At 37.1% G+C, this 72,089-nt stretch overlaps 3 protein-coding genes and 1 long non-coding RNA gene across 4 annotated transcripts; 1 reads left to right on the forward strand and 3 right to left on the reverse strand.

The window, feature by feature from the left end:
* Positions 1–2,712: 2,712 nt before the first annotated feature.
* Positions 2,713–4,115, reverse strand: LOC141632115 (uncharacterized). The gene is made up of 3 exons (XR_012537757.1): positions 3,691–4,115; positions 3,397–3,609; positions 2,713–3,160 (listed from the first exon to the last, which is right to left on the reverse strand). It is a non-coding gene; the product is annotated as an uncharacterized LOC141632115 (long non-coding RNA).
* A 27,766-nt stretch (positions 4,116–31,881) lies between these two features.
* Positions 31,882–33,477, forward strand: LOC141631098 (uncharacterized). Its single transcript, XM_074443816.1, has 3 exons — positions 31,882–32,537; positions 32,722–33,229; positions 33,322–33,477. Exons 1-3 carry the CDS (start codon positions 31,882–31,884, stop codon positions 33,475–33,477), a joined length of 1,320 nt encoding a protein of 439 aa, XP_074299917.1.
* A 7,868-nt stretch (positions 33,478–41,345) lies between these two features.
* LOC141631099 (uncharacterized) lies at positions 41,346–41,762 on the reverse strand. The gene has a single exon (XM_074443817.1). The coding sequence runs from the start codon at positions 41,760–41,762 to the stop codon at positions 41,346–41,348; it is 417 nt and encodes a 138-aa protein (XP_074299918.1).
* A 19-nt stretch (positions 41,763–41,781) lies between these two features.
* On the reverse strand, positions 41,782–42,423 carry LOC141631100 (uncharacterized). Its single transcript, XM_074443818.1, has one exon. The coding sequence runs from the start codon at positions 42,421–42,423 to the stop codon at positions 41,782–41,784; it is 642 nt and encodes a 213-aa protein (XP_074299919.1).
* Between the last annotated feature and the right edge of the window lie 29,666 nt (positions 42,424–72,089).

Below are 72,089 nucleotides of genomic sequence, written 5' to 3' on the forward strand. Positions count from 1 at the left end.
CAAAAAATGTGATGCCCCCCTTTCCACCTGTCCTCTGGGAACCAAAATAAATGCATATATTTCCAAATTGTGGAGCTGCCTATTCCTTGTTCTCTTTTCGAAATCGGACTAGTGGACTAGGACTCTAGGAGCATTACAATGCATGGGCCCATATACATTTTGTAAGAAGAAAGTAACAGCCCAACAAGAGAAATAAGGTGCCTTTGAAATTGTCGAGTCAAGTCTTTAACTTGTTCATTTCGGCTTCGTCTTTCTTTAATCCGTTTTGAAACGTTTTTCATACTCGAACTTGGTACCTATAAGATAAAAAGACGAAAGGAGTGCCAACAGCCAAAAATAGTACTATAATTTCATTATTTAAAACTAGTCGGCTAATATGCTATATAAGACTAAAATGAGTGAATAAACTCAACTCGGGTTATTAATTCTATGAAAGTTATTTGGCTTCAGTCTAGGATTTGGAGACAGTCGGCTGCTTTTTGGAGAGCCAGGAAATGAGATTGTCCCAAAAAAATACAGTGTAACCTGTGGTCGAACGGGAGCTGTCAGGACAGCCTGCCCAATCTGCATCAGAGTAAGCAACAATATAAAATCGTCGGGAGGGTCGAAGTTGTAACCCATGGGTGCACGTTCCCTGCAAGTACCTGTAGATACGCTTGACAACCAACAAGTGAGATGTTAGAGGAGCATGCATAAACTGAGACACCAAATGCACAACAAATGTAATTTCAGGACGTGTCATAGTCAAGTATTAAAGAGCACCAACCATACTGCGGTACTCAGAGGGATCTGCCAACAAGTCACCATCAGTGTGAGAGAGGGTAGTCCGAGAAGGAAGAGGAGTGCGTACGGGTTTAGAGGTATGAAGATGAAATTTGAGAAGGAGGTCAGACACATATTTTTGTTGTGAGAGAAATAGACTGTGAGAAGTACGCACTGCTTGTATGCCAAGAAAATAATGTAAGTCACCTAAGTCTTTCATGGCAAATTGAGACCCTAATTTCGAGATGAATGTGGTGATTAGAGAAGGAGTATTACCGGTGATAATAATGTCGTCAACATATAGAAGAAGGTAAATAGTATATGTGGATCGACGAAAAATAAACATAGAATTATCAGACTGACTACAGAAGAAACCTTGTTGGAGAAGGAAGCTGCTGAAACGATGAAACCAAGCTCGGGGAGCTTGTTTCAAGCCATAGATAGCTTTGCGAAGTCGACAAACATGAGATGGGAAGTCGGGATGAACAAAACCTGCAGGTTGTTTCATATAAACTTCCTTTGTGAGAAGACCATGGAGAAAAGCATTTTTGACATCTAATTGACGAATATCCCAGCCAAAAGAAATAGCAAGGGAGAGAATTAAGCGAACCGTGGACGGTTTGACAACGGGGCTAAAAGTTTCGGTATAGTCCACACCAGCCTGTTGATTAAACCCTTGGGCTACCAAACGGGCTTTACACCTCTCAACTTACCCGTCAGAATGATATTTTATCTTATAAATCCACTTACACCCGACCAAGTTTTTGGAAGAGTCAAATGGTACTAAGTCCCATGTGTTGTTGGCAATTAACGAATTAAATTCTTCAGCCATGGCATGGCGCCATTTAGCAATTTTAGAAGCCTGAGAAAAACAAGTGGGATCAGACTCGGTGAGGGTGGTATTTAAGTTCATTTTGAAGAGAGGCTTAAAAATCCCATCTTTAGCCCGAGTCTGCATCGCGTGAGTTTGGGTAGTGATAGGAGCTCGAGACTTGCGAGCCACCGGAGGCACAATAGGGGATGGGGATGAAGACACAGGAGACATGACGCCATTTGAGGAAGAGGGAGAGGTCACGACCTGAGATGGAGGACTACCTTGTGCAATACTACAGGGAGATGGGGAGGTGGGAAGACTAGCCTGGACAGAGGCAATAGGGAACTGACCTGGGCTCACCTCGACAAGAGAAGGAGATTCCTGACTTGGGGAGGCGTGCACAGGGGACTGAAGACCCGAAGAGGTAGTGATAGATTGAGGCTGGACACTGTGGTCCGGCGAGTTTAAGACAACTTCAGTGGGGGCAATAAGGTGTGCGGAAGGAGACGTGTCCGAGCTGACATTGGTGGGTGACCAAGATCCTCCCAAAATATTTGGGTCATCAGAGCTCGACTTCAAAGGACGAGTAGACACTAGAGTGGAATATGGGAAATCAGACTCATGAAAAATAACATTACGACTAACGTAAACCCGTCCTGTCATAGGGTCAAGGCATCGATATCCTTTATAAGTAGCTGCATACCCCAAGAAGATACAATGTATTGAGCGTGGGGCAAGTTTGTTTGATGGTTTAGCAACAAAATTTGGAAAGCAACTACATCCAAATACCCGAAGAAATGAGTAGTCAGGATGTTTTTGAAACAACATTTCATAAGGAGTGGCACCTTTCAAAACAGGAGTAGGCAATCGATTATGAATATAGGTAGCTGTATAAACATCGTCCACCCAAAATTGAGCTGGGAGCCTAGCATCAATGAGCATAGTACGGGCAAGCTTAATTAAGTGACGATGTTTACGTTCAGCAACCCCATTTTGTTGTTGTGTGTCGGGGCACAATTTTCGAAAAGAAATATCACAAGAGGAAAAATGATCAAGTAAAGACTTGTTGTCAAATTCTCGTCCCCCGTTACTTTGAAAATATTTAATCTTGGTATCAAATAAATTTTCAACCAGCCTTTGAAACAAAATGAATTGGCTGAACATGTCGGATTTTTTCTTAAGAGGATAAATCCAAGTGTAACGAGAAAAATCATCAACAAAGCAAACATAATATTTAAAACCAAGATTAGACATAACCGAAGATTGCCATAAATCAGAATGAACCAGTTGTAAAGGTTTATCAAAAGAGTGAATTACATCCTTGAAAGGTAATCGATGCGACTTGCCCAAACGACATGAAACACAATTATGAGAAAAACTAGTGGCACTAGTAATGGCCTTATTCTTTTGTAAGACACCTAAGACTCGATCACCACAATGGCCAAGACAACGATGCCACACAGGACCAGGAGCAGGCACGGAGACCAAGGCAACGTGAGACGGCGCGATGGACTTGGAAAAGGTGAGAGGATAGACACTACCACGACTAGAGGCTTAAAGAAGGTCAGCTCCCGTAGTTCGATCCTTAACACAAACACGAGACTTGTCAAAATTGACTATACAATCATTATCTTGACACAACTTTTGAACTGACAACAAGTTAAACTTAATGTTAGGGACATGAAGAACCGATTTTAGATGAAGAGATTTGGCCTTAGAATTGAGTGTGATATTGCCAACATGACGAATGGGAATTTCAGTACCATTAGCTACTTTAACACGAACTTGACCAGTGTAAGGAGCTTTATTTAATAAAATACCTTCGTTATTTGTCATGTGAGAAGCAGCCCCGGAGTCTGGATACCAGACGGCATCATTATTTTCACCCGAGGGTAAAACCATAGCTGGAGCAGACATTTGAGTACAGCGAGAGGGACATGAAGCACCGGTATGACCTGTGTGATTACAAATTTGACAAACGACAGGAGGAGGGGCCGAACCTAACACTCCCTCAACTGATGAATTTGAATTTCCTGTAGGCATACCATTAGTACCACAAGATGATAAAGCCACAACACTATTCGATGACACAGCTAAATTACATAAAACTGTACCTGAGGCGTTGTTTTGAGCCGGAAGAGCCGAAGTATTTTGTTTGGTTCCACCTTGCTGCCCAGACTGTCCACGACCACGATTATTGTTGTTATTCCAACGTCCCTTGTTCCAACGCCCTCCCCCTCTATTATTGTTGTTATTTCGCCAGCCACTATTATTGTTGTTGTTAGTTTTATTGGAAGTGTTTGGAGCAGCCTGCTTTTGAGATGGAGTAGAGGAGGACCCGTTGTTGGTAGTGGCAGTGGCAAAGGCCTGATGGCTAGTAACACGGTTGTCCTGATTTTTCAGAAATTTGACCCGTTATTCTTGGACTAGTAATCTAGCACACAGGTCATCAAAAGTAATAGAACCCGGAAATTGAGTAATGACAGTAACTAACGTCTCATAATCGGATCCTAGACCTTGCACTACATACTGTAGTAAATCTTGGTTCGAGACGGGTGAATTAATGGCATCAAGTGAATCAACAAATAATTTAATTTCACGAAGATAGTGTTCCATAGATTGATTTTCATCTTTAGACATGTTAGATAACAGTCGTTTTAACTCCATTGAGCGAGCCATACTAGCAGACATAAAACGTACTTGCAAGCGTTCCCAAATACTAGCAGAGAAGCGAACATCATGTACGTCAACAAGAGTATCACGAGATAAAGTAGCAAAAATCCATGATCTGACAGTTTGATCAAGTTTAAGCCAATAGGAATATTCAGGATTAATGACCTGATTGTGATTAACATCAAACGTATAAGTAGACGGGATGGGAATAGACCCATCAATCATCCAAAGCAAGCAATGAGACACCAGAAACGATTCAAATTGCGTCCGCCAAGGCAAATAATCTTCAACCACAGACAACTCAGTAGTGACTATATTTTTAACATTAGGAGTAGAGTATACCAGAGTATTGGTAATGGTTGAGAGAGAGGGACGGAGAGGATTGAATCCTGGCAGGGTGGCAGTGCGCGAACTACCAATTGACCCAGAAATCGGCGGCAGGACGAGACCGATGGACCCGGCTAGAGTCGGACCACCAAAACGGGTGGAGGAGGACGGAGCTGACGGGTCTTGAATTCCTACCGGAGCCGTGAAAAGTTACCGCGTCACCGGCGATGTGGGTGTCCACGAAAAAGGAGGAGGCATCATCACAGTCGTGGACGGGAGAGAGGCCGTGGAGAAGACGGATGACTGAGTCACATATCTTGGGGTCTGATTAAGTGAGGTGGGGTTTGATTGGATAATAGAAGAAGAGATCATGGAAGTTGATGAGTTTGAAGAACTCATGGCAGCGGAAATAAGGTTACCAGGATTAGATTTAGTATCAGATTTTCCTTTTTTTTTTTGTTTAAAAGAGAAGGTCGTATTAGCCTGATACCATATGAAAGTTATTTGGCTTGATCCTCCATAACATAGGAGGTAAACTATATATATGAGAAAATATATGAGTTACAAGACTCTTGAGTATCCTTGGGTTACATTATTACAAGACCCTTGGGATCCATTACATTATTAAATTCGACTAAATAAGAGAGAAAACGTAGGTTAAAAAGAGGTAAAATAAAGCGTTATCAAATCTCCCCACACTTATCTCTTACTCGTCCTCGAGTAAGTAAAATCATGATTATTGCAAGGCAAAAGATAGACCCTTTATTTAGAAGTGTATGCACAATATAAGCATCACTTGGTTTTTCTATTAATAATATCCGAATGAGTATTAGCGCACTCAACGCCCCTTCAACTCACGTAGTTGTGCTTATGAGGTAAAGCACGACTCGTAAGGCAAGTTGGGTCTTGCACAAAATTTAGACACATCCAATAATTAGGCACAAAGAGACAAATAAGGATGCATCAACAAAATGAATAGCCACTTTCCTCATCTAAGTGGCGGAGTCAACTAAGAGGGAACAAATATAAGGGCATATACTCCGTCACAAATATTAGTTCAACAAACCACTAAGTCTAAGAGAATGGAACCAAATCACCTCCAAATGGTGTTAAACTAGACTAATTTCGTCCTCAATTTCCAAATGCTTTTGTCAAGAGCGATCGGATGGCGCGGAATGATGATCCCATGAAACTAGTGGCATATGACATAACAGCCTCGAATTCTCTACAAAAGTAAAGGTCATGGATCCTACCAAGCTCGACAAGGTGGCATAACAAAAAGGTTTTTGGGAATGAAGTGCTCAAGTCATTGTATAAAAAGGTGGATCTGACTATCATTCAAAATTTGACCTCATTTCAACTCCGCATTTCACATTTCAAAACTTTAAGATGGGGTTTGTCCCTTCCTTGCTAATGTCCTTTGCTTTCGTCAATCGCTTATTAGGCAACCGGTTAACCTCTAGACAATAGCTTTTCGGAGTGATAGTCACTCTGTCTTTGGGCGGTTGAATTCACAACCGTGTGGGGGCCCAATTCAACGGATCCCTCTCCAAAGCACATCGAAGTGGTAAGCCTCCATCAAAACAACTAACTTCGCAAAATTTCAACATTTCAAAACACTTTGAGGTTTCATTGGCATTTAAAAAGTTTCCACATCACAAAATCTTTGAAATGAGCACTTTAAACTTATTCATGAAAGATATTTCTTTGGTTGTCATACCGCCAAGTCAATCAAGGTCACCAAGACAAGTTAACCAAGTCCATATCGCATCACGGGGTTGGATAGGTGACTTGCATGCAAACCCTTGACTAGGCTTTGAGTCATGGGTCGAAAGATACTAGGATGACACAACCTAGGGTATTTCAATTCCATTCTAGTAGGCAAAGTCTTAAGTTGAAAAAGTATTTGTAATGGCCTAATTTCTCTTGTCAAAGTTCCCAATTAGGTACTTTTCAAAACATTTTACCTAAATGCAACTATATGCAATGATGCAACTAGTATATACATGTTATAATGCAAGTGCAACTATCAAACTATATGCCAAAAAGACTAATGCAACTAATCCTAACAACACATAGGCGCACATCACCAAGTTCCAAAATTGGAACATCCTCCTCAACATACAAAGCCCAACCTCCTCAATTATAGAAAAGAAAGGGAGAAAGGAGAAGAGATAAGAACGATTATACTAAGCGTCTTCTAACTCCTTAGCATATGCCTCCGATGTTCCAAATGTACCTATATATTTTATTTCACAAACAACAATATATACAAGACATGTATGGAAAGTTTCCTCCCCACACTTATTTATTTACATATGGGAGGAAAATAAAGACAAACAAAAAACATGTTTTTTGAAAAAAATTCAAATTTTTGAAATTTTTTGGATTTTTTTTTTTTTTTTTGTGAAAGTTTTATGGAATTTATATTCAAATATATACAAGGTGGATATTTTCCTCCCCACACTTAAAATGTACATTGTCCTCAATGGACCAAGTGTAGGAAGAGAATAAGAAAATAAATACATGCTTTTGGGTTTTTAAATTTTTTTTGTTTTTCAAAGAAAAGAACATATTTTTGATTTTTGAAAAGATATTTCAAAAAAAAAGAAAAAGATGCATACAAAGCTTGGGTTGCCTCCCAAGGAGCGCGGTTTTAAGGATACCGCCAAACCTAAGCTTGGTCCCAAAACTAACCGGGATACCACATACTATGGGTAAGGCCACCCATATCCTTCTCATTATCGACCAAGCTCACATCTTTGAGCTTCCTCACATTATCGAGGAATTGATCATTCTCCACCTCACTCTCAAATTCAATAGTGTAAAATATGTCCTCTCTTGTGGGAGGAGGATGATCAAACCGTATAACACTTGGACGATCAACAACATTGGAGACTTCACTAGTTTCCTTGCCCTTCACTTCTTCACTCTTATCCTCAAAATTCTCACTCAAATAATCATTAAAAGTCAAACAAGGAGCCAAAACAACATCTTTGGTAGGATTCTCACAATCATCATCAATAAGCAGGGGCTCAAGTAAATAGGTACGAAAGTCAAGTGGATGCAAAATAATGGGAATAAAAGAGTCATCCTTAAGTATAGGGGTAGTCACGGTTGCTTCCTCAAGGAAACTCTCAAAAATGGATTCTCCTAAAAAGTCAACATCAACAACATCATCATCCCACTTTACCCCAAGGCTATCATCAAGAGTGACAACGATCTCTTTATCCCAAGAATCATTAAAGACATCATCCTCCTCAAAACAATCTTCTCTTGATTCTTTTTCACCCAAAGCATATTCTTTTTCACCACTAACTTCACCTCTAAAAGGCTCAAAACCCTCTTCAAAATCCTCAAAGTTCTCACTAAGAAGATTACTTGTCTCACCCAAGCACATATCATCATCATCATCATCCATCTTCTCAAAGGGTATGGATGTATAAGAAGAACACATATCAAGATCATGTTTTACATCACCATAAGATTCATAAGAAGATGAAAACTCATGCATATCATTCACAATGTCATGGGAAAGGGAAACATGAAGCTTAAGAACATGAGATTGAACAAAAGGCACATCCACATACGAAGAGAAGTCCACATTTCCACTTATTGCATCAAACATAGAATAATCATTACGTTTAAGTCTACTTTGTGGTCCTCTCTTAAATGTATCCCAAATTGAATTTCGATCCTCATCGACACGAGCCATGTTCTCAATTAAATCTTTAGCCTTATCAATGCTCAACTTTTCAAATGCCCCTACTCCGGATGATATAGTCACAAAGTTTTGAAGAGAAGGAAGCAAATTATCAAAGAAAATAAGCATAATTCCGCAAGGTGAAATACCATGGTGGGGACAAGCTCTCAACAAACACTTAAACCTATCCCAAGTCTCACTCAAAGTCTCAAACTCGCCTTGTTGGAAATTATAAATTTCACGTTTCCTAAAGGCGGTTTTAGAGGGAGGGTAAAACTTGTTTAAAAAGGCTTGAGCTAAGTCATCCCAAGTGCAAAAGGTGCTAGAAGGGTGAGAACGTAACCAGCTCTTAGCTTCACCCTTAAGACTAAAGGGAAAAAGTAAGAGTTTAATGGTTTGGTCCGATAATCCCTCCTTCTTAACAAGGTCACAATTTGCCTCAAAAGTCTCTAAATGGTCAATTGCTTCATCACTATCTAAACCACAAAAGACATCTTGCCGAATCAACTCAATAAGACCTATATCAAACTCATAATCAACTTTCATTACCCCAATATTAATAGGCCGGTTAATATGAGTAAGGTTTGGTCTACATTGATCGCGTATGCAAGACATTGTCATGTGTGCTCAAAGAAGTGACAAATAAAAGACAAGTAACAAAAAAACAAGTAATGCAACACTTAAGTAACATGCAACAAGTTTCATGTAACAAGTAACAAGTAACAAATACGTAGTCTAACAAACGTAAAACTAAACTAATATCAACCTATTGACCTCCCCGGCAACGGCGCCATTTTGATAGTGGGTTTGTCGCACTCCCCAAATCAAACAAATAACTCAACTAATGTAGTAGGGTAGTCGAGGTCGAACCACAAGGAGATCAAGTTTGAGTATTAGTTTATCTCAAATTATAAGTTAGCTACGTGAATCATGAGTAAGATTGATAATAAGCTAAATGACTAAACTAAATTAACTAACTAAGACTACTAAACTAAGTAAACAAGTAATGAAAAGTGATTTAAACAATAAAGGAAAGCCTAGGGTTCGATCTCACCTCCGACATGTTCATTTACTATCATAATCCCGTTAATTGGTCATTAAGGTGATGTGCAAAGTGGAAAACGCCTCTAATTCGCCTACTAACTCCCTCTCGGGCTCATAATAGGACACTAGCTATCCCAACTAACCCCCCCACCTCTCGGGTTTGAAAGTCGGTATCCCAAGTATAATACCCAACTACCCAAAAACACATGTAATTCTCAAGGTAGCCTAGTATTGACTACGGTCATTAAGCCCACGTCGGTTTCCGGGTCATCCCTCCCCTTCCCTCGAAGGTTGATTTCAAACACAAGATTAAGGGTGCCCTCCCTTGGTGTTCCCTCTCGGTCTCAACCTAGGTCGGCTATTAAACTTAAATATGGTAACCCGATTCCCAACCTAATCGGCTCCCGCCAATGGACAAGGGTCAAGAGTTAATACTTACCACAAATAAGCCCATAAGACAAATTAAGTCCCCTAATCAACCTTCACTACACCCCAACAATTAATTAAAATGGAATTAATCAAGTAACTTACACATGTCGGGGTTAAATCGAATCCTAGTGAAAAAACTACTCACTAAACATACTTAAACTAACACAAGACACATTTATAACTACTTTAAACATGGTATTAAACAAAATAAAGTGATAAAGATTGAAATTTTAATATAATTTAATGACTAATAAACATGAATAAGCTACACTAAACATGGTAAAGACTAAAAGTTTAACTAATCTAAGAATTAAACATAAATAAATTAATACTAAACATACCAAGAGTAATAAAAACTAAAACTTTAACTAATTAAAGTAATTACACTAACTAAAAACATGACAATAATTAAATAACAATAAGAAAAGGAAGGAGAGAAAATAATACCAACTTGGATTAAAAAGGAATTGAAAAGATAGATTTTCATACCATATTGTGAATTAAGATGATAATCTAAACCTACACTAAGGAACAATCAAGAAAATGTGAATGTTTGATATTGGAAGAACAAAATCGTAACAGTCCTAAACTATTCTACTTCTCCTATTTTCCTCCTTTCTGCTCAGCTGCTTGTCCGAAAAACAGACCCCAAAAATCAAGCTGTTCTCCTCTCCAAAAAATGTGATGCCCCCCTTTCCACCTGTCCCCTGGGAACCAAAATAAATGCATATATTTCCAAATTGTGGAGCTGCCTATTCCTTGTTCTCTTTTCGAAATCGGACTAGTGGACTAGGAGCATTATAATGCATGGGCCCATATACATTTTGCAAGACGAAAGTAACAACCCAACAAGAGAAATAAGGTGCCTTTGAAATTGTCGAGTCAAGTCTTTACCTTGTTCATTTCGGCTTCGTCTTTCTTTAATCCATTTTGACCGTTTTTTATACTCGAACTTGGTACCTATAAGATAAAAAGACGAAAGGAGTGCCAACAGCCAAAAATAGTACTATAATTTCATTATTTTAAACTAGTCGGCTAATGTGCTATATAAGACTAAAATGAGTGAATAAACTCAACTCGGGTTATTAATTCGACTAAATAAGAGAGAAAACGTGGGTTAAAAAGAGGTAAAATAAAGCGTTATCAGGAGGTTGTAGAGGGCTTCATTAGGAGACTCTGGGATAAGCATGACGTTGATAATGTTCCTTTCCTACCTAATGAGGGTTTCCTGGTAAGGTTCAAAACTGCTAAACAGAGGGAAGTTGTCCTGAAGCAGGGCCACTTTCTCTTTGACAATAAACCGCTCATTGTGAGACCATGGACTAAGGAAGTGTAATTGATTACGGAAGAGGTTAAGGATGTCCCTGTCTGGATAAGGTTAATGGCCTTACCTCTTAGATTTTGGGGTAAGGGGTTACCTATGTTGGCAGGTCTTGTTGGAAAATTCATTTAATGTGACACTACAACTGAACAGAGGACTAGGCTTGGATATGCTAGACTCCTGGTAGAAGTCCCGTTTGGCAAACCTATCCCTGGTCTAGTTTAATTTTTAGATGAAGAAGGTAATGTGATTAAAATCAAGGTGGAAAGTGAATAGAAGCCAATCCTCTGCCAGATGTGTGGAGGGGTTGGACATGAAGCAAAAGGTTGTAAGAAGGGTAAACCTAAACCTAAAGTAACTGTGACTAACCAACAATGGAAACCAAAGGTAGCTCAGGGTCCTCAACAAGCTCCTAAGAAAGCAGCTCAGGTTCCCTTGCCTGCTCAACAGAGGGCACAGAAGGTTGAGGCCCCTATCATTACTCCTATTACTACTCCTAGTGCTCCACCTGTGGTAGTTAGTACTCCAGTTGTAAAACCTAATCAGTTTCAGGTCTCTTGGTCAAGGACTGGTGCGTATAGGGTTAATACCCCAGTTAGACCAGTGATTAAACTGAGTAGACATGAACTCTTAGATGCTGGTAAAAATAGTTCTAAATTTACCCAATATACTTTCCTTGATGCATTAAACAATTCTACCCCTAAGGTTAGTATTGGGACTAAAGGTAGTGCATTTCACCCAGGGGGTAATGTATAAGCTTATTTTCGAATATTAGGGGGCTAAATAGTATATCTAAGCAGAAACATGTTAAATGGTTCCTTCATTATCATCAAATAGGGCTGTTTGGTCTCCTTGAGACGAAGGTTAAACCTTCATGTCTAAATAGTGTCAGAATGAATATGTGTAATGGATGGTGTGTCTCTACCAACAATCAGTATCATAAGAGGGGAGGGTCTGGGTTCTATGGAATCCAGCTATTTTATCCATTCAATTTTTAGAATATGCTACTTAATACATACATATTAAAATGTTGGAAATTAGTTCAGGATCCTCATTTTTATGTAGTATGGTCTATGCTCATAATTATTTAAATGAGAGGAAACCTATGTGGAATAGACTCAATGAATTTGCTAAAAATATTCATGACCCATGGATTATATGTGGTGATTTTTACTGTGTGCTATCACCATCTGAAAGACTGGGTGGGAAAACTAGTGAGGAGGAGATAGATGATATCCAAGCCTGTGTTGATGTTTGTGGTGTTATGGACTATCCAGCTAGTGGCTCCATTTTTACATGGAACAATAAATAAGAGGCCTCCACTAGAGTTTATACTAGACTGGATAGATTTCTTGTCAACCAGGAGTGGATTAATGCAAACAAGGATGCCTATGCCCATTTCCAAAATGAAGGTAACTTTGATCATACCCCCCCGCACTATTCAAGATTCAAATGGGCAAACTAATGGCAACACGAGCTTCAAATACTATAACATGTGGAGTGATGCTGAGGAATTTTTACCTTGTGTGAAAGCAGTCTGGGACTCCCCTGTGGCTGGCACTAAAATGTATTGTTTAGTAAGAAAACTTAAGCTCCTAAAGCAACCGCTGAAGAGCCTGAATAGAGCTCTTTTTGATGATGCTGAAAATAACTCAGTGCGAGTTGGTTTGTATTTGGATTACATTCAAAGTCAGGTAAAGAGTGACCCTCTTAATCCTGAATTGATTCATAAGGAGTTAGAAGCTGCTAAGACATACAGAGAGCTTAAGAAAGCTGGTGACAATTTTTTACTGCACAAATCAAAAGTTGTGTGGATGAAGGATAATGACACTAACACAGGATACTTTCATAGTGTCATAAGCGAAAGGCAAGCAAGAAACAGGGTGCTTCATATTAAGAATCAAAGGGGTGAGGATTGCACTGAGAGCTCCCAAATCCAGGAAGCTTTTCTTGAATTTTATTCTGAATTATTGGGCACTTCTGAACACACTGCTCCTGTTCATATTACTACTGTCCAAAGAGGTGATCTTTGTACTATGGAACACTGGGAAATTCTGCTAGCCCCTATTACAAATGAAGAAATCAAGAAGGCACTCTTTTCAATTCCTGACCATAAAGCTCCTGGCCCAGATGGTTACTCTAGTGCTTCTGAAAGATTCATAAACCTCTTATTAGACATTTCTAATAACTAAATAAATTTAGTTTAGACGTAAACTAACTAGATCTTATGCATGCATAACAAAATATAACAAAGTAAGAAGAAATCGATCCACTTACAATGCAATGCCGTACGGTTATACTAATTAGTCTCCTACCAAATTAGTCTTCGTAAAATATTCCAAGTGCACCAAGGATGAACTTATATCCAATGGTAGAATCTACTCCTCAAGGATTTGTACCAAGATGACCCTCAACAAATACTAATTTGGATACTAAAAATTAGTATATGTCCCTTTAAAATGACTAATATAAGTATATTACTACCACTAGTAATGGGATGTAAATATTTGTATTTCAAGGATGTTTTCATGTAGTATCTCAAAACAATTTTGGAGTATATTGTTAAGAGATTAATTAGAAACATAAGAATCAATAATCTATTGTAAATAAGAAAGACAATTCTTATTTAAGAAAGGGGATAGGGGCCGGGTGCCTTGGGGTAGTAAGGCCAATGCATGCTCATGTTTTCTATCAATTGTTCATCACAAGAAAGGCTAGATGAGCATGCCTAACCCTAGCATAATTGAGTTGTCTTAAGCATTTAAGTTAAGAGCACCCAAAATCCCCACCCTTGCAACATTTCGGTCCCTTATGTAAAATGGGATTCCATTTTAAGGTTGTATTTTGTCAATTGTATTATGTGATATATGTGACATGTTACTAGACATGTGACTATGTAATGCATTTTTAACTTATTAAAAAAATCATTACATATAAAATAAATCACATACAATAACACAACTATCAATCTAAGATTACATACACTTAAAACGGGTCATTAAATTGTAATTCACAACACCTTGTAATTATAAAAATTATTCATTCTAATTATAATTATTTCATAAATAATAATAAAGTTTCAATAATAAAACACATTATCAATTTTAAAAGACTAATTAACTTGTATCAATATACAATTAATTAATTGATCAATTAAGAGTGTCACCCTAGAGGTATGGATCAACTAATCACCACCGTCATACGACAGTAATGTAAAACTCTAGTCAGCCAATTGTTACCGATTAATGTGGATCAGTTGACAATAAAATATTACTTTCCCTCATATATTCTTATTATGAGATTTAAACACGTGATCGCATTATTGTCGAGGACACATACTCCAACAATCTCCCACTTGTCCGAGACAAGTGTACGTCACCAATTCTCTTGTCCTATTACTATCTCCCACTCAATGCAAGGTGTCTTGCAGGTCGTACTTGCACTTGATCATATCATGAGTGGTTTCCTCAATCTGGAGAATAACTGTTTGACTGGAATTATCTACCATAGATACCTTCCGAGCGTGGCCATGCATTTCCAGTTTATTACTCCTCGAGTGGCCTTGAGATATAAGAAGACCCTGACAAAGGATGGACAATTCCTATTGCACTCTTCCCTTCGAATAGCCACATCTCATCATAACCCAAAATGTGCCCATTTGGCCCCAATTACGAAGGTCGTAGAACATAAATCAAAGTCACTCTGAAACTATGCCATCTTAAGCGAACAGTCTTTAGTCAAAGAATCGACTCATAAGAATACTATAGCAGCTCTTGCCACGACCAGGCTATAAAAATTTCCAGAACTCTATAAGCGGTCATAAGGCCAACAGAGTGTCCCATACAGTCTGAACCCAACTCACGTACCACTTGAATCGGCGAACAACCGAACCCTCGGGACCTTCTTCAACCCCAAGATGTGATAAGTCGACATCGAGGTGAAAGTAGCTCGTTCAATGGAAAAGAAAGGACAAAGATGTCCATTGCGGCGAAATCTTCTTCAAAGGATCTGGAAGGTGCGCTTGTCTATGTGATTGACTAGTCATCTCTTATGACTTAATGGCACTTGAACTTGCCATCAATCGCATCACACTCCAGTCACTTTGAGATGTCACCTCATATAAGTAACTAGGGGCGATTACTATGTCAATCTAGTTCACTTTAATGGGGTTCAATATTGTCTCAACAACCCATTTGGATATGACAAAGTAATAATAGAGTTTAATATAAAATTCAAACGATGAATGTATTATCAAATATGTAAAATTGATACAATATCAATTACTACATAATCTATCATCCATATTCCATTTTATATATGTTGCACATTTCAAATCAATTGAAATGACATGACTTATCATGTTAAACTTATGAAAAGGCTTTTGGTTAGTAAGTCTCAACAACACATTGCACTTTCTCTAACTTTGCTATATGCTTTTTCCTTTTGTTATGTATAATCTTTATTATAAAACTTTTGAGTACGTGTTTAAATCCAATGTAGACATAGGCTCTCTTGCCTTAGGATAGCTATCACTGTCCTCGCAGTGTATGGGATAGGACCTTTGGTTACTGGAACGAACTACCATAGTTCCTCCAATTCATAAAGCCGAATCCTAATATCATCCCTTCCTGCTTGCATATCTCATTATTGCAAGTGTACTCAATTTTCGTTGTTAATTCCTCATTGTTCTGCTGCCTAGAACGTTTCTAGCAGATCTGCTCCTTAAATAATATAGCCAAGATGGTTCTCTAACCATCCTTATGAGTTTAGAACATGCTTTTTGTATAACTCCTTGCACATAAATCCATCTCAATTCTAAATGCTTAGCTTCATATCTTTAGTGCTCCAAGAGTAATAACCAATGAACTATATGGCTATACAGAGACTTCTTCTCAAAAAATTTGATTTGTAACTTTTCGTCATACTCCAAGTATACGAAATTTAAGAATGGTAATACATGTTAGCGTAATGAATTAATCCCGCAGCGGAAGCAAGTGGATTCAATTTCTACATGTTCAGTACCTTTGAACTTGACTAGATTCTTATCAATATAAGAATATTCTGTAACACCCCGTAAATTTGAAGACCTTTATTATATTTTAAAAGTAATATTTTATCCTATTTTAATTTAATATTAATTTATTTGAAATAAAATTTATTTGATAAAATATAATCTTATTTTATTTTGAAGAAATGTAATTATTTTTGATAGTTTAGAAATGTTTAAAAGTGATTTAAACTATATTTAAATCTTTTCCTTTGATAAAATAGATTTCGGATAAAAGTCGTAAAATTGGGATTTTCCCATTTCTTACGGTCGTTGGGTAAACGAGTTTGGATATTGGGCATATGAGTACTTAATCTTTTAGTAAAATCGTGTTTAAGAACTTTAATATTCTCGGAAATCGCGTTCGACGAATATTTCTAATTACCGTCGAAGCAAACCCCAAAACGTAAACAAATGACCCATCTCCCCATGCCTTTTGGCTGGCCACCTACCCTCCATTGTCCCCTCTTTCAATTCTCATTTCCTCCATAATTCACTCTCTCTCTTCTTTTCATCAAACACCAAATTCATCTCAAAAATCCTCCTTACAATCCCTAAATCCACCATAAATCCTTCATTTCTCCACCAAATCTCATAAAAATTATATATTTGGAATCCTCTCTTCAATCCTCATCTACTAGTAAGTTTTATTTTCATTTCCTCCAATTTTTGTTTAAGACTCATCTTTTTAGGGTTTCAAATTTAAGCTTAATAATGTGTTTTTGTTGTTCTTATAGGTGAAGAATTTGAAGATAAGTTAGGTGACTCATATATTGTACAAGATGATGAGTATTTCGGTTTCTAGGGCTCTTTCTCAAGTGTTATTGTTCTCTTTTTCTAGCTTAAGGTAACTAATCCGAGTCACTCGACGAATTAATGTCACATTAGTAGTTGTATTTGTTGTTTGTTGTTGTTTGTTGTTGTTTGAGACGATCTTGTTGATAAATGAATGAATGGAGTAAGATGACTATGCTTATGTTTAATTTATGTTACCCATTTGTATATTATTGTTTGGAACAAATTTGGATGAGGAATTATGTGTTGTGACAAGTCCGTGTTTTGGCTGGAACGTCGATCAAGACGGACCGAGACGGTTTCCAATGTTTCCAAAAATATGACAGATTGAACGGCATCGAAAAATTAGGTGGTGTAGCCACTTGAATCACTCAATTCTGAGCCCGTATGAGTAAATGGCGTCGTTTTATCGATTAAAAATTTATAGAAAAGTTTACCCTTGTGTGAGACGGTTATTTATGCTATTTTATTATGCGAGAATTTTGTGGAATTAGTTATTTTGTAAGTTGGAATGTTTTCTTTATGTTGATAGTGTTCACATGATAGAAATTGGAATATTGCTTGCATGAGAATGATATTGTAATGAATGTTGTGATTTGGGCCAAAATGGGCCAAGGCTCTGAGCTAGGCTAGTTTGACCGAATGAGTTTGGTCAAACTAGGTTTAAACCGGTCAGCCTCGATTTGACCAATGACCCGTCGCGGGACTCGGGTCGAGGGTTTGTCTTTGAGGTGAGATTGGTTGTTATTGGATGTTTTATATTATGCCTTGATATTTGTAATTATCATTTCACATGTTGGTTGTTGGATGCTTTGGATGCCTTATGCTTGAGTCTTGTTGCCTCTTTGCCATTTTAGGTTGTTCTCATGGATTATGGTACTGTTGGTTAGCTGGAATTTGGATTATTATTGATATTGGAGATATTGTTGGATTGTCAGCTGAATATGCTCTTACGTAGCCTTTTATATGCTAGGGTGTGTATGATCATTTGTGTGTTCAAGTTTGGACTCTTTGCCCCTCTTATGGTTAAGTGGGTGTCCTACTTGTCTTGTGTGGTGTGGGCTAAAGTATTCAAGCTGGGACTAGGTCCTAGGTGAGTATTTCGGCCTTCGTCATAGATAGGCCATTATAGTTTTTGACGAGTATATGTTCATCGCTTAATAGCCTTTGTGTCTTAGCTTGGTGGGTTTATATCCAAGTTAGGGCATGACCTCCTGATGTACTCTTAGAAGTATGTGGTCAGCTTAAGTACTAGCCAACCCTTTGGTGGACTCCTTAGGGGTACTCATGTGGTGTTATCATGGGTCTTGGATGCGGTAGTTTTCCGCATGTCGCTAGGTCTGCGCAGGTTTAGGACTAGGGTGTTTACCTTGCCTCGTGGTATAGACTCGAGTTACAAAGTGACTATTGACGGTACTAGGAACTTATGCCTGTCTCTAGATATATTGTCCTTTCTTGTTTGATGATTCTATGAATCATAGAAGGTGAGATGCAAGCCGGCTATGGTTGATAGAGTTTGGATTCCTGGATGTTATGTGATTCACATGATAGTGTAGTATGAGTCGGTCTATTATTCACATGCTAGGACTATGTGTTGTTATATTGTTGTTCACATGATAAGCACGATTGTCTAGCATCTATATGCTAAGGCTATGTGTTATTCATATTCATATTCTTATGTTTACATGTTATATTAATTATGACATTTCGTGGCTGGGAGAACTCGGAGTTACTCCCCACTGACTGTGGCTTTCGTATTTGTATAAAATGCGATTGACAAGTAGATGATGCATATATGGGGTACATGGACGAGCTAGCGAGCAAAGTAACCTTGGGACCTAGATTGGCTTTATTTTATTGTGACCCTTAAACACTTTTTATGTCATATACTTTTTAGGGACATATGTCTCCCTTTTTCATATTTGGGTTGTATAACTTTGTTTCGCGACTTTAGCGATGTTTTATTTATGAGATTTATTTTAGACCTTGCATGTTTGACACCTTCCTATTTGGATATTTTTATAACAGGTTCAGGTTTTAAAAATTACAGGTTTTTACCCAAATGAACCTATTACAAACATATCCATGCAGTTTTTATCTAGAATTATGTGTTTACTTTTCCGCAATGAATGAGGGTGTCACAGTTGGTATCAGAGCATATTTGCTCCCGATGCACGTTTGTGCACCCCCAATATAAATAACTTGACCTTAAAATAATAAACTTGAGAGATGGGTAGGATGGGTAGACTTAAGGACCTAAGGTGGTAGTCTGTAGTGTGTTTGCTCTTTGTTAAGTTCTAACATGTTTGTTGATTGTCAATCATTTTTGTACCTTTGGATCAATGACCGTGAGCTTACCCGTGTTGTGATCAAGATTTGGTGCCTATCTTCGGGCATTGGAGATTTGTTCAACTTGTGAAGAATGCTTCTTCTTCCTCGAAGTTATCCCTCCATCTTTTTGTACCTTGTCTTACTCTTTACTTCTTAATGCTTGCTTATTCTTCTAAACTCTCTTTTATTTCCTTAGGAGTGACTCTTGTACCCTCCCAACTTGTGTTTTGTTCCTTGCTTATCTTCACTTAACGCCTTTTTATAGTACTCTTTCTTTTGAGGAATGTTGGCCTTGGTTGGAGAATTTGACTTTTGAGGAGATTATTTGTGGTTAACCCATAACCCTGGTTTTGAGAGGTTGTGATGTTAGAAAGACCTAGGTAGTGTGATGAGAGTTACTTAATATTCTTAGACCTAGATCCTTAATAAAGTGAGTATTCTTGATTGATGGATTTTGTGTTGTCAAGTGTGAGTTGCGTTTGTTACTAAGGCTATAGAACTTGGCTTTGTTGTTTAGGTTTGGGATTTGAGTGCCTTGGGAAGTGTAGTGAGACATGTCTTGGGATACTAGTGCTTGGTACTTGACTTTAAATGGATGGAATTAAATGGTGGAATATTTGAGGAACCCTTTCTGGGAATTTATAGCTTGGTATTCAGATCTTTGATTGAGGATTTTACTATTTTGAGAAACCCATGGTTGACACTTGTTGGATATGAGTATACCTTAGTTGGAACTTTGACCTTGATCTTGTGGAAGTTGTTTGTGGATGTTTGAGGATTTGGAGTGGTGAAATCACACTTATAGTGGAGTACCCTGTTTCAGGGAGTAGATTAGGATGAAGTAACATGAGCGTTTTGAGGAAATCCTTGGGAGTGATGTGGTTATAAGTTTTGTTGCTAAGAAGTTTTCAGAACCGCTTAGGTTGATGTTGTTGTTTGAGATTTGTGTACCTGGAGTTTCCTTGTTGTCTAATTTCCTTTCTTCTTTGACCATAAGCGTTACCGTTCATACCTCCTTTCCTCGCTTCATCTTGCTCATGATCTTGAATTAGCCGCCGTGGTACATGCCTTGAAGACATGGAGGCATTACCTTATTGGATTTCATTGCCGCATTTATACCGATCATAAGAGTTTGAGGTGTATCTTTACCCAGAAAGAATTGAATATGAGGCAAAGAAGATGGCTAGAGTTGGTGAATGATTATGATGCCGAGTTGATTTATCATGAAGGGAAAGCAAATGTGGAGGCCGATGCTTTGAGTAGGAAGACTAGTCACTCTTTGAGCACTATCCGTGTGTTACCTGATGAACTTACCACGGAATTTCAAAAGTTAGGGATAAGCCTTGTTGGGAAGGGCTTTGACTATCTTAGTGCCATGAGTGCAGAACCCGACTTTTACCGTGAGATCCGTACTTGCCTACCTGAGGATGCTACTTTCAAGTTCATTCAAGCAAAAATCCAACTCGGGCAGGCTAAGAATTGTGTGGTGGATAGTGATGGATACCTTCGTTACCAAGATAGGATGTATGTTCCGAGAGTAGCCGAGTTGAGGAAGAAGATCCTTGATGAAGCTCACGTTTCTCCTTACTCTATTCATCCTGGTGGTGACAAGATGTATAAAGACTTGAGATTATAGTTTTGGTGGCCTAGGATGAAGATTGATGTCCTAGAGTATGTTAGCAAGTGTCTTACCTGTCAGAAAGTGAAGATTGAGCATCAGAAACCCGAAGGTTTGCTACAACCTTTGGATGTTCCTCTTTGGAAGTGGGAGTCCATTTCCATGGACTTTGTGATGGCTTTACCTAAGACTGCGAGTGGAAAAGATGCTGTTTGGGTGGTTGTTGTGGACATGAGCCACGTCTCGGTCTGCGGATTTGGGCCACCTACCGGTCCGCGGTCGCGGGCCACCTGCACGCCAGGCCAATCTGTGGACATGCAGCGGTCTCTTGAAAGCCACGCTCGGCGGCGTAAAAATGCTTTCGACCGGATCGTTTTAGATCGATCGGTATCGTCTCGGCAAGGGCCGCGAAACGATATAGAGATGTTCGGAGTCGCCACAAAGCATTTGTGGGATGCTTGGAACCCGTTCAAATCCACTTTATACCTAGGTCAACCAAGGCAAAAAGCGGTGTTTGACATAGGTACTAAAGATAAGGAATCGTCCCCCTTTTAGCATTCTATGCCTAAAATGACTCTCGTTCGCCCTGGATAAGGCCATCCACTATCCAAAGGTTCTGATTAAAGGGTGAGGGTACGTATTGGGAAGCCCTTTAATCGGACACCCAATCTCGCCCGCGTTAGCGGCCTCTACTGATCGATCGTGGTTGTTTAAGTGAAAAAGTTGATAGAACGGTTAAAATGCATGAATGCGCATCCAAGAGTTTAACCTAACATGTGAGCTTTCTAAGTCGGTTTGTTTATCCAAATGTCAAGTATAAGATGTCAAAGTTGGATTTAGATTGATTTTTATGTGAAAACGGAAATTAAACATCCATTTACCAAGTTCGGATTATGATGCTTAACACGATCCATTTATTTGAAAAAGGATGTTAAATGACAAAGTGTAAAAACGTAAGTTTGTCAATATGATCCGTCATGTATTCGGATTAACCGTAATCGGAATCGTCCTAGACAAGTGAAAAAAATGAGGCAGAACGGCGCCAGGCAGCCCCATTGGGGCGCGAGCCTATTGGCGATGGAAGGGGCTCTGCCCTGGTTTTGAAATGTGAAGACAGGCGGTCCCTTGGGGCGCGAGCCATGAGCCGACCCAAGGGGGGCGTCTCCTGGTTTTTGAAAAGGTTATTTAAAACCGTATTTGTGATTAAATAATTTGCAAATGTTGTTTGCATGACTCGAAATAATTACTATTGTGTTAGTAATATTCGTTGTCGGATTTGCATGTTTGAAAAGCATAGTTTATAAATAAAAATGTAAAATGTTTGATTTGAACTAATTATGTTAAGTTCACTTGTTTGTAATTACTCATGTTTGTCATCGTACTCGGATTAAACCGACATGGTATAAAGAACCAAGGATGATTATGAATTATGAATAATATATTTACAAATGTAAACAAATGAGAAAAATGGTAAATAAAAGAAAGGGGTGTTAAAATACCCATTAAAATGTAATTAACCAACAATATCATCGGCTCACGGAATAAACCGTCATGGTATAAAGAACCAAGGATGATTTTTGTAATGGCCAAAATATGTTTATCATAAAAATGAATTAAAACATTTGAAATGGTAAAAACCGTAAAAGGAAAGAAGTAAGAATAAAAGAAAGTGTTGAAGGAAAGACGAACTCAAACACGGATGAGTCTGACCCGAGACCCACAAGAGGCGCGAGCTCCTTTGCATAGCAAGGAGCTTCTGTGTCAAGCCAAAACTCGGTTTTGGCTCGTCTAACCTATATTTGAATCGTGTTATGCATGGTTCATGCTTATAGACTCATAAAAACAGTAAAGACATGAAATAAAGTGAGTTTTTTACACCCTCAAACTTACGTGTATTGATGTTTGCGAAATAGACGACTTTAGAGACGGTTTTCTCGTTGTGACTAATCGCGATCAAAGAAGTTTAAAAGAGTGCCTTAAAAAAGGATTTGGTTTTGAAAATGAGTTGAAAATATGTTAATTAAAACATGTTGATTAATGTTGAGTTGGTCGAATGGGTCGGTCGAATGCACGGCGACGGTACCAAACAATATGTGTAAGGCTTGTGTTTACGATCGGTAGGTCGTAAACACGTGTCGATTTTGTGACTTAGGAAGTCGAGTATAGAAGTTTAAGGGAGATGTGAGGGGGGCGGACGCTCGCGTCAATTTTATGGTGTGTGATGGTGGGTATTTATAGAGAAATGTGGGATGGTAGGTCGGTCGATTTTGCTTGGAGACTAAGGAGACACCCCATTGAGGCGCGAGCCACCCCGTGACTCAATGGGGTGTACTGTCCCTTTCAATTTGGACGTGGCCTATTCTCCATCCATTGTTTGGTTGGTTTGATATGTGGTATTCATATAAGATGTAGTGTAATAATATGGGCATCTAATAAGATTATTTTGGGTGTTACTTGAGGTAGGTGTTTTGTGTGCTTGACTCAGGTTTGACCCGTGTGAGTCGGGATTTGAATTTTGAGTCAGTTTTTGGCTCGGTGTCGGTTTTGACTCTAATTAGGGTCATTTTAATGGAAATAACTTGATGAAAACATTCATGGCATTATTTTCGACATTCGAGATTTGGTTTGACTCGGTTTGACTCAGGTTGACTCGAGTTGCGAGTTTCTGAGTCGATTTTGGGTCCGAAGACGGTTTTAACTCTAAATAGTGTTATTTTAATGAAAATGACATGATGAAAACATTCATTGCATTATTTTTGACATTCGAGATTTGGGTTGACTCAGGTTGACTCGAGTTGCGGGTTTCTGAGTCGGTTTTGGGTCCGAAGACGGTTTTAACTCTAAATAGTGTTATTTTAATGCAAATGAAGTTAGAAAACTTTTGAAATCATTTTTCATATCCGAGTAGTGCATTAAACCGTCTCATGTATAGCCAATCCACGCACGTATATCAAAACACGTTATAGTCCGATCATCATCGGGTGGTTTTTGGAAGGTGCGACATCGGGTATCTCTGAGCCCCCACTTTGACCGAGGCTTGGACAGGGCGAAAGTCAAAGTATGATCTCCAGGTTAATCGAAGATTACAACCTAAAGACCATTGCGACGTCGAGGCGACTCAAAAAGGGTTTGAGCCAAGGACCTGCTGTCGGGAAGGGCGACGTCAAGGCAACTCGAGGATTCGAGTCAAGGACCTGCCGTCGGCAACATTTTAGAGTCTGTCGACTTCCGATTCGGGTCGTTTAAAGTCCATTAGACTACGTATAAAGGCTCGCCAGCCATAAGAAGGAATCATACCTGAGGCATCTTCGGGATACGTCCTTCAATCATTTGCGCGCAAAGGCTCGCCAGCCGGTGATAAGGAGTCATACCCGAGGCATCTTCGGGATACGTCCTTGAGTTGTACCTTGTTTGCGGACAAAGGATCGCCAGCTTGTGAAAAGGAGTCGTACCTGAGGCATCTTTGGGATACGTCCTTGACTTGTATCTTATTTGCGGACAAAGGCTCGCCAGCCGGTGATAAGGAGTCGTACTCAAGGCATCTTCGGGATACGTCCTTGAGTTGTATCTTGTTTGCGGACAAAGGCTCGCCAGCCATGGTGATTAAAAGATCGACTATGGGAAATAGCATGTGTGACATCCATTTGAAAATCGGCACTCGCTGGGGAGTTAGAAACTTCTCAGGACTCGCCGGGGATATGAGTTGCTGCTCGCTGGGAGGTAGCGTATGACATGTAATCGACGGGGTTAAAGCCCTTGGACTTGATGGGTCACCGTTTGTTGGGAAGAACCCAGTACTCAATTGGAGTGAGTTTGTCTTCTCAAGATTATCTGCATGGTTAGTGGCCACACAAATCTGCAGTCGCATAGACACGCATATAGGCGCACAAGCATATAAGCACATAAGTACATAAGCATATAAGCATGTCAGCAGTTAGCATATAAGCAACTAGCATGTAATATCTCACGCGAAGGGAGATAGAAGTTTTGAATGTTGTGAAGCTTAAAGGCGAGTCTTGTTACTCGTAGATCTGTGATTTGATAGATTGGAGACACGTGACCGTTGGGACACTGACTCACACAGACGTATACTGACTGACTGACAAATGGGCAGTCGTTAACGTGATACAAACTTGGTATCGCCACGACATAGGGGTGACTCTGACAGACTTTGCACATGTGTGTGCAACTCCTAGCCAAGAAAGGGTGACAACGCGTATCAGATACCTGAAGTAGAAAGTTCGCTCGGCTGGGGAACATGAATTGATTATCCTCCCCAGACACATTTGCCTCTGTTTGCTTGTTTGAGATCCCTCCTTGAGGCATGATGATTCGTAAAGCGGAACCAAGACCTTTTCATCGTCCGAACCGAGCACTAGGCCAAAGGTGGTTTATTTTGGACTGTAGTCGAGACTATAAAAATGTTTGAAGGTAAAGGATGGGTGGCGTCTTGAAAGAGAAGCCCCCAGAGTGAGAATGTGGGAACTTGAAAACAAGGAATGGGTGACGTCTTAAGGAAGAAGCCCCCAGTAAAGAGGTATAAGATTAATTTTTGCGGCTAGGTGGGCAGCTTTTGAGGATGGATGTTGATGGTTGAGATTGAAATGGGTGTGCGGTTGTGTCCTTGTTGGGGGACTGCCTACGTATTCGCGTGTTTGCGATATCAAACCAGATCGTAGTTCTGAGCTGTGTGTGCAATGGGTTGCAAATTGAAGGTTTGAAAATTGAATGTGTGTGGGAGTGTGGTTGTGTCCTCGTAATAGGACTACCTACGTATTCGCATGTGTGCGAAATGAAACCAGATCGTAGTTCTGAGTGTGTGCCTAAGCGAGTTGTTAGGACCTTAATGTGATTTTGAGGTGTATGGTTGTGTCGTTGAAGGACTGCCTACGTATTCACGTGAAGTGAAATCAAACCAGATCGTAGTTCTGAATGTGTGTGTGCCTAAGCGAGATGTTAGGACATTAAAGTGTGTGGGTCACGACGGTAAAAGCCAATTGGTGACTCGAAAAATTGATTTGAGATAATTCCTCCTTGATCATGAATCGAAGAGGTGTAATTTTTGAAAATATTCCTTATCATGTGAGCACACTAAAAAGTGGACCCTAAGGGTAGATTGAGTATGTCCCGTTTCTCGGTAGCAAAGAATTCGAGGACTCCGTATCTAGGTCAGGGTGAAAATGGCTTCGACATTATGGAATGTGGAGCTTGGTAATAATGGTTTGTTTGACAGATAAAAATCTGGGGTTGAGCGTCACGACGGAAAATTCCGTTTGGTGACTTGAAGGTTGATTGGAGATAAATACCTCTTGATCATGAATCGAAGAGGTGTAATTTGTGAAATTGTTCCTTATCATTTGAGCACACTAAAAAGTGGACTCTAAGGGTAGATTAGGTATGCCCTGTTCTCGGTAGCAAAGCATTCGAGGACTCCGTGGGGATTGTGGTGAAAAATGGCTTCAACATTAGGGAATGTGGAGCTTGGTAATAATGGGTTTGCTTAACAGATAAAAATCTAGAGCAAGAATTTTGTGGTGTTTAGGCCGAAGGGTAACGGCTTGTAGTGTGGTGCGGAATGGGGTCTCCGGCTTGATGTGGCCTGGACACAAAATGGTTGGTAAATAACATGGGATCAGATTTCCATGTCTGGACCTTAAAGGTTAAGGCATGATATTACGAGCTTGAGGGGGAATCCTCAGAAGCCTAGATAGGTCTCCCTGCAATAGTCTCTAGAAGGACTTAGGGGTGAAGCAGTTTTGGTTATGACCTTGAGGGGAATCCCCAGGATCTTAGATAGGTTTCCTTGTAGTAGTTTGCAGAAGGACTTAGGGGTGCTGGGCTTTGAACTTCTTTGTCATGGACTTGGTATTTTGGACTCATGGGTCCTGGGCTTTGGACTTGTTGGTCCTGGACTTGGTGTTTTGGACTCATGGGTCCTGGGCTTTGGACTTGTTGCTCCTGGACTTTGGTGTTTTGGACTCATGGGTCCTGGGCTTTGGACTTGTTGGTCCTGGACTTTGGTGTTGGTGTCGGACTTGTTGGTCCGAAGTTTGAAAAGTGAAATTGTGGGAAAATAACGAATTTGAATTTCGCTATTTCATTTTTTTGAAAAGTGACGGTTTTGAATTTCGCCAGTTGAAATTGTGGGAAAATAGTGAATTTGAATTTCACTATTTCGTTTTTGAATGGGATGGTTTTTAATTCCGTTGTTTGGAATTGTGAAAATAGTAAATTTGAATTTCACTATCTTGTTTTTAATTTGAGAATGACGGTTTTAATTTTCGTCGTTTGAAATTTGTGAAAATAGAGAATTTGAATTCCACTATTTTGTTTTTGATTTGAAAATGACGGCTTTAATTTCCGTCGTTTGGAATTGAGAGAAAATAACGAATTTGAATTTTGCCATTTCTTTTTTTGTTTGGGAAAAGACGATTTTGATTCCATCGTTTGAAATTTGTGAGAGATAGCGAATTTGAATTTCACTATTCTGTTTTTTGTTTGTGGTTTGAGAATGACGGTGTTTGATTCCGTCGTTTGAAATTCGTGAAAATAGCGATTTTGAATTTCACTATTTTGTGTTTGTGATTTGACTTTAGCCTTGGCTTTTGCTTTGGCTTTGGTTGAATTGTTTTTTGCTTTGGTTTTTGCTTTGGCCTTGAGCTTTGGCTTTGGGTGAATTGCTTTTAGGTGAATGGCTTATGGGCTAGGGCTTTTGATGTTGGCCTTTCGCTTTGGCTTTTGAATTATTGGTTCTTTGCCATCCTTCGTTCGAGGCAGGTAAAGGTGCGGATGAGGATGTACCCGTTGGTGAGAGGTTGAAATTTGGTGATGGGATGTTTTTGTGGGGAATGGGCTTGCCTTCCGTCATTGATCATGAATAGGGAGATGTTCTAGTTTGTTATCTGGGTTCGTCGTAGGATCCCGTTGATAGAAGCTCATTCTAAATTGGATGCTAATGAAAGGTTTCTATTTCCAGACATGGAATAGGTAAAGAGAATGGACACGGAGTTTCGGGTCCTTTGCTTACTCGGTACGGAACGTCACTCGAGTGTACTCACGTTGAATTGGAACATGTTGTTTGTTTTAAATCAACTCTCAAATCAATTCTCGTTGTCAGCGGGAAATGGTAAAGAGGAGAATATATGATAGCTGGAAATTGTGCTTTTATTTAGATAAATAAGATGTTAGCACAAACTCGATGAATACATGTGAATTATGGGGACAGCCCCCAGTTTGTCACTTAGGAATAAAAGGACAGACACTAGGATAGATATGAGAAAACCTAAGACTCGGACTCAGACTCAATCGTAGATACGAACTCCTAATCATCATGTTCCTCCTCGAAGGTTTCTTTCGCAGCACCCAGCGGCTCGAATGTCTGATCTTGAGCATTGACCCACTTGAGCACTTCACTCTCGTTGTTGGGGATTATATGAGGACAATAGTCGATGAGGCTTTTATCTCCTTGCCGAAAGAGATGTTCATTAGGCTTGTCTTCATCACTTGGTTGGCATAGGGATGAAGCTATCAGTTCATGATTGTCGATCATATCTTGAATAACATGTTTCAAATTGAAGCATGTTTCAGTGTCATGACCATTTCCTCGATGATATTGGCAATAGGCATTGCCGTCCCAAAAACGGGATTTCTTGCATTCAGACGGGTCCAGAGTGGGCCCGATTGGTTGTGGCTTCCCTTCAGTTATGAGCTTTTGAAGAGCTTCGGCATAGGTTGTGTTGAGGTTGGTGAATGTCCTTTGAGAACGTTCAACCTTGCTGTTTGACTTGAGACATTCAGGAGAATTGTCCTGACTGAGGTGTGCAATTATGATTTTGCCAGCTTCAATCATATCTTGAATGGCATGCTTGAGTTTGAAACAGGTTTCGGTGTCATGGCCCTTGCCTTGATGGTATTGGCAATAGGCATTACCGTCCCAGAATTGGGCTCTTTTGTGTTCGGGTTTGTCCGGAGTCGGACCAATGGGTTGGAGCATTCCTTATGAAGCAAGTATCCCCAGAGCAGTGCCATATGTTATTCCCAGATCTGTGAATACCCTTTGATGTTTTCCAACGGTTCCCACGTTTGTGTTTTTTGGGAAGTTTTTGTGAGTTTTGTTTTTGTTTTTGTCAATCCTGGGCGGAAGCAGGATTGGGTTGTTGTTAGTGGGAAGTTTTTGGGAAGTTGTTTTGTATTTTGAAGGGGATTTTGATGAGGTAATTTCATGTTCTTTGTTGGTAGGTTCGTGGATGTGGGAACCATCGGATGACTCCTCATTTTCAATGGCTGTTGGTTGGTGAACGGAGGGTTGGTCTTCTCCTTGATGGTTAGGTTCATTTTCAGTACTACCAAACCTCTTCTCCAAATCAGCTACTCGAGTGTTCAAATCATCAATAGCCAATTGCAGCTTTGAGAATATGTTGTTGATGGAGACGGAGAGCATCATTATACCGCTTTGTATGCCATCCTCATCAATTGCATGAATTTTCTCATCGTCGGGAGAGATGAGATGAGAGCAGTCTAGAGAAGATTCCTGACTGTATCCAGTAGGGTTTTCTAGAGGGTTGTTTTTGTTGTTTGTTTGGGGAGGTAATGGTAACTCGCCCTTTTCAATCATATCATGGATGACACCTTTTAGAGGGAGACACATTTCAGTGTCATGTCCGCGACCTTGGTGATATTGACAAAACAGTTTTCCGTCCCATATTCGACCTCGCTTGTTTGGTAGAGGGTCCGGAGTTGGACCAATCGGTTAGAGCTTTTCTTGGGAGATTAGCCTTTCCAAGGCTGTGGCATAAGGCATACCCAAATCAGGGAAGGACCGATGAGGTCGTCTGGTTTTGGTTTGGTCGTTGGCCAGTAGCCGACTTTCAAGGAGCTTAACCCTTTGCTCAATATCGGAAGAGGGAAAATTCCCGGGTATCATTTTGTCCTCAACTTGGGAGAGACGAGTGCTCAAGTTTTCCACGGTAGCTAGGAGTCGAAGGACCATGTTGTTGATTTTAGCGTAAGTCATGGCGGATGCAGATTGATCGGCTTCTTGAGTTTCTCGTCGACGATCGATGGCACCCAAGGGATTCCTATTGACTTAACGATGGGCGTTATAACTTGTCTTGGCAAGGTATTGCACAAACAAAGGCAAGTGCGACACAAATATATAAAAGGTAGTTTTGTCATGAAGACGCGACGGTGTGACTAGGTTACGAGTTCATTAATGATCGTGAATGACCTCTCGTGTTTGAACTCTTGGTGCATGACTTTGAACATAGACTTGAGTGTCAACTTTGGCATAGTGATGCCTAGACAGACGTCTTCTGACTCAGTTTGGATGTGCACTTTTGGCGTGATGCCGTTGGAACAGACATGTACGCAACCTGACCTTTGACCCGTAATTTAGGGGAAAGATGGGTTTAATACCCGAGAGGTGTTGACCCTGCTAACGCCATTGGAGATGTCTCGACAATTAGGCGACACGGCCTAGACCAGAAGGTAGGTACTAACTTCGGCGGAGACTCGACGCTATCTAGACGACTTGACTTGAAATCGACTGGACTCTAATCGACTCGAAGCTGAATCAGAAAGGTGGACTGAAGTTTTCGAAAATAGAGATTTTCAAAAAGATTCATTTGTTGTTTTATGGACAGCTTCCGAAGGGTAGAGATCTCTGAACGTCGATCAGTTGAAGAGTTGTCTTAAGTTTGTTTTCAAAAGACAGTTTCAGTTGAAATTGCGGCGGCTCTGAAAACAAAGTGTTGTTTCCAAAGACGGTTTTTGAAATTCCGAATCACGGATTTGAAAACCGAGAATCGAATAATTTTGAATCGTCATCACAATGGCCATGAAAACGGTTAAGTTTGTTTTCAAAGGATTTAAAATTGGGTTGAAAATTTGAAAACGGTTAGATTTGTTTTCAAACAATTTGGAATCGGATTGAAATTTGAAAACGGTTAAATTTATTTTCAAAGATTTGATTTTGAATTTGAAATTAGAAAACGGTTAGATTTGTTTTCAAACTTTTGAAATTTGATTTGAAATTTGAAAACGGTCGGATTTGTTTTCAAAGATTTGAGTTTGAATTGAAATTTGAAAACGGTTAAAATTGTTTTCAAATGATTTGAGTTTTGATTTGAAATCTGAAAACGGTTAAATTCGTTTTCAAATGATTTGAAGTTGGGTTTGAAATTTAAAAACGGTTAAATTTGTTCTCAAATGATTTGAAATTGGATTTGAAATTTGAAAACCGTCAGATTTGTTTTCAAAGAACTGAGTTTGAATTGAAATTTGAAAACGGTTAGATTTGTTTTCAAAGAACTTGAAATAGGATTTGAAATTTGAAAACAGTTAAATTAGTTTTCAAAGATTTGATTTTGTAACCCCACAAAAAAATGTTGAGAGAGAAAGTAAGAGAGAGAAACGGTTAAAGATTTTAGTTGCTTTTCTTTCAAGCAATGGCTAGAACAAGGAAATCAACCAAAAACAATCCGAAAACACCATTTCTAACCAAAAAAATACACAAAATTCACAAAAACACATTGATTTTAGTCTGAATTCTTCTAATAAAGGGAAATCACAACGACAATTGCAGTTTTCTTCTCAGGAATTGGAAGCCGATTTGCACTCAATCATCGAAGGGGACGAAGAGCTGTCTGATCCTGAGGAGGAAGTTGTAGCTGTTCCTGTGGTTACTCCGGTGGTTACTCCTATGGTAAGAATTACTAAAGATGATGTTGCTGGTGAAATCTCTTTTTGGTCAACTGCTGTTGTTTGTTACGTACTAGGTGCAAACCCTCCAAGCTCTGTTTTGACGGGGTTTGTACGGAGGGTATGGCAAGCTCAGGGTGTGGATAAAATCTCGTTTCTACCAAACGGTATATTTCTCGTTAGGTTTAAAACAAAAGAACAGCAGCAATTTGTATTGGGGAATGGTCATCTGCTTTTTGATAATAAACCTGTTATTATTAAGGAGTGGACACCTGAGATGAAGTTGATTAAACATGATGTGAAGCGTATTCCAATCTGAATGAAGATTCATGGCCTGGATGTGAAGTACTGGGGGATGGGTTGTCTTAAGAAATTATGTGAGGTGGTAGGAAAATTCATTCGTTGTGATGAAGCCACCCTGCATAAAAACTTCCTTGGCTTTGCCCGTATCATGATTGAAGTAGATATTGGGCAAGACTTCCCTGAAGTAATTAATTTCCAGGACGAGAATGGTGAGACTCAGACTCTTAAGGTTGTGTATGATTGGCTCCCTTTATCATGTACAGCCTGCAAGGGTGTGGGTCACTTGACTGAAAATTGCAGGAAGGTTGGAAAGAAACCAGTGGCAAAGAAAGTTTGGAGACCTAAGGGTCCTGTGACAAGGCAGCCAAAACCTGTTGTGGAGCCAGTGGTTCCTGCACATGTTCAGGAGAAGAGGAAACAGAAGGAGGTCACTCCTGATATTGTTCTAACTCCGGTAATGGTGGCCAAGACACCTGTGGTTAAAAAATCTATTCCTAGAAGGTTTCTAACCAAACTGTTGAGAACTGAGACTGGTGGATGCAGGTCATTTGCTTCTGGGGGAGTCTCTTTCATGGAGAACCTTTTAAGCTCTTTGCAGAAGTCTCGGTTGGGGTTAATTGAACATTGCACTGTGGATAAAGGGGGAACAAGTAGGACAACCTCTGATAATGGGTAGTTATGGAGTTTGGAACATTCGAGGTCTAAATAATCCTATTAAACAAAAAGAAATAAAAAAATTCCTTCATTATAATAAAGTGGGATTATTTGGGCTTTTAGAGACAAAGATTAGCAATAAAAATTGGAATAAAGTGAGATGCAATTTATGTGATGATTGGGCTATTTGTACCAATTCTAGTTTACACAAAGGTGGTAGAATTTGGGTTATTTGGGATCCTCAGTTATTTGAGGTGGATATTTTGGATGTGTCTGTGCAATGTATCCATTCTCTTGTCACTGATAAAGTTAGGAAAATGAAGTTTTGGTTTACTGTAGTTTATGGCATGAATAAAGCTGTGGAGAGGGAGCCTTTATGGAGTAGTCTAAGACACTATTATTTGACTGTTAATGGTCCCTGGATTGTTGGGGGAGATTTCAATACTGTTCTTGCTGGAAATGAAAGAATTGGAGGAGCTCCAATAACGAATGCTGAGATGAGGCCACTGTTACAGGTGGTTCATGATTGTGAGTTGGCTGACCTTGGGGCTAGGGGAGCTTTCTTTACCTGGACGAATAAACATGAGACTGGGTCTAAGATCTATAGGAGAATTGATAGAATGCTAGTTAATGATGAATGCATTATCAAGTTTCCTAATAGCTATGTGCATTTTTTACCTGAGGGGATGTTTGACCATTATCCTGCGTTGGTAAAGCTTGAGGAGGAGGTTTATGGCAGGAAGGCCCCTTTTAAGTACTTTAACATGTGGTCTTTAGCTCCTGAGTATGGAGCATCATTCAGAATGGATGGAAAAAGGAAATCCAAGGCACTGCAATGTACCAAGTTGTTAAGAAGTTAAAAGCCCTGAAATATGATTTAAAGCAGCTGAATAAGTGCCAGTTTGCAGACATTGAAAATTTGACTAATGTTGCTGAGATTGCGTTGAAAGAGTTTTAGGAAATGTTGATCCATGATCCTCTTAACATTGATTTGTGTACTTCTGAGAGGGAGTGTGCAAAAGATTTGGAGGGTTTGATTAAGGCAAGAGATAGCTATCTGAGACAAAAAGCTAAATGTGACTGGTTGAAGATGGGGGATGATAACACTGCCTTCTTGCATGCTTGTATTAGAAGGAGAAGAGCAACAAATAGAGTGTACCAGATCAGGGATGTAAATAATACTTTATGTACCACCCCTGAAGAATTGATATGTAACATTTACTTCATTTATTCAATAAAATTATTATTTGATTTTTATTCATTTTATTGTTTAATTGAATGTTTGTTCCACAATAGTCAACATTGATGAAATAGATCACTAAGTACGTGACTTAGTTTTGGAACTCTATTTGGATGATGTTTTCTATTATAGTCTCTAATCGGGGCATTAAATTGGAACACTTGAATGCCTATAAATGATTAGTGTATGAGCTGGTTGATGACTAAGCTCCGTAAGTCATGATATTGGGATATCAAACCAGGCATATCTGTAAATGTTAGAGAATATATATTAGACAGGCCAATTAAGAACTTTACTAAGGATTCACTTAGTATCTGTAATGTTTCTTATATATATTAGTGAATATACACTCTTTAGACTATAGTTTTTCACTATTCTGTATATGCTAACTAGTTTGTTTTTACATTGTCAAACTTCAGTTGTGACTGGTGACTATAACGGCAATGCTTTGACTTATTATGGATCATGTGATAGGATGTGGTTAAACAACATATGATTTGTTCCTTCCTTACAGATATAGAAGTTTATTGTTTCTGGCCTCTCGAAGAGTATGAATTGTAAAATGCGTGGCCGCGCTCAGACAAGGTGATTGTCAGTCGTCTGCTTTAACAATTCAACTCAGAGATTTGGGAAAAATGATTGGGCCATATAAGGATGACACTTTTCCTAACTTAGTCTTGATTGGAACAATAGAAGCAAAGAGACATGTTTAATTTGACACAGTACAAGTGGGAGATTGTTGGATTTATGTCCGGAGTCCAATTAAGGTAACCTGGTTTATATTCTACGTAACCGTAACATTTTGCTAGAAGTCGCTTACGGACCGAGTCTGAAATGAGTTTAAGGATTCGTGTATAATTAAACGGGCCCATAGTGTCACACACAAGATGAATATGGTATTTTTTATTTATATGGAAATAGTGCTCTAATTACATTAGGCCCAACTGCGATTAAGATAATGGTTTGATTAGGAAACTCGGTTATTACTCCCTTATATATAGAGATATATGGGGTCAGTTTCATCAATCATATTCTCTCAGTGAGAAATAATAAAACCCTTCCTTGTGTACTAGCATACAAATCTCGTATCTCCTATTCATACGGGTGGATACTAGTGGAGGCACTACAATTGGAGTGCTCTTGGTTATTTGTAGCAGTTGGGTTATTCGGATCCAGTTCTTATTTTCTTATATTTATGGATTTATTGCTCACGGATTTATTCCGCTGCGAGGTAATTCGATTGGCCTCTTTATTTATGTTTAATTCTGATTTTTAATATGCATATGGTCCTTCAGATTTGTTTCTTAAAATCGTTTTAAGGACCGACAAATCCCTTCAGTCTCCCTGATAATTAATGTTTATGGGTTTTTTTTGTTAGTTTTCTAATCTAGTCTACCCTTTATAAATGGGATTTCAAACTTTTTTTTTATTTGAATAAGAAGATTTCAGCTTAATATTAAGGCTAAATTTGGTGTTTCATAAAGGTAAATAAATTTCATTTGTATTTCTACCTCTCCTAGCTATCTCATTTTCTCTACCATGGCTTCTGCTCTTACTTCAAATATTAGATATTCCCATGAATCTTGGCTACTTATAAACTAAAGCCTCCCACTCTAAATAAATTATTAGAGTATTACTCCCTTAATGGCTGTACTATTTTTGTTTGTATTTACTAACAATTTGGAGTTATTTATTTTGCTCTAGTTTGTAGTTGGTTGTTTAATCAAGTTTTCTAATTTTCTGGGTATATAGAAAATGAACTTTGCATTATGTTTGGTTGCTTTTAGTGTTTTATACTCAATTTCCCTTTTTAAGTGAATTTTCTGATATTCTTTTGATTTATAGAGATTCTTATTTGTATTTTGGTTTACAGTGAATTTTTAAAAAAATAGGTTGTTTATAGCAAATTTTCGATTCTAATCAACCCTTTATAATGATGATTTCTAAATTTTGTGTAAATTTACTTGGGTTTTGCAACGTCGAATGGTGGTGGTGTGTGGAATAGCAAAATGCAAGGACAACGTGGCTGGATGTACGTGTGATGGTAGGAGAATTTGGTGTGCGAGGGTGGTGTTGGTGGTGTAACTGGATGTTGCGTAGTGGTGGTATTGACAGTGTTATTGGATGGTGTCGTGGTGGTACTAGCAAACATAAATAAAAGCTTATCGTCTTGCCATTTGATGTTATTAAACTAACTAAATGAATTCACTATCTCTCTCTAGAACTCCCCTCTCTCTAAAAAAACAAAAACCTAATCAATCCCTTTGAGCCGCCGCCTCCCCTAGCAACACAATACTCCTCGTTCTCCCCCTACTCTTTGCCGGAGTTAGGCTCTTTCCTTGGCCTAACTCCGGAGATTGTTCATGCCTCTCTTCGTTTTCCGCCCGTAAGGTTTTGGTCTTTCTCCTCTTCTTTGACGGTTCTTGGTACTATCTCGGTGTTCCGTCAGCTGTGAAGGTCTTTCTTCCCGTTGTTCTGATGTCGGCCGTTCTCTCGTTCCCCTGTCTTTTCGTCAAAGCCTTGTATATAACCCCTTCGCCCCTTCCTCTGGTTTGATCCGGTTGTCCTTCTGTGTGTCGGTCTTGCTGATGGCTTTTTTGGCTATCGGATGGCTGGGGTAGGGTCTTTCACTGTCGGTCCCGTCCCCTTGTCCTGTCACCGTCATTCTTGTTTCCAACCTAGAGGTGTTCCACCCATTTCCCCCACCTCTTGGATGGCTTTCTTGTTATTGTTTGTCCGTCTGTGTCGATGAGTATATCTCATCCGTCTGCATCTCTGGTGTTTTCTTTGTGGTTGTGATTTGGGTCAGATATGGTGGTCCCCCCATTCCCCCCACCTATCGGTCCTATGTCCTTTACCACTAGTGTCTGTCAGTTTAGTTCTGTTTTGGTCTAGTTGTTTGTGAGGCGGTGGTCCTGAGAGGAGTCATTTGGTGATATGGGCATCGTTGTTGTGTCTTGTCAGGTTTAATACAGTCGTTTGTGTTGTCCTCTTAGAGGGGGTTTTTGCATGCAAGCCAACGGTCTTGGGAGGGTTCGTTTGGATTTCGGGTGTCTTCGTGTCTTTTACGGGTTTGATCTTTGTTGGGCCGGTTGTGCCATTTGTGGATTGTACGGTGTGACCGTCTTTTTCTATTGTCGGAGCGAGATCACGGCTGCTTGGGTTTCCTTTTTGTTGATTTTGAGGCGTGATGGGTAGGGTGGAGTCGGGGCTTTGGGAGTGTCTTTGGTTGCGTCGGATGTGTTGGTTTCCGCTTCTAATTGATGATACATTATTCTTGTCGCTTGTTTTTTTCTATGTTTACTTCAATAATAACCTCCCTTTGGTTATGGGTGTCCTGTCCCTTAATCTTTGAGGTGAATTGTAGGGTCGTGTTTTTAGTTCTTATAGGAGTAATGGTGCCTTTTTATAGCCCCTTTATGATTTTAGTCTCAATAAATCTCCTTATGGAGATATTTGGTAGTGATGTGTAGGTTGGATTCAACAGAAGATGTCGTTTTATGGCCTCTTTTCACTGGGTTTTGGTTAATGGACTGCCATTGTCCTTTCTTCTTTGCATGGTGGATTCCTTGAAGTGTTGGTCTTTTGGTCAAAGGGGTCGATTTCTAAGGTGTAGGAGATTTATCTCCGGCGATGGCAGACTTCTTCATCTTGCTCATCTCTATTTATTTCTTCATTCTTTTCGCAAGAGCGGAAGTACGCCTTGTCATTGGCACTCTGCAGCTCATTTGCGTCGTTGTCTTCAGGAAGTCAAGTGTGTTGTTGAAGCTGGTTTGGTTGTACGTGGCGAATCCTCCGCTCTTATCCATCCTATCATCACGGAGTTAGCTTATCTTAATGTTGTAGTTTTAGTTTTTAATAATTATTATGTATGTCTTAGGTATGGCTTTGTAGTGCTAGATTTAGCTGTCGTGTTTTTGGTGCTACCTAATCGAGTAGCTTACGTTGTTGCTGGTAGAACATTGTAAGTTATTCTCCTGCCGTTGTAAAAAAAAACACTAATTAAATGAGTTGATGATTAAAAATAAAAATAATTTTCCGGCAAGATATGCTTCGTTTTAATACCAAGTAATCCGTTTTTCTTACAAACTATTGACAGATTTCACATAGCACCAACAAGGCAACAAATTATAATCGTCAACATATTAACCAATTAACATTATCAAGTCATATGATTCCTAAATCCTAATTTACCATAACTAAAACTCATGTTTGAACAAAAAGTAGTCGTTTATAAAACGAAAAAAAAAAAAGAAAAAAAAAAGTAGTTCACCAATGGATTTGTAAAACAAAATAGAACATCAAAATTTGATTAAACTTATTTTAACTCAACTAAAATTAACTTATAGTACTTGAATTTAACTTAGTTGGACTTAACTGGATTGAAATAAACTTAATTAAACATTATTTAATTTAATTAAACTAAATTTCACTTAACTTAATCCAACTTAACTAAGCCTAACTAAAGATTGTGATGTGTCATATGGATATTGCACAAAAGAGAGAGAGGTGAGGTTAATGACGTGGCAAGATGAAATTTGCCTAATTATATTGCTCTAAGGCTCTGTTCTTTTGGATTGAAATTATCTGAACTGAACTAAACTGAACTGAACTGAACTTAATGGATCTGAACTGAACTGAACTGAACTGAATTGAACTGATCTGAACTAAACTGAAATAATAATAAAAAGATTATACTACTACTACTAATAATAATAATACTAATACTAATAATAATAATAATAATAATAATAATAATAATAATAATAATAATAATAAATATTATAATAACAATAATACCAATAATAATAATAAATATTATAATAATATTATTCATTAATAATAATAATAATCTAATAAGATATATAAAAAATAAAATAGTAATATAATAATAAATATAGTAATAATAATAATATATTAGTAATATAAATGATAATCTATTAATAATAATAACTAATAAATAAATAACATAATAATAAAAATATTAGGTCTAATATACTAACTTATTAATATAATAATATTAAATATAATAATAATAATAAATATAGTAATAATAATAATAATGTATTAGTAATATAAATGATAATCTATTAATAATAATAACTAATAAATAAATAATATAATAATAAAAATAATAGGTCTAATATATTAACTTATTTGTATAATAATATTAAATATAATAATAATAAATATGTGATTAATATTATTAATAATAATGAATATATTAATAAAATAATAAATATAATATAATAAGTTATTAATATAATAATATGAAATATAAATATAATAATAATAATAATAATAATAATAATAATAATAATATAAATATAAATATAAATAATAAATAATAAATATAATATAATAAGTTATTAATATAATAATATTAAATATAAATATAAATATAAATATAATAATAATAATAATAATAATAATAATATAAATAATAAATATATTAAATATAAAAATAATAATAAAAATAATAAAAATTAATTATTAAAAAATATAATAGTATTATAACAAATAAAAATAATATAATAATAATACTAATAATAATAACAATAATAAATAAATTAATAACAATAACAATAACAACAACAACAACAACAACAACAACAACAACAACAACAATAATAATAATAATAATAATGTTGACATAAACTAATATGAATCGAATCGAATGAATCAATGGAGTGAATCAATCGAATCGAACTTAATGAAGTGAATCAATCGAATCGAACTTATTAGAACTGAAATTAAGTCCAAAAGAACAGGGCCTAACTTAAGTACTTAACGATATTATTCATAAACAACTAATGCTTTATTTGTTGAATTGATTATATACTTCAATATTATTTCGATGAATTTAAGGTTGAGATGAATTGTGTCTAATCAACTTAAGTTTAATTAAGTTACATTAAATTGACTCCAACTAATTCAATTCAATTATGTTTTTTAAGTTAATTAAGCTAATTTAAGTAAATTACAATCAATTAAGTTATTATAAGACAAGTATAGATAAGTTAACTTAATTGAACTTAACTAGATAATAGTTAACGTAGATAGAGTCAATTTAACTTAACTAAAGTTAAATTAATTAAACTTAACTAAAGACTAGTTTACATATATAGAGTCAACTTCACTTAAATTAACTAAAGTTAACTTAATTGAACTTAACTAGACAATAGTTAATTAGATAGAGTCAACTTAACTTAACCAAAGTTACCTTAATTGAATTACGTAAACATTACTTAATTTAATAAAACTTAACTTAGTTAAACTCAACTTAGTTAGGCTAAACTCATTTAACTTATATTAACTTAATTGAATCTAACTTAAATAAATGTAAGTTAATTAAAATTAACTCGATTGAAATGAACTTAATTAGACTATTATAAACTCGGGTTAATTTAATTGCACGCACATAGCTTTATAAAAATGAACCTACTTTGACATAACACAAATTAACTTCATTAAACATTACCCAACAAATCCTTTTTTCTCCCTTTTTCATGAAAAAACACCATTTTTAAACCTCTGTTTTTTTTTCCTTCTTTGATCGCATCAATGGGGCGAACGCGAGGTCCCTTGCATCTTCAAAGACTGTATTGGATTCCGGTGTGACTAAGGAAACTAATGATGCAATTATCGGTGAAAATGGTTCTGATTTAGAAGAGAATTTACATACCCAGCTGCCGAGAAAACCTAATACGGTTAATGCTTTTATCAATTCCGCCATGAAAGTTGCTGGTAAAGCTCCTTCTTCTTCCATAGGTAAAACTTATGTTAGTAATTCTCGCATTGCTAATGTAGGGTTTACGACAGGTAATTCGAGTAATCGTCCTGTTTTTTCGGCTCCTATTGTTGATCCAGTTGTTCATAATACTCCATTTGTGAATACTGATACTAGCTCTGTGCATATCCCTGTGGTTAATACTCCCATTATTCCTACTCTAATTGATACTTCTGTTGATAATAATACGGTTATAAATACGAATTTAGTGAATAATCCTGTGGTTAATGGGGTTTCCCCTAAGAATAATGTTGTAAGTTCTGCTAATTTGAGTGTCAAACCTACTGCTTTTGGTGGTAATTGGGGGAATGCTCTAAAATCTCCACAGAAATTAAGGATAAATCTCTTTTTTTGTGAGAATAGTCCATCTTCCTCTGAGATTGAACTTACTGAATCTGATTATGATGAGGAAATGAAACTTTGGCAAAATACCTTAATGGGTAATGTCCTTGGAGGGAGGCCTACCCTCAAACTGTTCAGGATTTTGTCTCTAACAATTGGGCACATATTGGCTTCCCTATAGTCCAATGTTTCAAGCAAGGCTGGTTCACTTTTAGATTTCATTCTGAACTTGACATGAACAATGTGCTGAGGTAAGATCCCTGGATGGTGGCTCCTAATTTCTTGATTCTTAAGCAAGGGAGTCCTTTTTTCTTGGAGATGGAAACTCTAGCTAAGGTCCCCATTTGGATTCTTATTTTTTTTGGGGAAAATGTAAGAATTTCATTGATCACCAAACAAACTATTACAAACTACACATTTCGCATACAAAAGATAGTAACGAACTTAAGAAATCCTAATACAAGAGATCTATAGTTTGAAACCAAACCTCATCCCTCCTAGTTAAGGAATGAGGAAGAATCTGTTTCACCCTTAAAAAGGTACACTGACCAATCTCTCTAAGTAAAACTTCAGGTCGTTTGAAGCAACCTTCAACCCTCACCTGGTTGCGTTGCCACCAAATGTGGTAGTAGCCTGCCATAAAGATAGACAAGTTAATACCTTTCTTCATTGGAGTCCATTTCCTTCCACATATCCAATGCAGGATGCCATTATTAGGATTAAACCGTCTCAGGTGCAGCCTATCAGTCAATCCATCCAAAATCTTCCTGCTATACTCACACCTTCGAAATAGATGCTCATGAGTTGCTTGTCCATTGCCACAGAGCAAACATTGAGCATGAGGACTAATACCCATCTTCCGTAACTTCATCTTCAGCTACAAAGCTTCCCTATACACCAGCCAACAAGTAATTTATTCTGATACAAAAGTGGATGTCTGGAGAGCATAAGTTTTCCCAGCCAACCAGTGGAACTCTTAGATACTCAGAGGTTCCATCCAACAAGTAGTTCCTACATATGGCAGTGATTCTAACCAACACTCCCTTTGGAATAATGATGATATTAGCCCAGTAAGAATAAATAGAAGTTAGAAGAGCATTGACTAAGACCAATCTACCCATATAGGAGAGCTTCTTTGCTCCAAATCCTCTAATTCTTTCTACCACCGTATCCATTAAGACATGGCAATCCTTCTTCTTGATTTTCCCAGCAGTAATGGAAATGCCTAAGTATTTAAAGGGAAGCTTCCCTTCAATGAACCCAAACACCTTTAAAATATCAGCTTTAACATCAGATGCTACACCATTAAAATACGCATTTGATTTTTGTCCATTCATGGGTAAGCCTGATGCTGCAGAGAAGGTGGCAAAGGATCTTAACAGTATCATTATAGAATTAGGGTCACCCCTGCCGAACATAAGCAGATCATCTGCAAACATAAGATCAGTGAGCTGCATTTTACCACACAGATGATGATACATGAAATTCATAATTTCTGTGACATAGCTCAACACTCTTAACAGGTATTCCATATAGCCATAGTGAATAATAATGGTGACAAAGGATCACCCTATCTCAAGCCTTTCTCTCATTTAAAATGGCCAAATGTTACCCCATTGAGCATCAAAGAGTAGGAAGCATTAGTCACACACTCCATTAAAAGTGCAGTCAACTGAGGTGGGAAGTTAAGGCAGTCAACATTTGCTTCAAAAATACCCAATTGACTGAGTTATAGGCATTTTTGATGTCCATCTTCAGAATGCACCTGGGGGAAACAGATTGTCTATTATACAATCTGACTATATCTTGACACACAAGCATATTATCAATAATATTCCTACCTTTAGTGAACCCTCCTTGGGTAGGACTGATGATGAAGGGTAAGACAGTAGCCAACCTTGTACAAATTAGCTTTGAGATAGTTTTATAAATCACATTACAGCATGCTATTGGCCTGAACTGAGTCACATTTGTGCGTATTTGACATTTTGGGATTAAGGTAATCAGAGTATGATTTAGCTGTTTCAGAATCATACTAGACCTGAACACATCCTGTATTGCAGCAGTAACCTCATCACCCACTACAGACCAAGAGTCCTTGAAGAAGGTGTTAGAGTATGTGTCCTCGATAATAATGTGATCACATGTTTAAATCTCATAATAAGAATATATGAGGGAAAGTAATATTTTATTGTCAACTGATCCACATTAATCGGTAATGATTGGCTGACTAGAGTTTGACATTACTGTCGTATGACGGTGGTGATCAGTTGATCCCTTAAGGTCATACCTCTAGGGTGAAACTCTTAATTGGTCAATTAATTAATTGTATATTGATACAAGTTAATTAATCCTTTAAAATTGATAATGTGTTTTATTATTGAAACTTTATTATTGTTTATGAAATAATTATAATTAGAATGAATAATTATTATAATTACAAGGTGTTGTGAATTATAATTTAATGGCCCATTTTAAGTGTATGTTATCTTGGATTGATAGTTGTGTTATTGTATGTGATTTATTTTATATGTAATGATTTTTTAATAAGTTAAAAATGCATTACATGGTCACATGTCTAGTAACATGTCACATATGTCACATAATACAATTGACAAAACACAAACTTAAAATGGAATCCCATTTTACATAAGGGACCGAAATGTTGCAAGGGTGGGGACATTGGGTGCTCTTAACTTAAATGCTTAAGACAACTTAATTATGCTAGGGTTAGGCATGCTCATCTAGCCTTTCTTGTGATGAACAATTGATAGAAAACATGAGCATGCATTGGCCTTACTACCCCAAGGAACCCGGCCTGTCTCCCCTCTCTTGAATAAGAATTGTCTTTCTTATTTACAATAGATTATTCATTCTTATGTTTCTAATTAATCTCTTAACAATATACTCCAAAATTGTTTTGAGATACTACATGAAAACATCATTGAAATACTAATATTACATCCCATTACTAGTGGTAGTAATATACTTATATTAGTCATTTAAAGGGACATATACTAATTTCTAGTATCCAAATTAGTATTTGTATTAAGAGGGTCATCTTGGTACAAATCCTTGAGAAGTAGATTCTACAATTGGATCTAAGTTCATCCTTGGGGCACTTGTAATATTTTATGAAGACTAATTTGGTAGGAGACCAATTAGTATAACTGTACGGCATTGCATTGTAAGTGAATCGATTTCTTCTTACTTTGTTATATTTTGTTATGCATGCATAAGATCTAGTTAGTTTATTTCTAAACTAAATTTATTTAGTTATTAGAAATATCTAATAAGAGGTTTATGAATCCTTCAATTGGTATCAGAGCAATGGTTGTTGCATGCATAATCGATTTATAGTTTTTTCGAGTTATATGTAACTTAAATAAAACTAATATTTTTTTATTTATGAAGATAGAGGCCACGAAATTTTTGCATGATTAACATTCTGGTCCTAAATTGATTTTGGGTCATTTTGATGATTTATGGTATTTTTATTGCTCAGTAATTTAATTTTTAGTATTTTTATTACATTTTATTTAGTAAAACGACTTTTAAAATACTAAAATTAGTTAGACTATAATTCTGACCTTAAAATTTTTACACGACCTTACATGCCTATTTTACTTATTGTATGTAAAATTTTGAATAAAAGTGTTTTATATTGCATGATTTATGATTTTTACATGATAAAAATGGATTAAATGAAGGTATTTTGGTTAAAATTAGTTAGACTCCGTTTCTGCCCATGAAATTTTAGTATGTTGTCACATATAATATTTACACAATGTATGTAAATTTTGAGGTCAAATGGTTTTATTTTGCATGATTTATGATTTTTAGATTTAAAAATCACATAAATAGTGACCATTTTAGCAAAAATAGCTAAAATGAAATTTATGGCATGAAATTTTTTTCCAATATTGTATATATGATATGAACATCAGATATAAAGTTGCATCTCAAATTTCCTTTGATTTGGGTGATTATTGATTTTTATATAATAAAATTGATAAATAGCAACTTTAAATGGTCATAATTATAAATTCGTTTTTTTTTGGGGGGATTGAAAATTTGTCATTTCCGGGTTCTGGAAATTTATATAGAATATTAAAAATTTTAATTTTGATTTTTCCTAATTTTTATGTTTAATTTGGAATTAAAAGGTTAAAGTTATGGATTATGCGGTTTATTTGTGAAATAATTTAAAAAATATTCTATGGGCAAATTTTATTAAAATTTTGGAATGTTGGGGATTTTCTAGAATATACAAAATTATGATTTTGAATTTTTGAATTTTTATGACTTATTGGGAATTATTTATTTATTTTTATGATTAAAAGATATTTAATGAGCAATAATAGAATATCAAGTTGAATTATTGAATATTTAGTGAAGACTAAATTTTTGAGTCCTAAAACAGTTGGGGTAATTAACTTGGACATAGATTTGATTTATGTAATATTGTGTGATTTTAATAAGTTAATAATCGCAACTATCCATAAAACCGAACCATATATACGATATTAGCTTTAATAGGGCGATTTGGCACATCACATGACATGTTTCATACATATATTAATGCTGTATTTTTAGTATGAATGTCATATTTTATTTTATGTAATTTTAATTTATGTAATTTGTACTTAGTATGGCCTTAGTTTTTAATTGATATTCCCGAAATGAATGGGGATATCGATTCGGTTGTAATTATTTGTGATCTTGTATCACTTTTATTTTATTTATGTTTTTCTTTTATAATGAATAAAGTAAAAAAGCTATGTAATTTATTTATCCCGGAGTTCCTTGAAAACGGTGCCATTCTGAAAGGCGTTTCGACGAAGACGGTGTTGCCTTGGAGTGCGTGCCAAATGAAGTTCAAGAGACCAAAGGAGTTGGTTTCCAAATTTGTAAATAGTTTATTAGATTTACTATTTTAGGAAGGTCATACTAGGAATTTATAGTTTTGCTTTGCATTTATTTTATGTGTTTGCATGTATAGCCAAATCGCCATAACTATACATGCATATCATATTTTATCGAACCATCGTCTGTGTCAATTATAATTATCGCTATTTCACTGCTTTAGTTCACTTAAAAAGAGATAGATAATAAATTGACAAGACCTCTCACTAAATAATAATTGAGAATTAGCCTTACCAAATAGTAGAACCATGATTCCCAATTTCATAAGGAAGTAGGCTCGGCTCACCGGGGTGCTAAACTCGTTACGTTGGGTAAGTGGGTAGTAAATTGTTATTACATCGAAATTTGGATTGAGCTCAACGGAAGTATTCGCGACCGTAGCCGCATGTGTTCCGGGCTTAAGATAAATATTAAAGTAATTTTATTGACCGAGAGTTCTAGAAGTAGAATCGATTAAAGAGTTAATCCAACAAGTTATATTGATTAGGGATGAATTGGCTCACCGTGCCCACGTTGATATGAATTTGGATCTCGGGATCATTTATAATAGTTGGGTAGAGGTCACTATATAAATGCTAAAACCTACTTAAATGTTTTATAACGATGAATGTTTGATTTTCCCACTATTTCGTTGTTTTTAATGTTGTTCTATTTCATTACTCCTACTCATATGCGATTTCATTCGATTATAACACAAATCTCCGCTAAACCACTATTCCTAACGACAAAGAATCTCTTTCTAAAATTGAACTGTATCATAGGTTGTGGACTAGCTCCATAGGAATCGTTCTATTCCATAGAACTAGATAGGAGTCGTCCTATGCAAATACAAGATTATCATCTTAAATTCCGAACATACCTATGTATAATTTCTTGTGAATAAATATGAATAGAAGTAGTGCTTAGTCAAAATATGTTTTGATAATATCTTCAATGCATACATGGTTCAAAAGTCTTATTGCTCAATCCAAACATATGTCATCAAGCACTTAAGTCATTAAGAATATCACAATGTTAAATTGGTAAATTGATTTGTTAGATTAACCAATTACCACTATAAAGGTAATTCTTGTGAAGAATTAACTAGGAATTTATATGAAGATAAGTCTTCATCAAGTAGAAATTCTTGAAGAAAGTGGGAGCAATAAGAAGTAAGTATCCATCTTAATTGTTAAGGATAGAACTAGGCTTGAAAGAGAAGGTGTTAGACACTAAAATAGAGACAAATCCCTAATACGTAAAGATCAAGGAAGTTGGTCGTGTGACACCAACATATTCCTTCTTAATATATATGACATTGACATTGCTTACTTGTGAATTATCACGTCATGAGTATTTGATACAGATATGTGAACAATGTTAGAAATTACCACATTTCATGATTATGAAATATGGCAAAAGGATGTCAATACCACCTTTCTAAATGTGTATTTAGAGGAGGATGTGTTCATAACACAATCCAAGGGTTTTGTAAATCCTTAAAATTGAATGATCATATGACGACTAGTAAGAATAAATTCAGAAATTTACGTGAATAAAACTAGAGTAGTTATCATTACATCTATGGACATATAAGTGTTATAGTGTGTTCATTTTAGTTCTGTATTTAGAAATGTACCTCAATAATTGTTATGATGTACACTAAGTCTAAATAAGAATATAATTCAAGTTTTTTTTAGAAAAACGCAAAGGGTTTCACTATTGTGCAATTAAAACAAGTGTTGTGCCCTTACTTACCATGATTGAGGTTATGGTGAAACCATACTAATCTCAGTAGTTATATTCAAACTAAAATAAATGTCATATATATATATATATATATATATATATATATATATATATATATATATATATATATATATATATATATATATATATATATTGTGTAAGACTCAAATTGGTGACCCCAATTATTTCTCGATTCTCGATTGAAAATTGCATTTAGAAACTAGTTTTTACTAGTGTCCCAAACCATTTGATTTGGAATCTCTTGGTGTGTGCGAATCTTGTATTCAAAGCAAGATTAATTCATGACTTCTTTCTAGAAAAGAATTATGAATAGAGCAAGATATTCGCCCTATTTACACTTTGAAGTGTACGGTCGAATACAATTTCAATAAAAAAGGGTTATTACTTCTTCATCTCTTCTACCAACGAACTAGATAGATACTTGGTATCCACTTAGTGAGGCAAGAAGAAAAATTCTTTGAATAAGTTCAATGAATGTTTAAAAGTATCAAAACCTAGAGATGAAAACCTATACGATACTGTATTGGTACTTTGTCAAAATTGGGAACAATATAGTGAAGACTTTTATATACACCAGAAGGAGTGTGATATGGTATCACAAGTTCATTTTCATTATATGATTTAATATTTACTATAAAGTTGGAAGTACACTCTATCACAATTTTTCTAGTATTTATTTATTCCCATAAAGCAAAACATAGTTAAAGCAATCAAGTACAAATCATATATGATATGATTAGGCATGGTACCTAAGTTGTAGTTTGTTTCGAAAGAAAGCATGTGGCTTTCTAACCCAACTATCACGAGAACAACATGTTTGTGGCTCGTGATGTAGTCTATTAAAGAAATGAGGATTATTTCTTAAAGACAGAGTGGGAGAAAATGTTCAAGAGCAACAAACTGAAAATAAGACGTGGGAAGATGTTCCTTCTTGGTCAAAATCAGTAAATATTTCTTCGAAATCTGAGTGGATAGGATTCATGTTATTTTGAAAGTAACAAACCTGTAACTTATTAAGAAGAAATCGATCTAGTTTCAACTCCGCAAAAGTCCGAAATGGGCATAAACATGAGTTTATTTAGCTTGGTTGGTTGGTGGCAAAGGGTTTTGCACACAACAACAACGCTTCATTATATTCAGAAATGAATTGATATAGTTGGATTATAAAATCATCTTGCATGAGTTATGTAAATCGCAACTATCCTAAGGTAGGATGCAAACTTAAGACGAAGTCTTAAGTAGAAGTTTAGGAGTTGAATTATATGTTTTGATCATGTGATAAACTTTTCTCGAATTGTCGACTAGTTCTGTTTATACATGGAGTTTAGTGGGAGTAATGTGGTGTTACTAGTCTTATATGTAAGGGACATATTGATCATTGTGAATGATGGAAGACTTAGGAGAAGGATAAAACATCTCTAAGGTATCCAGACCTATAAAGATAGTTCTGAGAGGATATTAGCGTTAAATGAATATGTGACACCCTCATTCATTGCGGAAAAGTAAACACATAATTCTAGATAAAAACGGCATGGATATGTTTGTAATAGGTTCATTTGGGTAAAAACCTGTAATTTTTAAAACCTGAACCTGTTATAAAATATCCAAATGGGAAGGTGTCAAACATGCAAGGTCTAAAATAAATCTCATAAATAAAACATCGCTAAAGTGGCGAAACAAAGTTATACAACCCAAATATGAAAAAGGGAGACATATGTCCCTAAAAAGTATATGACATAAAAAGTGTTTAAGGGTCACAATAAAATAAAGCCAATCTAGGTCCCAAGGTTACTTTGCTCGCTAGCTCGTCCATGTACCCCATATATGCATCACCTACCTGTCAATCGCATTTTATACAAATACGAAAGCCACGGTCAGTGGGGAGTAACTCCGAGTTCTCCCAGCCACGAAATGTCATAATTAATATAACATGTAAACATAAGAATATGAATATGAATAACACATAGCCTTAGCATATAGATGCTAGACAATCATGCTTATCATGTGAACAACAATATAACAACACATAGTCCTAGCATGTGAATACTAGACCGACTCATACTACACTATCATGTGAATCACATAACATCCAGGAATCCACACTCTATCATTCATAGTCGGCTTGCATCTCACCTTCTATGATTCATAGAATCATCAAACAAGAAAGGACAATATATCTAGAGACAGGCATAATTTCCTAGTACCGTCAATAGTCACTCTGTAACTCGAGTCTATACCACGAGGTAAGGTAAACACCCTAGTCCTAAGCCTGTGCAGACCTAGCGACATGCGGAAAACTACCGCATCCAAGACCCATGATAACACCACATGAGTACCCCTAAGGAGTCCACCAAAGGGTTGGCTAGTACTTAAGCTGACCACATACCTCTAAGAGTACGTCAGGAGGTCATGCCCTAACTTGGATAAAAACCCACCAAGCTAAGACACAAAGGCTATTAAGCGATGAACATATACTCGTCAAAGACTATAATGGCCTATCTATGACGAAGGCCGAAATACTCACCTAGGACCTAGTCCCAGCTTGAATACTTTAGCCCACACCACACAAGACAAGTAGGACACCTACTTAACCATAAGAGGGGCTAAGAGTCCAAACTTGCACACACAAATGATCATACACACCCTAGCATATGAAAGGCTACACAAGAGCATATTCAGCTGACAATCCAACAATATCTCCCATATCAATAATAATCCAAATTCCATCTAACCAACAGTACCATAATCCATGAGAACAAGCTAAAATGGCAAAGAGGCAACAAGACTCAAGCATAAGGCATTCAAAGCATGTAACACCATGAATTCCTCATTCTCACATTTAAAATTTATTTAACCGTTCGATTACTTTATTTTATATTTTTAAATTATTTAATTTAATTGATCTCCTTTTGAACATAAATTTTACAAGAGTTACATTTTCACAAGCTTGTTTATATAAAATAAATATTTTTGTCGGATAATATTAATAGCGACAATAATAAAGCTCCGTCTTAAATTATAGTAGGTTTAAGGCGAATTCCCGTCTAGCTTAAGACCGTCACATTTTCATATATGAGGCTAAATTTATTCGGACCAATCCGATTCCTACTACACATACTCAAACTCACCTTACCCTTAACTTAATTATTATTATTATTATTATTATTATTATTATTATTATTATTATTATTATTATTATTATTATTATTATTATTATTATTATTATTATTATTATTATTATTATTATTATTATTATTATTATTATTATTATTATTATTATTATTATTATTATTATTATTATTATTATTATTATTATTATACCCGTACCCCACCCCCGCAATTTCCCTTCCTACTCCCTTCTTCCTTTTCGAGCAACTCAACAGTCAACAACAACAACAAAAAAAATATATATAAGCAAACAGACAAACTCCATTAATCATCCCATCTTCAAGCTCAGATCCCGTCTCCGTTTCTCAACTATTTTCGCTAACTTTACGCCATTGGCTTCCCCTTTCCGTTCTTCATCTTTCTAGGTAAGAAAGGTCTTAGCTTTCCTCCAATTTCGTGACTGCCGTCCTTCCTTAGGGTTCGGGTTTCGCTAAGTCTCCTTGTTTTGCGTGTGTAGATGTAATATTAGACGACTTAGAGCAGTTTGGCGACGGAATCGTGTTCATTGAAGGGCGAAAAGGTAACGGTGATAGATTACTCGACAAAGTGTCGAAATCTCACCTTTTTTACTCGTTTTCATACCTTATTTGTTGTAAAGTTTGGCTCTTTAAGTTCCTCTTATGTGTGTGACTGAAGTCTGAGCTTATTAGCCTTTCACTTGCTGGTTTGTAGTAATTTCCATGGGATTTGGATGTGAAGGTGCGACGGGGACTGAGTTTCCGTCTCAAAAACAATCTGTTCTACTTGACCTTTTCGAGTATTGCCAGGATTGAATTTAAAAGTTATTATTCATACTTTAGTTGCGCCTTGTTTCCGTCTCATTTCCGTTTTAATTTCCGCCTGAAAATTTAGCTGAAATAGGATTGTTTTGAAATAGGACTGTTTTGACATAGAATACCCTGTTAGATCTCAGTTCTGCTTGTTTATGTGTATTTGGAGTTATGTATTCAGATTTCAGAGCATTTGGGTGTGAATTTCTGTTTGCTTTTATCATTCTTTAATATTTTTGGTGTAATAAGAAGTCCATTTTCATTCTTTGTGGCATTGTATTTGATTCTCACTGCCCTGTATGTTCAATTAGTAATTTAGTATATACTCAGTTGATATCATATTTCGGAATGGTATGGTGTATGCTTGTCGTAATTTCATGCGTTGTGTTTCGTATTAGTTAGTTCTTTTGTTATCGGTTTTATATTCCATTTTTGGGACCGTTTTAATGTGCTGAGCAGATGGTTTTAAGGACTATTTCGGGTACCATCTTTGGTCTGGTTTGTGTAGTGTTATGGGCTGTTGAAATGGAGTAATTAAAAGCTGAAATTAAGACGGATACATGTTAAATTTTTGGGATGGGTTGTATTTATTTTTAGGACGGAAATTGGGACTGGTTGAGTCAGTTTTGCGGGTACTTCGGGCTGTTTTAGGATGAGTGTGTGAGGACCAAGTTCAGGCTATGTCAACTGTGTCCTTGGACAGAAATGGACTGATATGACACGACTTTGTGGTTGGGACTCGAACCGTTTTGCACGGGTTGTTTGCATTGTGGGGACTGTTTTGGTACCAGTGGTGGTGTAGCTTTGTGCAACCTTCGGACTGTTTTGGGATAGTCAAATGGAGGTCGTATGTGCTATTTTTGGGACGGGTATGTGGGGTGTTTGGGGGCCTATGTTGGCTCGGTTTTTGGAGCTAGGTTGCAGGCTATTTGGCAGCCGTGGTGGGGTTGTAAGTGGGCTGTTTGGGACGTTTTATTTCAGGGTATCGGGACTGTTTTGACGTGACTGAGCAGGCTGTTTGTGTGCTGATGAAGGACTGTTTTATGGGCTGTTGTTGGGATGAATAGGGGTTCATTGGAGGGGCGGCTAGACAGATGGAGTAGCATTCACAATTGTTAGCAGTTGAGACTCGAGAAGTTTATTTGTTTAATTTATATGTAACCAGTTTATGTCGTCGTGCTTCATTCTTACTTGCCTTTGTATTGCATATTAATCTTTTATTTGTCATGGTTTGGATTCGGTTGTGTACTCCGAAAATAATTTATTCATTACCATTTTAACGTAGCAATGCATAATGTGCATCATATTGTTCCACGACTCTATAAATCGAACGTGAATACTGTGGTGTCAAAAAGGTATTACTAAACTCGAATTTGAAATGAGGAGTGTATTCAAGATTGGCGAAAATGGCACCATTATCCGCTTAGGGGAGTATTAAATGCTTCATATCATATTCTAACGTCGTTCCTTTTAAATGGAGGCACCTTATATTTTATTTGATTGGCATGTATATTCATGAAAAGAAATGCTTATTGATATAATACAAGTATGAAAGATTATTATAAATACTTACTTGTAGTGAGTCGTATTCTTATAATATTGCCTTTATGCTATACCGTATTGCATGACTTATCTTTACGCCTCTTTCGCACTGTCCTGCCGATTGTGGGTTTAGCTCATATCTTCCGCCTCTTTCGGACAGTTCTGCTGATTGTGGGTTCTCGATTTCCGATCTGTCTTCGAGTCTTGGATGCGGACTGTTCTGCCGCATGTCGAATCGGGGACCGTTCTGCCCCGAGAGTCTGGCCAGATTTAGACTAAGACTGACTCTTGGGAGTACCATTGTCGTCCTACCAGGGGAATTATATATTTATATATGAGTAGTAAAGGTCTTGCTTGGTTATAGATATTGGTATTTATCTTTCAAGGCAAGAGTTATGCCTTGTGTTGTTTGTCTTAGTCCTATCGGATACTAGGGGTGAGCTATAAGCCCTCTAGTTGCGATATGATCGTCGGGATTGATGTTCCCATCCGTTCTTATGGTGAGTTGCAAGCCATAAGTATGAATGTGACATTAGTAGCCACGTCCCGTGCAATGTTTTGCTAAGCGGTTTTCCAAATAATGGCTACAGTTTCTATTCTTGTAACTTGCATTGGTTGATGCCTTACTTAAATGTTTCACATGATTCAGATTCTAATCTCATATATATGTTGTATTCCCTAGAAATGTGTGCCCTTTTTTATAAATGACCATATTCTTATCTTTCATATTATTTAATTGTCTCATGTGAGTAGTTTAATCGTTATCATGCTAATGTTGGCCTATCTTATTCCATCTCAATTATTTGCCATGTTTACATATATACTTGATATTCTTATCTTTTGTATGCATCTTATATGACTTACCTTTTTTAGTTCCTTGTTATGTTCGTTTTGACATTTTGTGGCTGGGAGAACCTTGAGTTACTCCCCATTGACTGTGGCGTTCATGTTTACATGAATGACAGATATTAGTTGGTGCATTCATGGGGTGAAGACATGTGTGAGCTAGCGAGCACTTTGGCCTAGTAATTGGTTTATTAGGATTGTTTAGACTCACTTTCTATTGTATTATCATTCGAGGGATACATTTTCCCTCACCTTTGTCTATCACGTTTATATAACTTAAACTTTATTTCCGCATTCTTTATTGTGTTTTGTATTTTAACAAACCCGCGCTTTAAATTTTAAAAGTTTCAAAAACTCCCTATTTTCTACTTGTATTTATAAGTTATGTTTTCCGCATTATCGCGGGGTGTCACAGTTGGTATCAGAGCCTATGTTGCTCCCAACGCACACACGTGCACCCCAAATTTAAATTGAACTTGACCTTGAATAATGAATGAGAGATGGGTAGACTTAAGGACCTAAGGTGGTAGTCTGTAGTGTGTTTGCTCTTTGTTAGGTTCTAACGTGTTTGTTGATTGTCATTTAATAATTGTTGTGTCCTTGGATCATGACCGTGAGCTTACCTACTTAAAGATCAAGATTTGGTGCCTATTTCCGGGGATTGAAGATTTGTTCAACCTTTGAAGAATGCTTCTACTTCCTCGAAGATATTTCTCATTCTTTGTATAACTTGCCTTATTCTTTACTTCTTGATGCTTATTTCCTCTTCTAAACTTTTTTTTCTTTCTCCTTTGAAGTTACTCTTGTACCTCCCAACTTGTCCTTTGTTCCTTGCTTATCTTCCCTTAACGCCTTTTAGATAGTTCTCTTTCTTTTGTGGGATGTTAATCTTGGTTGAATCATTTGGCTTTGTGGAGTTTGTTTGTAGTTAACCCATAACTCTTGGTTTTGAGAAGTTGTGATGTTGGAAGGACTTAGGTAGTGTGGTGAGACATACTTAGTGATTCTCATACCTAGTTCTTTGGTAAAGTGAGTATAATTGATCGGTGGAATTATTAGTGTTGTAAAGTGTGAGTTGCATATGTTACTAAGGTTATAGAATTTGGCCTTGTTGTTTATAATTGGAATTTGAGAATTTGGTAACTCGAGGATTGTTGCTTGGGGTTTTGACATGGAGTACAGTTTATGATGAGAGCTTAGAAGGAAACACCTCTAGGGAGTTGTTGGTCATTGGTGATGAAAGTGTTACTTGGAAGTTTGAGTTGAGCTTGAGGTTAGCATAGTTGGTATACTTTTGTGGAAGTCGTTGTGGATGATTAGTGATTGGGAACTGTTGAATCACAAGTGTAGTGAAGTACGTTGTTTCATGGAATGACTTAGGATGAAGTAACATGAGAGTTTTGAGGAAGTCCTGGGGAGTGATTGTGAGGAAGTTTTCGGAACTGCCTAAGTTGATGTTGTGTTTGAGATTTGAGTACCTGGCGTTTCCTTGTTGTCAAACTCATTTTCTTCCTTGATCATAAGCATTACCGTTCATACCTCTCTTTCTTGCTACGTCATGCTCTTCCTTTAATTTTGATGCTGGTAACCTATAAAGCTCTATCTTTGACATCCTTGTTGACCTTACTTCAATTCTTACCCTAGGAAATTCATCATAGCTCTTTTGTTAGTTAAGTTTTGGATCCTGTTAGCATACTTTGTTCTTATGGTATCTAAGTTCTTTTCATTTCGTACAATTCCTAAATATTTCAAGCTACCATTTTTGATTCGTTGTTAAAAGTTTATGTTACTTTTGCAAAACCTTACCTATTTTTTAAAAGTTTGAAAATGAAAATTTGATTTAGTTTCCTATTCGTTCTTCGTGTATAGACTTCTTTATCATGGTCTTGAGTTGCTAAACCCGAGATTTCTTTAAATTTTATCCAATTTCTATTAACTTTGATCTATTTATGATTTCTTTGTCAAAGTTTAATATTATATTTTCAGAAATTTAACTCCCTTTTAGTTTAAAGGTGAAACCTTTATTCCTATTTTGGCTTTTGCAAAAAAAAAATTTGAGTGAATACCTTTTTCTTTTGGTTTTAACGTTGATCGGATGTTAGAACTCGTTATTAGAGACGTTTAATAACTTGTTCTACGCTTGTTGGCGAATGATTTTGTTTTAAATTTATCTTTGACTTGGAAAGTTAGCGTTCTTGTGTGCACGACAAGAGCAATTTCGTTCCATGAATGAGACTTACACTTTTGAAAACTCTTCATTAATGTTTTTGAAAGTATTTTGATTTTTGATTTATATAAATGATTTGCTTTTTGACCTTATCTTTGATTTGGAATGTGATGTTCTTGAATGCGCATCGAGAGCACTTCCGTTCCTTTGATGAGAATCTGGTTCTGTCGGAAAATTTTATTTGAAACTTTTGAAAGAATTTTAATTCTTACGTTAAGTAACCTTTTAATATTTTAGTTACCAATTTCAAAGAGTCCAGCTTTATTTCTAACCTTTCATTTATATTTTCAAGTTTCGGGGACGAAACTTTTTAAAAGATGGGGTGATTGTAACACCCGCGAATTCCTCATTCTCACATTTAAAATTTATTTAACCGTTCGATTACTTTATTTTATATTTTTAAATTATTTAATTTAATTGATCTCCTTTTGAACATAAATTTTACAAGAGTTACATTTTCACAAGCTTGTTTATATAAAATAAATATTTTTGTCGGATAATATTAATAGCGACAATAATAAAGCTCCGTCTTAAATTATAGTAGGTTTAAGGCGAATTCCCGTCTAGCTTAAGACCGTCATATTTTCATATATGAGGCTAAATTTATTCAGACCAATCCGATTCCTACTACACATACTCACACTCACCTTACCCTTAACTTTATTATTATTATTATTATTATTATTATTATTATTATTATTATTATTATTATTATTATTATTATTATTATTATTATTATTATTATTATTATTATTATTATTATTATTATTATTATTTTTATTATTATTATTATTATTATTATTATTATTATTATTATTATTATTATTATTATTATTATTATTATTATTATTATTATTATTATTATTATTATTATTATTATTATTATTATTATTATTATTATTATTATTATTATTATTATTATACCCGTACCCCACCCCCGCAATTTCCCTTCCTACTCCCTTCTTCCTTTTCGAGCAACTCAGCAGTCAACAACAAAAAAAAAAAATATAGAAGCAAACAGACAAACTCCATTAATCATCCCATCTTCAAGCTCAGATCCCGTCTCCGTTTCTCAACTATTTTCGCTAATCTTTACGCCATTGGCTTCCCCTTTCCGTTTCTCATCTTTCTAGGTAAGAAAGGTCCTAGCCTTCCTCCAATTTCGTGACTGCCGTCCTTCCTTAGGGTTCGGGTTTCGCTAAGTCTCCTTGTTCTGCGTGTGTAGATGTAATATTGGACGACTTAGAGCAGTTTGGCGACGGAATCGTGTTCATTGAAGGGCGAAAAGGTAACGGTGATAGGTTACTCGACAAAGTGTCAAAATCTCACCCTTTTTACTCGTTTTCATACCTTATTTGTTGTAAAGTTTGGCTCTTTAAGTTTCTCTTATGTGTGTGACTGAAGTCTGAGCTTATTAGCCTTTCACTTGCTGGTTTGTAGTTATTTCCATGGGATTTGCAAGTGAAGGGTGCGACGGGGACTGAGTTTCTGTCTCAGAAACAATCTGTTCTACTTGACCTTTTCGAGTATCGCTAGGATTGAATTTAAAAGTTATTATTCATACTTTAGTTGCGCCTTGTTTCCGTCTCCTTTCCGTTTTAATTTCCGTCTGGAAATTTAGCTGAAATAGGACTGTTTTGACATAGAATACCCTGTTAGATCTCAGTTCTGCTTGTTTATGTGTATTTGGAGTTATGTATTCAGATTTCAGAGCATTTGGGTGTGAATTTCTGTTTGCTTTCATCATTCTTTAATATTCTTGGTGTAATAAGAAGTCCATTTTCATTCTTTGTAGCATTGTATTTGATCCTCACTGCCCTGTGTTTTCAGTTAGTAATTTAGTATATACTCAGTTGATATCATATTTCGGAATGGTACGGTGTATGCTTGTCGTAATTTCATGCGTTGTGTTTCGTATTAGTTAGTTCTTTTGTTATCGGTTTTATATTCCATTTTTGGGACCGTTTTAATGTGCTGAGCAGATGGTTTAAAGGACTATTTCGGGTACCATCTTTGGTCTAGTTTGTGTAGTGTTATGGGCTGTTGAAATGGAGGAATTAAAAGCTGAAATTAAGACGGATACATGTTAAATTTTTGGGATGGGTTGTATTTATTTTAAGGACGGAAATTGGGACTGGTTGAGTCAATTTTGCGGGTACTTCGGGCTGTTTTAGGATGAGTGTGTGAGGACCAAGTTCAGGCTATGTCGACTGTGTCCTTGGACAAAAATGGACTGATATGACACGACTTTGTGGTTGGGACTCGAACCGTTTTGCACGGGTTGGTTGCATTGTGGGGACTGTTTTGGTACCAGTGGTGGTGCAGCTTTGTGCAACCTTCGGACTGTTTTGGGACAGTCGAATGCAGGTCGTATGGGCTATTTTTAGGACGGGTATGTGGGGTGTTTGGGGGCCTATGTTGGCTCGGTTTTTGAGTGGGTTCAGTTTTTTGACACCGTGGTGGGGTTGTAAGTGGGCTGTTTGGGATGTTTTATTTCGGGGTTTCGGACTGTGTTTTGACGTGGATCGAAAGTGTGTTTGTTTGTGTGCTGATGAAGGACTGTTTTATGGGCTGTTGTTGGGACGAATAGGGGTTCATTCTTACTTGCCTTTATATGTAACCAGTTTATGTCGTCGTGCTTCATTCTTACTTGCCTTTGTATTGCATATTAATCTTTTATTTGTCATGGTTTGGATTCGGTTGTGTACTCCGAAAATAATTTATTCATTACCATTTTAACGTAGCAATGCATAATGTGCATCATATTGTTCCACGACTCTATGAATCGAACGTGAATACTGTGGTGTAAAAAAGGTATTTCTAAACTCGAATTTGAAATGAGGAGTGTATTCAAGATTGGCGAAACTGGCACCATTATCAGCTTAGGGGAGTATTAAATGCTTCATAACATATTCTAACGTCATTCCTTTTAAATGGAGGCACCTTATATTTTATTTGATTGGCATGTATATTCATGAAAAGAAATGTTTATCGATATAATAAAGGTATGAAAGATTATTATAAATACTTACTTGTAGTGAGTCGTATTCTTATAATATTGCCTTTATGCTATACCGTATTGCATGACTTATCTTTACGCCTCTTTCGGACTGTCCTGCCGATTGTGGGTTTAGCTCATATCTTCCGCCTCTTTCGGACTGTCCTGCTGATTGTAGATTCTCGATTTCCGATCTGTCTTCGAGTCTTGGATGCGGACTGTTCTGCCGCATGTCGAATCGGGGACCATTCTGCCCCGAGAGTCTGGCCAGATTTAGACTAGGACTGAGTCTTGGGAGTACCATTGTCGTCCTACCAGGGGAATTATATATTTATATATGAGTAGTAAAGGTCTTGCTTGGTTATAGATGTTGGTATTTGTCTTTCAAGGTAAGAGTTATGCCTTGTGTTGTTTGTCTTGGTCCTATCGGATACAAGGGGTGAGCTATAAGCCCTCTAGTTGCGATATGATCGTCGGGATTGATGTTCCCATCCGTTCTTATGGTGAGATGCAAGCCATAAGTATGAATGTGACATTAGTAGCCACGTCCCGTGCAATGTTTGCTAAGCGGTTTTCCAAATAATAGCTACAGTTTCTATTCTTGTAACTTGCATTGGTTGATCCCTTACTTAAATGTTTCACATGATTCAGATTCTAATCTCATATATATGTTGTATTCCCTAGAAATGTGTGCCCTTTTTTATAAATGACCATATTCTTATCTTTCATATTATTTAATTGTCTCATGTGAGTAGTTTAATAGTTATCATGCTAATGTCGGCCTATCTTGTTCCATCTCAATTATTTGCCATGTTTACATATAGACTTGATATTCTTATCTTTTGTATGCATCTTATATGACTTACATGTTTTAGTTCCTTGTTATGTTCGTATTGACATTTTGTGGCTGGGAGAACCTTGAGTTACTCCCCACTAACTGTGGCGTTCATGTTTACATGAATGACAGGTATTAGTTGGTGCATTCATGGGGTGAAGACATGTGTGAGCTAGCGAGCACTTTGGCCTAGTAATTGGTTTATTAGGATTGTTTAGACTCACCTTCTATTATATTATCATTCGAGGGATATATTTTCCCTCACCTTTATCTATCACGTTTGTATAACTTAAACTTTATTTCCGCATTCTTTATTGTGTTTTGTATTTTAACGAACCCGCGCTTTAAATTTTAAAAGTTTCAAAAACTCCCTATTTTCTACTTGAATTTATAAGTTATGTTTTCCGCATTATCGCGGGGTGTCACAAAGCATCCAACAACCAACATGTGAAATGATAATTACTAATATCAATGCATAACATAAAACATCCAATAACAACCAATCTCACCTTAAAGACAAACCCTCGACCCGAGTCCCGCAACGGGTCATTGGTCAAATCGAGGCTGACCGGTTTAAACCTAGTTTGACCAAACTCATTCGGTCAAACTGGCCCAGCTCAGAGTCTTGGCCTATTTTGGCCCAAATCACAACATTCATTACAATATCATTCTCATGTAATATTCCAATTTCTATCATGTGAACACTATCAACATAAAGAAAACATTCCAACTTACAAAATAACTAATTCCACAAAATTCTCGCATAATAAAATAGCATAAATAACCGTCTCACACAAGGGTAAACTTTTCTATAAATTTTTAATCGATAAAACGACGCCATTTACTCATACAAACTCTGAATTGAGTGATTCAAGTGGCTAAACCACCTAATTTTTCGATGCCGTTCAATCTGTCATATTTTTGGAAACATTGGAAACCGTCTTGGTCCGGTACTGACGCGTTCCAGCCAAAACACGGACTTGTCACAACACATAATTCCTCATCCAAATTTGTTCCAAACAATAATATACAAATGGGTAACATAAATTAAACATAAGCATACTCATCTTACTCCATTCATTCATTTATCAACAAGATCGTCTCAAACAACAACAAACAACAACAAACAACAAATACAACTACTAATGTGACATTAATTCGTCGAGTGACTCGGAATAGTTACCTTAAGCTAGAAAAAGAGAACAATAACACTTGAGAAAGAGCCCTAGAAATCGAAATCACTCATCATCTTCTACAATATATGAGTCACCTAACTCATCTTCAAATTCTTCACCTATAAGAACAACAAAAACACAATTATTAAGCTTAAATTCGAAACCCTAAAAAGATGTGCCTTAAACAAAAGTTGGGGGAAATGAAAATAAAACTTACTAGTAGATGAGGATTGAAGAGAGGATTCCAAATATATAATTTTAATGAGATTTGGTGGAGAAATGAAGGATTTATGGTGGATTTAGTGATTGTAAGAAGGATTTTTGAGATGAATTTGGTATTTGATGAAAGGAAGAGAGAGAGTGAATTATGGAGGAAATGAGAATTGAAAGAGGGGACAATGAAGGGTAGGTGGCCAGCCAAAAGGCATGGGAGATGGGTCATTTGTTTACGTTTTGGGGTTTTCTTCGACGGTAATTAGAAATATTCGTCGAACGCGATTTCCGAGAATATTAAAGTTCTTAAACACGATTTTACTAAAAGATTAAGTACTCATATGCCCAATATCCAAACTCGTTTACCCAACGACCGTAAGAAATGGGAAAATCCCAATTTTACGACTTTTATCGGAAATCTATTTTATCAAAGGAAAAGGTTTAAATATAGTTTAAATCACTTTTAAACATTTCTAAACTATAAAAATAATTACATTTCTTCAAAATAAAATAAGATTATATTTTATCAAATAAATTTTATTTCAAATAAATTAATATTAAATTAAAATAGAATAAAATATTACTTTTAAAATATAATAAAGGTCTTCAAATTTAGGGGGTGTTACAATCATCCCTCCTTTTATGAAGTTTCGTCCCCGAAACTTAGAAGAAGGAACATTGTATATATATGTAGGTCTATCTCTTTAAAATCAAGTAAACGAAGTCTTCAAAATTTGAACGTATGAAATATAAGTGTCTTTTCAATGGAACAGAATATCCTCGTCGGCCGTTCAAGAACATCAACATTCCAAATCAAAGACATAAAAATATATATTTTTACACTAACAATTGAGAAAACCAATTATCGGACGTCTCCAATAAAGAGCTTTACCACTCATTGACGTTAAAACCAGTGGAAGACATTAAAACATTTTCAAAAATCTTTAGTTCGAAACTCCATAATAAGGATAATAACTCCACTAGCTATGACCAAACTCTAACTACGACTTTTAAACAACTAAGCAAGGACTACTAACGCGGAGAGTATTTAAGAGAAGGAGAGGAACACTCGAAAGGATAGCTAAAACTCACAAGAATTAGATAAAGGAAAGAGAATTACTTCACGAGAAAAGTTCGGGATATTTAGCTAACATAGAAGATTCAGGCTCCCAAGTTTCTTCTTCGACATTTCCACAACGCCAAAGGATACGAACTAGGGGCACCACTTTGTTTCTAAGTTGCTTGTTTGCCCTTTCGAGGATTCGGATCGGCCTTTCTTCCAAAGTCAAGTTAAGTTCCAAATCTGGGATTTCTTCTTGAATGACATGGCTCAGATCACTAATGTACATCCTCAACTGAGATACACGGAAGACATCATGAACCTTTCTCAAATTCGGGGGCAACTCCAAACGGTAAGCAACGGGACCGATCTTCTCAAGCACACGGAAAGGTCCAATGTATTTGGGACTCAGCAACGGGATCGAATTATCTGAACCTGATTGATGGTCTCAGTCACCAAATCGGGTCCTAACACATGAGAATCTTGGACTTGATCCCAACAGACAGGACTACGGCACTTCCTACCGTACAAAGCCTCATAAGGTGACATCTTGATAGAGGAATGATAGCTATTGTTGTAGGAGAATTCGACAAGAGGTAAACATTTCTCCCAAGAAGTGTGGAAGTCTAAAGTACAAGCACGGAGGAGGTCCTCTAATGTCTGGATAGTCCTCTCAGTCTGTCCATCTGTAGCAGCATGAAAAGCGGTACTCATCAGTAGCTTACTACCCATGGCTTCGTGCAAAGCAGTCCAGAAACGGGAACAGAATCTCGGGTCACGATCTGAAACTATATCCTTTAGGCACTCCATGGTAGCGTACTATCTCCTTCACATAGGCACCAGCTAGGACAACTAAGTTCCATGTCTCCTTGATAGATATAAATCTAGCACACTTGGTCAATCGATTTACAACTGTAGATACCCAGTATCTGCACCTTCCAAAAACCACCCGATGATGATCGGACTATAACGTGTTTTGATATACGTGCGTGGATTGGCTATACATGAGACGGTTTAATGCACTACTCGGATATGAAAAATGATTTCAAAAGTTTTCTAACTTCATTTGCATTAAAATAACACTATTTAGAATTAAAACCGTCTTCGGACCCAAAACCGACTCAGAAACCCGCAACTCGAGTCAACCTGAGTCAACCCAAATCTCGAATATCAAAAATAATGCAATGAATGTTTTCATCATGTCATTTTCATTAAAATAAAACTATTTAGAGTTAAAACCGTCTTCGGACCCAAAACCGACTCAGAAACCCGCAACTCGAGTCAACCTGAGTCAAACCAAGTCAAACCAAATCTCTAATGTCGAAAATAACGCCATTAATGTTTTCATCATGTTATTTCCATTAAAATGACCCTAATTAGAGTCAAAACCGACACCGAGCCAAAAACCGACTCAAAATTCAAATCCCGACTCACACGGGTCAAACCCGAGTCAAGCACACAAAACACCTACCTCAAGTAACACCCAAAATCATCTTATTAGATGCCCATATTATTACACGACATCTTATATGAATACCACATATCAAACCAACCAAACAATGGATGGAGAATAGGCCACGTCCAAATTGAAAGGGACAGTACACCCCATTGAGTCACGGGGTGGCTCGTGCCTCAATGGGGTGTCTCCTTTGCCTCCAAGCAAAATCGAACGACCTACCATCCCACATTTCTCTATAAATACCTACCATCACACACCATAATATTGACGCGAGCGTCCGCCCCCTCACATCTCCCTTAAACTTCTATAATCGACTTCCTAAGTCACAAAATCGACACGTGTTTACGACCTACCGATCGTAAACACAAGCCTTACACATATTGTTTGGTACCGTCGCCGTGCATTCGACCGACCCATTCGACCAACTCAACATTAATCAACATGTTTTAATTAACATATTTTCAACTCATTTTCAAAACCAAATCCTTTTTTAAGGCACTCTTTTAAACTTCTTTGATCGCGATTAGTCACAACGAGAAAATCGTCTCTAAATTCGTCTATTTCACAAACATCAATACACGTAAGTTTGAGGGTGTAAACAACTCACTTTATTTCATGTCTTTACTGTTTTTACGAGTATATAAGCATGAACCATGCATAACACGATTCAAATATAGGTTAGACGAGCCAAAACCGAGTTTTGGCCTGAGACAGAAGCTCCTTGCTATGCAAGGGAGCTCGCGCCTCTTGTGGGTCTCGGGTCAGACTCATCCGTGTTTGAGTTCGTCTTTCCTTCAACACTTTCTTTTATTCTTACTTCTTTCCTTTTACGGTTTTTACCATTTCAAATGTTTTAATTCATTTTTATGATAAACATATTTTGGCCATTACAAAAATCATCCTTGGTTCTTTATACCATGACGGTTTATTAGTGACCGATGATATTGTTGGTTAATTACATTTTAATGGGTATTTTAACACCCCTTTCTTTTATTTACCATTTTTCTCATTTGTTTACATTTGTAAATATATTAGTCATAATTCATAATCATCCTTGGTTCTTTATACCATGTCGGTTTAATCCGAGTACGATGACAAACATGACTAATTACAAACAAGTGAACTTAACATAATTAGTTCAAATCAAACATTTTACATTTTTATTTATAAACTATGCTTTTCAAACATGCAAATCCGACAACGAATATTACTAACACAATAGTAAATATTTCGAGTCATGCAAACAACATTTGCAAATTATTTAATCACAAATACGGTTTTAAATAACCTTTTCAAAAACCAGGAGACGCCCCCCTTGGGTCGGCTCATGGCTCGCGCCCCAAGGGACCGCCTGTCTTCACATTTCAAAACCAGGGCAGAGCACCTTCCATCGCCAATAGGCTCGCGCCCCAATGGGGCTGCCTGGCGCCGTTCTGCCTCATTTTTATCACTTGTCTAGGACGATCCCGATTACGGTTAATCCGAATACACGACAGATCAGATTGACAAACTTACGTTTTTACACTTTGTCATTTAACATCCTTTTTCAAATAAATGGATCGTGTTAAGCATCATAATCCGAACTTGGTAAATGGATGTTTAATTTCCGTTTTCACATACAAATCATTCTAAATCCAACTTTGACATCTTATACTTGATATTTGGATAAAAAAACCGACTTAGAAAGCTCACATGTTAGGTTAAACTCTTGGATGCGCATTCATGCATTTTAACCGTTCTATCAACTTTTTCACTGAAACAACCATGATCGATAAGTAGAGGCCGCTAACGCGGGCGGGATTGGGTGTTCGATTAAAGGGCTTCCCAATATGTACCCTCACCCCTTACTCAGAACCTTTGGATAGTGGATGGCCTTATCCAGGGCGCACGCGAGTCATTTTAGGCATTGAATGCTAAAAGGGGAACGATTCCTTATCTTAGTACCTATGTCAAACACCGCTTTTTGCCTTGGTTGACCTAGGTATAAAGTGGATTCGAACGGGTTCCAAGCATCCCGCAAATGCTTGGTGGCGACTCCGAACATCTCTACATCGTTTCGCGGCCCTTGCCGAGACGATACCGACCGATCTAAAACGATCCGGTCGAAAGCATTTTTACGCCGCCGAGCGTGGCTTTCAAGAGACCGCTGCATGTACACAGATTGGCCTGGCGTGCAGGTGGCCCGCGACCGCAGACCGGTAGGCGGCCCAAATCCGCAGACTGAGACGTGGCCCATGTCCACAGTTTGGCGACTCCGCTAGGGAAAATTAGGACACTTGTGTCTTTGTGATCCTTAGAGGTGAAACTCGAACGAGGTCGTGGTTAAATTGCATTAATTGATATTACGATCATAAGTCGGGTTCCTTGTCCGGGCCCATAACCTAACCCTTTATCGACCAATTGGCTCGTCTCGTCGGAGTGAGTTTTCTCATCCCCGCGTTTCGAATCCCGTTTGAGTCAAGCATACCGTTGACATTACACATTTCTGTTTCGTCAGAGAGCTTTCATCACTTCCGAGCACGAGGCTAGGGCACCCTCTTTACACATTTTGTTTGGATTGGTATCCCTCTCGCAAATCGGGGTTTGATTGCTTGGTGTGTAACCCACCCTCTTAAGCCAAAACCCGTGTCAGCATGATGCATAATATAATGAACTGTGAGTGCTTATGTGCTACTTGATCATAAGTCCTTCCATGTCATTTTCAAACTTTCAAAAAACAACTTTTTGCGCCGTTATAATGGCCGTTTCAAACCTCGGTCTTGGGCCGACCGTTGCACGCCTTTCTAGACCATCATAATGACGATTTTCAAACCCGGTTTTTTATAACCATTTCAACACGCCTTTCTAGGCCGTCATAATGACGATTTTCAAACCCGGTTTTTATAACCATTTCAACACGCCTTTCTAGGCCGTCATAATGACGATTTTCAATCCCGGTTTTTATAACCATTTCAACACGCCTTTCTAGGCCGTCGTAATGACGATTTCAAACCTTGTTTTTATAACCATTTCAACACGCCTTTCTAGGCCGTCATAATGACGATTTTTCGAACCCGGTTTTTTATAACCATTTCAACACGCCTTTCTAGGCCGTCATAATGACGATTTTCAAACCCGGTTTTTATAACCATTTTAACACGTCTTTCTAGGCCGTCATAATGACGATTTTCAAACCCGGTTTTTTATAATCATTTCAACACGCCTTTCTAGGCCGTCATAATGACGATTTTTCGAACCCGGTTTTTTATAACCATTTCAACACGCCCTCCTAGGCCATCATAATGACGATTTTCAAATCCGGTTTTTATAACCATTTCAACACGCCTTTCTAGGTCGTCATAATGACGATTTTCAAACCCGGTTTTTTATAACCATTTCAACACGCCTTCCTAGGCCGTCATAATGACGATTTTCAAATCGGGTTTTTACAACCATTTCAACACGCCTTTCTAGGCCGTCGTAATTACGATTTCGAACTCCGGTTTTTACAATCATTTCTAAGCACCTTTTTATGCCGTTATAATGGCTATTTCAAAATCCGGTTTTTACAGTCGTTTCAAATGCACCTTTTCATGCCGTTGTAATGACGATTTCAAACCTTGGTTTTCACAAACCATTTCAAAATACCCTTTTACGTCGTCATAATGGCCATTTCAAACCTCGGTCTCTCACCAACCGTTGCATTCTCAAATCACCCTTTTACGCCGTCGTCTCGTAATGACGAATTCTACCCTCGAATTTTCAAAATTCGAAATTAATTTTCAAACAAAAACATTTTCAAACCATCGTAATGACGATTTTAACCCGTGCAACTTTCCAAAATTTCGAATCTCGTTTTCGAAATCAATGTTGGCTTTTCTAAGTCGTCGTAATGACAATTTCAATTCTCACAATTTTCGATTTGCATACCGTCTTTCAAAGGTTAAAACGGTTTTCTAACCCGTCGTAATGAAGAATTCAATCCTCACAATTTCCAATTTCAAATCTTTGAAAACAAATTTAACCGTTTTCAAATTTCAAATTCAAAATCAATTCTTTGAAAACAAATTTAACCGTTTTCAAATTTCAATTCAAAAATCAAATCTTTGAGAACAAATTTAACCGTTTTTCAAATTTCAATTCAAAATCAAATATTTTTTTTTTTTTGGAGAAAATGTAAGTAGTATCATTAATAAACCATGAACCAAATTGCAGATTATATCATCATCTTTGAACTATTCCTGCAACTAACTCAACAGTGCAAGATATAATCAACCCATTGCCTTACTCTACCATTCTTACATTTAAGTTCAACATTTTGCAACCTACTAATACTCTCCTTCTTCACAATCTGTCCAATTCTTTCTGGTCTGTGTAAGTATCCCTCAAGTCTGCAAGTATTGCGTGCAGACCAGATGGAATACATACTGCAAGCTAAGATAACAGCTACAACTTTCTTCCTGCACAGAGAGGACTGTTTCTAATCTATCCACCACTTGAGGCAATCCTTCTGTGGCAAAACTACCATACACCAGTCACTTACAGCTTGTATGCATTTCAAGCTATAACTACACTCAAAGAAGAGATGCTGATGACTCTCTTCTTGCACACCACAAAAATAGCACAGATTCTGGTGAATCACACCCATAGTAACCAGTCTGTCCTGAGTTAAGAGTCTCCTACGGGCCACTAACCAACACAAGAATCCATGTTTGGGCACAATCCACTTATTTAGTATCCATGGGTACCAAGGAACCTTCTCACCATCAGGCTTGAGCCAATTGTAACCACCTTTAATGCTATAAATAGAACCATAGGGGAAAATCAATTGCTGGAGCCTGTCCTTAACCTGACAGATCTTCCTCCAAGCCCAACTGCTACCAATTCCTGGTTTATAATCCTGCCACTGTTGTTGCTTTATATAAATGGCATGGACCCATCTAACCCACAAATGATCCTCCTTATTTGTCACCCACCACGCATATTTCCTAATGGTTACAATGTTCCAGAAATGCAAGTCTCTAAAGCCTAAACCACCCTGTTTCAAGGGTTTGCAGATGTGCTCCCAAGCAACAAGAGAGGGGATTTCCTTCATCTCATTACCATGCCAAAGGAATTTCCTACAAATGCTTTCAATCCGCTTTATGATTGTCTTAGGCATAATAAAAATTCGAGCCCAATAGCTATGAAGAGTTGAAAGTACTGCCTTAATTAGCACTGTTCTGCCTGCGTAGGACAGCTTCCTAGTCCCCAGACGTCTCACCCTCTCCACAACCTTATCCACCAAACACTGACAGTCTAGAACAGAAAGTATTTTTGGGGATACACACACCCCTAAATACTTAAAAGGTACTGTGTCCCTTTTCATGCCAGACATGGATTCAATCTCATTAATCAATTGACTGTCCATGCCATTGCAGTAAAAACTAGACTTACTCCTATTCATCTCCAGTACAGTAGCTTTAGAAAAATAATCAAAAGCTTGGAAGAGTAACTGGATAGACTGTTTATCCCCTTTGTAAAACAAGATTAAATCATCAGCAAAACATAAGTGGGAGAGCTTTACCCTATTGCATAAAAGATGATAATGGAATTTCTCATGTTGCTGCACCACCATTAAAATCCTACTCAAATACTCCAGGCAAAGAGTAAACAAAAGGGGAGAAAGAGGATCTCCTTGTCTGAGGCCTCTCTTCCCCTTAAAGAAACTAAAATTTTCTCCATTAAGTGAAAGAGTGAAAGAAGGGGTAGTCACACACTGCATTAGAAGCTTCTGAAACTGAGAAGGAAACCCCAATGCTTTGGTCATTGCATCCAAGAAGTTCCACTCTACAGAATCATAATTCAGAAGGCTTTCCAGGTTTACTACACTTCTATTTTGGGCACTTCAACTGAAGTTCATCAGATCAGTAAGAAAATTGTTCAGTATGGTAGATGCTTGTCAAAGGAGCAATGTGATAGTCTGGTTGTTCCTATTACTGATGATGAAATAAGAACAACCATGTTTTATATTCCTGGGAACAAAGCTCCGGGACCTGACGAGTATAGCAGTCAATTCTTTAAGGATAACTGAAGTATTGTAGGGCCTGACATTTGTACTGCAATTAAGGATGTGTTTCACACTGGTCAAGTGCTGAAGCAATGTAATGCTACCACAATAACTTTGATCCCAAAGGTTGATTTGCCTGAGACAGTGCAACAGTTCAGACCTATTGCCTGCTGTACACTATTTATAAGTGTTTATCTAAGGTAATTTGTAATAGACTGAACCAGATTTTACCTAAAATAGTGAGTCCATCTCAGAGTGCTTTTTCAAACGAAGGGATATTGTGGGCAATATTTTGATTTGTCAAGATTTAATTAAACTTTACAAGAGGAAAGCCTGCTCTCCTAGAATCCTGTTGAAGCTTGATTTATAAAAGGCTTATGATTCTGTAGAGTGGAGCTTCTTGGATGCAATGACCAAAGCATTGGGGTTTCCTTCTCAGTTTCAGGAGCTTCTAATGCAGTGTGTGACTACCCCTTCTTTCACTCTTTCACTTAATGGAGAAAATTTTGGCTTCTTTAAGGGGAAGAGAGGCCTCAGACAAGGAGATCCTCTTTCTCTCCTTTTGTTTACTCTTTGCCTAGAGTATTTGAGTAGGATTTTAATAGTGGTGCAGCAACATGAGAAATTCCATTATCATCCTTTATGCAATAGGGTAAAGCTCTCCCACTTATGTTTTGCTGATGATTTAATCTTGTTTTGCAAAGGGGATAAACAGTCTATCCAGTTACTCTTCCAAGCTTTTGATTATTTTTCTAAAGCTACTGGACTGAGATGAATAGGAGTAAGTCTAGTTTTTACTGCAATGGCATGGACAGTCAATTGATTAATGAGATTGAATCCATGTCTGGCATGAAAAGGGACACAGTACCTTTTAAGTATTTAAGGATGTGTGTCTCCCCAAAAATACTTTCTGTTCTAGACTGTCAGTGTTTGGTGGATAAGGTTGTGGAGAGGGTGAGACGTCTGGGGACTAGGAAGCTGTCTGACGCAGGCAGGACAGTGCTCATTAAGGCAGTACTTTCAACTCTTCGTAGCTATTGGGCTCGAATTTTTATTTTGCCTAAGACAATCATAAAGCGGATTGAAAGCATTTGTAGGAAATTCCTTTGGCATGGTAATGAGATGAAGGGAAGCCCCTCTCTTGTTGCTTGGGAGCACATCTGCAAACCCTTGAAACAGGGTGGTTTAGGCTTTAGAGACTTGCATTGCTGGAACATTGCAGCCATTGGGAAATATGCGTGGTGGGTGACAAATAAGGAGGATCTTTTGTGGGTTAGATGGGTCCATGCCATTTATATAAAGCAACAACATTGGCAGGATTATAGACCAGGAATTGGTAGCAGTTGGGCTTGGAGGAAGATCTGTCATGTTAAGGACAGGCTCCAACAATTGATTTTCCCCTCTGGTTCTATTTATAGCATTAAAGGTGGTTACAATTGGCTCAATCCTGATGGTGAGAAGGTTCCTTGGTACCCATGGATACTAAATAAGTGGATTGTGTGACATGGATTCTTTTGTTGGTTAGTGGCCCGTAGGAGACTCTTAACTCAGGACAGACTGGTTACTATGGGTGTGATTCACCAGAGTCTGTGCTATTTTTGTGGTGTGCAGGAGGAGAGTCATCAGCATCTCTTCTTTGAGTGTAGTTATAGCTTGAAATGCATACAAGCTGTAAGTGACTGGTGTATGGTAGTTTTGCCACAGAAGGATTGCATCCAGTGGTGGATAGATTGGAGACAGTCCTCTCTTTGCAGGAAGAAAGTTGTAGTTGTTATCTTAGCTTGCAGTATGTATTCCATCTGGTCTGCACGCAATACTTGCAGACTTGAGGGATACTTACACAGACCAAAAAGAATTGGACAGATTGTGAAGAAGGAGAGTATTAGCAGGTTGCAAAATGTTGAACTTAAATGTAAGAATAGTAGAGTAAGGCAATGGGTTGATTATATCTTGCACTGTTGAGTTAGTTGTAGGAATAGTTCAAAGATGATGATGTAATCTGTAATTTGGTTCATGGTTTATTAATGATACTACTTACATTTTCTCAAAAAAAAAAAAAAAAAAAAAAAAAAAAAATATTTGATTTTGAATTGAAATTTGAAAAACGGTTAAATTTGTTCTCAAAGATTTGATTTTTGAATTGAAATTTGAAAACGGTTAAATTTGTTTTCAAAGAATTGATTTTGAATTTGAAATTTGAAA

The sequence above is a fragment of the Silene latifolia genome, chromosome Y (genome assembly GCF_048544455.1).
Source record: "Silene latifolia isolate original U9 population chromosome Y, ASM4854445v1, whole genome shotgun sequence".
NCBI classification, from domain to species: Eukaryota; Viridiplantae; Streptophyta; class Magnoliopsida; order Caryophyllales; family Caryophyllaceae; genus Silene; species Silene latifolia.

Bases quoted from the DNA above. Each gene is read 5' to 3' on its own strand.
- LOC141631099 (XM_074443817.1), bottom strand. From the start codon at position 41,762: ATGAAGTTACGGAAGATGGGTATTAGTCCTCATGCTCAATGTTTGCTC.
- LOC141631100 (XM_074443818.1), bottom strand. From the start codon at position 42,423: ATGGAATACCTGTTAAGAGTGTTGAGCTATGTCACAGAAATTATGAAT.
- LOC141631098 (XM_074443816.1), top strand. From the start codon at position 31,882: ATGAAGATTCATGGCCTGGATGTGAAGTACTGGGGGATGGGTTGTCTT. The intron at 32,538-32,721 runs GTAGTTATGGAG...TACCAATTCTAG, and splicing joins AGGACAACCTCTGATAATGG to TTTACACAAAGGTGGTAGAA. The intron at 33,230-33,321 runs GTAAAGCTTGAG...AGCATCATTCAG, and splicing joins TTGACCATTATCCTGCGTTG to AATGGATGGAAAAAGGAAAT.